We start from the raw sequence: 72,089 nt of genomic DNA, 5'->3' as shown, positions 1-72,089 counted from the left end.
TCGACCTCCCGAGGGCACTGAGGTGAGCGTATAATGAGGTGTACACTGTCCCGCCCCAGAGGGGCCCGCCCTCAGAAGCCCTGGGCCCAAGGCATAAGGGCTTCTTAGCCGCGGCCCTCCTCGACAAAAGAGTGGTCCTCAGATCCGTCTTCGTGTCAGAGGGACCGGGCCCAGAGCTCCGCTGAGACTCTGTTTCTGTGCCTCCCTGTGAGAGCGGGAGAGCCAGAGAGTGGCGAGGGAGAAACCGCTGGAACGCCGCCGCCTGCGTACGAGCCTCCTGGTACCTGTCGACGACGGAGCTAACAGCGTCGCCGAACAGACCAGAGGGCGCCAGCGGGGCGTCCATAAGAATGACCCTGTCCCTCTCTTTCATGTTGGACAGGGTCAGCCAGAGGTGTCTCTCCGCCGCCAGATCAGCGTGCTCCGTCACGTGCTCAGACGGCATCTCCCCGTGCCCATCCAGCTCTTTGAGCAGGTCGGCCTGGTACGCCTGTAACACCGCCATGGTGTGCAGACACGCACCAGCCTGACCCGCTGCCGTGTAAAAAAAAAGGCCTCCTCCATGACCTCGACACCTCAATGTGGAGGTCGGGGAAAAAGGCAGGCTCTGGCGTGGAGGTGGCGGTTTACTGCGCAGGAAGCGCTCACCTAGCTTCGACCCCTGCGGTTCAACCCGTGTTTCAGCAGGCCAGTCGATGCTAAGTTTAGCAAAGGCCCACGAAACCACCTCCAGCAGCTCCTCATATTGAGGAGACTGCGGCAGATCAGAGTCGGCGCCCTCCACGTCAACCTCCGGGGGGAAGAAACCACAGAGCGGGCTTCTGAACCCAGAGAGCGGACAGTGGATCTGGAGGGTGAGGAAGGAGAAAAGGACTCGCCCGTCTCCATTCCCTCCGCCAGATCCATCTGCGAGCCCCACGAGCGCAACCGCCGCTCTGCCTCGGCAGAAGCAGGGCCAGCACCGCGAGGCATGCAAGTGAAGGCTCCCTCCTCGAAGAGAGCCTTCCAGGAGCGAAGTGGGCGCAGCGGCAAACGCTCGCAATGCGAGCAGCCGGCTCCCTTGAGAGCCGACTCTGCGTGCTCCGCTCCCAAGCAGACAACGCAAAGACTGTGTGTATCCCCGCTGGTAATATAAGCCTAAAACGCTGTCCGCTCTCGCCCCGTTTATGCTTCGTTTTGTCCTTGGCCTTAGGCATGCCGCAGACAACACAGAAAGACAAACAATAGACAGACAATATCACACAGAGCGCTTGTTGAATGACAGAAAGCTAGTGCGGTGTTTGCCGCTCGGGCTTTTATGCTTCCGGGTTGCTACGACACCCCGCCCGTAATGTCTCGCCGTCCATTAGACTGATTACACATGTGATTCAGAGCGCGGTCACGCTGAAGGCGGTCCCATAGCGTTTCGACGCAGCTCGAGTTCCTGAAGGGGAACTTGACATTTCTTGTAAATTAACATGTTCTTACATAAGTATTGTTGTGTTTAAACATTTTACATTTCACATACCTGAGTAATCAGGAGAAATAAAGACAGGGAAGGGGTTAGTGGCTTTCCTCAGGTGTGGATTGTCAGCATCTGAGTAATGACAGTTAGTGTTCCACTAAGACCCATAAGCAATACCCCCTTGCAGCTGTATTGGTACTGACTAAAAAAATATAGCATTTACATTAACAACATAAAAGTGGCTCAGGAAACTAAATTATTTTCAAATAAAAATAACTCTCAAATTAAACAAAAATGTGACCATACATTTGCGTGTGGTATTCTGCATGCTCCCCTGCAAAATAAAAATGGCTCTTGCCATAACATTATATTACTTCATGAAACTCAATCTCTTTTCTTAAATACCCAACCACAGGTATTGGTGGCATATGTGGAATGGTTTAGGTGATATTTCCCAATATGGTATCTGACCCATCCCATAAGCCCCTAAAATGTTTATTGTAGGGTATGGCTGAACTGTAGGCTGACCTAATGTATTGTATTTAAGCCTCTGTGCTGGCCATCTGTCATGTGTGGATCTCCTAACTTGGTCTCTCTAACTGTCAGTAGTGGGGATCAAGGTAGGTCTCCTGAAACACTTTCCTTCAGGGCTAGCTAGTTCAGCAGCCTGACTACTCTCTGCTTCTGACAGTTCTAGCTATGTTGCATGGTACTCAAACACTTGTATCTCTTTAGGTTCAGCAGATTCACCAGGTTGCTCTACAGGTGCCTTTGTACAGGTAGGTTTTTTTCCCTTACAGGTTTTTCACAGGATCGTCATCGTGGAGGATCACAGTTAGGTATACTACTGGTGGAAGGATTGCATGTAAGTTCTGGGTTAAACATTTGGTTATCTGGCACCGGAGCCAATAGTAGTGCTCTGCTCCCCATCACTATCTGAGTCACTGTTCTGTGCTTGTTTGTCTTGTTGTGTTGCCTCATCTTTTTAGGTGCTGTTCTTGGTACACCAGCAGGCAAGTCATTAACTTGATGCTAAAGATTTCTGTGTAGGACTTGCAAGTTTGAACTGTCTGTCTCAGCTACCACTCTGTACATTGGACTGTTATTTACTTGTTCTTTCACCATGTAGATGGTCTTTTCCCAATATGACTTCAATTTTCCAGGGCCTCCCCTCTCACCCAAGTTCTTAGCAAAGTACCTGATCACTAGCCTGAAGAACAACTCCTCAAGTTCCTGCTGTTTTCAGAAGCAATTCAATAGGCCTTCACCATTCTCCCAGCCCATTTCTCTGCACAACCTCTTGGATTCTTACCTCCCTCTCTAGGTGTTAGCCTGAACCAGAGATTGATCAGCAGGCATGGATGAGTAGCCTGTTGCTTCTGTGCAATCTGTGATGTTTTGATTTATATCCAGTGGAATATAAATCTGTTAAATTTGAGGTCAGAGAGCTCTCCAATCCATTTGTAGCCCACAGTGTTCAGGTTAGCTGTGCTCATGATGTATGTCAGAAGGTTTTTATCTGGATAGACTGTCAACCGGGGTGCATAAAACAAATAATACCTAAACTTCTTGCAGCTCATTTCAGTGCGAGGAACTCAAGTTTCCCAGAATGAAGTCTGTAATTTCATTTCACAGGAGTCCTTGACTCATTTCTAATAACTTTTAGTTTCCCATTCTGTCATTGATAAAGAACAGCTCCAAGTTCTTGCTTTGAGGCATCTGTGTGGAGTGTAAAAGGCAGGTTGAAGTCAGGATAGGAAAGAACTGGCAGGGTTGTTAATGAATCAACCAGTATACACAGGGATCTTTGGTGTTCTTCAGTCCACTCTATGGCCATGTTCTGTTGTGTGAACAGAAAGCAAAAAAAGACCACAGAAACCTGGACCATACATTACACAAGAATTCCACTTAGTTTGCCAAAGGAAGCGTAAAACAATGGATCCCCACTCACAGACCCCAAGGAGCCGAGTTAATTACTGGCCTTTTGTGCCTGCCTAATTTCAGTTGTCCCTGACCAAGGGATGAACCCTCTCAGACAAGGAAACCCCTGTCAAACCTACTGATTTAGGCCAGTTTTAGGCCAGTGGCCAAAAACAAATGGCTGGCATGTCATGGACATATTAATGTCATAGGTGGAGAATATGGCTTACATCCTGCCCTGAGACAGTGTTTGACTGGAGGAAATATTTTGGGGTTGGACTAGCCAGAAAGGGTTAAAACCCTATGACACCATTGTATCTTTGAGTTGAGTCATTCATTAAGAGTCATCCATGAAGTGTCACTTAGGTGTTCCCGTCAACCAAGAGCTTCAGAAGTTCTCGTCCCTCAACTAAATGAGAAGATCATGCCCATTCTTCTGCAACCCCCCTAGGGGCTCTCCCGGGTAAGCTCTTCACTCCATTCATCATCCTGACTGGCTTCCTGAGATGCCACTCAAAAGCTGACCGGACCGCTGGTGAATACACAATGCCAGGAAACCCTTCCAGATGACGCAACAAGAAGGTTAAATTGATAAGCTGATGGTTCTTTCAGGTCAGCATACAGTGCTAGAAACTTGAGATTTCTTTCATTCTCTATTCAAAACCCTTCTTTGTTGACATTTGTGTGTGCATGCATGTGTTTATGTGTTAGATTAGTTTATGTGTATTAGAAGAGTTTAATAAAGTCTCATCTGATTTTAAAGGCAAGCATCTCGTGTCTCTGTGCTTATAATTTACTACCTTAAACTGCTGATCTTGTTACTGTGCTCTTAATAGTGTTTTCACTATATTTAGAATATTATTGCCGGTGGCCATGGAGGTAATATCCCATGCAGAATTAATAAATATACTAATTTCAACTTAGATGAATAGTTGGATGAATAGTTGATTAGTTGTTGCAATATTAAGTTTGCAAAATTTTCCCTCTGAGCTGAGCTGCTAGTTAACCCTACATATTTTGGTGGAGAATGTGGGCAGTTCAATCTAAATTGTAAAACCCTACCGGGCTTTGGGCTCTACAAACTTCTAAGAGACCGTCACCCAGATCAAGCTGATCAAGCTGCAGGTTTTCTTGGTTGGATTCAAACAGGATAACTGGGTCTGACAGGTCAAAGTCTATAGGCACTTTGCATTTGACATGTGCCACCTGTCCTGGAGGAATAAGAACATCATGACATCCTACTTTGACAGTGGTCCAAGGAACATTAGGTGGGTTTGGGTCTGTATGAAGTTCACAATTACAATTGCTTGGTTATCTTCTATGTCCATCGCTCCACTAAGCAGTACAGTGATAATAAGACACTTGTCTGTCCCCTAATCAGTTGTTCAATGACATTGAACCCAAGCAGAGGTCATTCAAGGGCCATGCTACCCACCAGAAAGGGGTCTTGAACCACCAGGTTAGTATCATTGATGCCTGGAAGGTTTACAGTCACCTCAACCCAACAATCGAATGGCAAAATGTCTCTGTTGACAGCCAATGCATTGAGGGTGTTGGTTTCTATCAACCCACTCAGGGGTAGTCTGTGATGGGGTAAGTATGTTTTCTTCCAACTGTGGTCATGAATACTGACTTGAGCACCAGTGTCGAGTAAAACAGTCACAACAACGTCCGTTTGTTACACTTCAATAAGCACTTGCTTCCAACTGTTGTGTCGGAGTTGCCTTTTTAGATGAGTGGGGGGCAGACTGCGCTGCTCGCACTGACATCATGAGCTTGCTTCCTGCTGACTTTGCTTCATCATGGATCTGCTTGTTTGCTGACTGCCCCTTTTCAAAGGATTGGTAGGTACTTCCTATCTCTTTGGTCCTTTTACAGCATCCAACTGCTCTGTGTCCTTCCTCACCACAAATGAAACAGTGACTGCAAGTGCTGTTGCCCTGCTATACACATCTGGGACAGCCATACAGTCTTCCTTTTCTTGTAGGGGTTGATCTGCTTGAAACATATGAAAGTGATCCAGCATTTGAAAGACAGTGATATGAGTGTTAAATTTGTTTAGCTTGTTGTTTAGCTTATTGACTCACATGAATGACATTTTTCAAAGCTTCAACTTGGGCACTTAGTTCTTGGATGATTTTTGTTTTGATCTTTTTCTGAGGTTTTGAGCTTTGTTCACCTCCATCTGACTCAGAGTCAAGCTGTGCATTGTGGGCATGGGTTGGTCTCTGCTGTGTGGTGTGGCATAGTCTGTGATTAGGTTCACTCTCCTTACTTGAGATCTTTGTCACCTGTTTCAACAATACTTCATCAGTTTAGGTGTGGTCAAAGAGAAAAGGCTTCAATTCACTTCAGATGTCACTATATTTTAGCAGAAGGTCTTGATGAATTGTGCACAGGAACACATTCTGAACAGTACATGGCTTGTATTCAATGTTTGTGCTGCTCTGCCTTGAAGCAAAAATGACCTTTTGCTTGAGTCCTATGACCTAATACAGAAACCTTTGTGGGGTTTCATGCTCAAGCTGTCTGGTGCTCATCAGCTCTTGGAAAAGCTTGCTGCTGCTCCTTTCACTCAGGTGAGACTGTAGAAAACTTTTCAGTTCAAGCACAGGTAGATCATCTTTGTTAATGAGCATGTCTTTAAATTGTCCTGGTTTGACTATGCGCAGAACAGCTTGAATAATCTCACTTTCTGTGTGATTTGCTTTGAGGCCTTTGGCAAGCTGCTTACACAAACTGTTGAATCCAATGTCAGAAATGCTGTCACCTACCTGACCCCCATGTACTTTGAATTCTTTGCACTGTAAATATGACAAGTCTCTCATTGTACATCATGCCATCAGTCTTGCTGTGTGGTAAGCACTCAGTGCAAGGTAAGTGCTTTGTGTGTTGCCCTGCTGTGGACATGAATCTCATTGGAACCTCCAAAAATCTGTTACAGGTCCCAGGGCATAGGACCTGAGTACAGATAAAGTTGTCTGAGTAATCAGGAGAAGTAAAGACAGGGAAAACATTAATAGCTTTCCTCACGCATGGCTTGTCAGCATCTATATTATAATTCTCTTTTAAATCCTTTTTACCGCTTAGTCTTAGAAAAAATTTTAAATCCCTAACGAGCAAGCCAGAGGCAACAATGGCAAGGAAAAACTCTCTGAGACGATATGAGGAAGAAACCTTGAGAGGAACCAGATTCAAAAGGGAACACATCCTCATCTGGGTGACAATGGATAGTGCAACTATAAATAATTCCCTTCTAAACAGAATACTATATGGTCAAAAAGTGCAATTTGTAGCCACGAAGTTTCATTGTAGTTTACACATGAAGTCTATTTTGTTGAAGTTATGAACTGTTCACTGTTAACATTTACAGATATAACATTACTTTGTTGTACAATTCACCTTTCCTGTTGTCCCACTCTTGTTTACAATTTCACCAGGAATGAATAATCACATATGTGTATCATAAAAATAATAAAGTTATGTAATTATTTGACTGTATACCTTTTTATGATAAGATATAGAAGCATATTTCTGATTTATTTTTTATAATGCGATGAATTTATAATGAAATACTTCAATGTAAATGGACTAAAAATTTGTAAAACTCAAACAGTCACAGTAAAGCATTTACTCCTAGTATTGTGTTGGTGGACAATAAACATAAAATTTAAATACAAATAAACACTGAAAACATACATTGTATATGTATGTATAATTGTATAATTCTGATAAATGAAATAATATGAATCACATATTGAGCTGTTTCACCGGGTATAAGCAAAAACTGAGCCGAAAATAAAATAAAAAATAAAATAAAGAAAGAAATAGAGGATGAAGCTTCCATGTGAGCTTACAGCTTCCACATGAGTAGTTAGCTAACAGAGCAAGGAAAATCTCTGTTCATCAACTTCATTTACTGTTATGACAGTGTGAAACTATTTCATGCTTTCCAGTCGAAGAGCTAAAAAAACTTTTCTGTGCTGTGTCTCTGTCCACCCAGTATGGCAGAATGTCATAATTTTCTTTAGGATCTTCACCGTATAATCTGACATGAAGAACAAATGTGATCGCACAGGCTGTTATAGGATTCTCATTGAGATTACCTCATACAGTGTGATGTAATAATTGTAAAAGAATAGCACAGTGAAAAGTGTTTCACTTGCTTCAGTTGTACATTATGTAATACACATGCCATCTGGATTATAGGAGCAAATATTTCACACCTTTCCTTAGTAGGAAAGTAGCTATAAGCATCCAAACTATGATACAATTTCTCTATGTCTCTGGTGTAAACACACTCCATATCAAAAAGGTAATGATACACATCAGGGTAAGTCACTTCAGGCATAAGTTTTAAGTCTTAAGTTTTAAGTTTTAAGAAAAAAAGCTGTTTTCTCATGTTCTTGTTTAAAGGGTCCAGAAATCTATTGTTAATTTCTGTATATTCCTTGTTTGTTCACTTCTCAGGAGATTTATAAAGTATGAGCTATTCATTTTGTTTTGACAACTTTATATTTAAAAATGGCTCCATCGGAAATGCTTTAGGAACAAACACAGTAACTTCATTTTCGTTTTTCTCATTGAAATGGTCTATAAATATGAATCACATGGAGTAATTACTTATGTGCATCCTTTCACACGGTTAGTAAATATAACAAGCAAATTTTGGGCCTTAATGACTGCCTTGGTAGTTTGTTATTTCACTACCATTACTATGGTGTTAGCATTAGTCTTATTACCATACCCATGGGAATTCCATAAAGTTAATCCCAATTTCCAATTTTACAGTGGATTTTGTTGTCTCCATTTTTTCCCCATTTTTCTTGTCCACAAGATTGTTGTCACATCTCTGTATAGTAGAATGCCAATAGATCCCTGTTGTGGAAAATCTTCAGATGACTAAACATGAGTGAGTGAGCATGTGAGTTAGTTAGAAGCAAATTTACATCTAAAAACAAAACAAAAACAAAACAAAAACTGTAATTTGGCAGCTGGTAAGATACAGTATATGCAATATTCAGTAATCTTATGCTATTGTTAAATAGAAGGTTATTTATCTATTGAACGGAATTACAAAATAAACCTGGGCCTGGGCAAGGTAAATTCAGTTAACAATAATGTGATTCCTGGCAACTTGTTTATACATCAGCCTGTCTTTTAACTTTAAAATGCCCTTAGAAAAAAGGAAACAAAACTCTAGTTATCCTGGTCAGGGTTGCAGAGTATCTGGGTCCTATCCTGGGAACACTGGGTGTAAGGCAGTCCATCACAGTCCACTATTCACATACTCATTCACAGATTTTAATTCAAATTAAAGTAGTGAAGTGAAGTGACTTGTGGCCAAGTATGGTGACCCATACACGGAATTTGTGCTCTGCATTTAACCCATTCAAGTGCACACACACAGTAGTGAACACACACCCGGAGCAGTGGGCAGCCTTTTTTGCTGCGGCGCCCGGGGAGCAGTTGGGGGTTCGGTGCCTTGCTGAAGGGTCTCACCTCAGTCGTGGTATTGAGGGTGGGAGAGAGCGCTGGTCATTCACTCCCCCCACCTACAATCCCTGCTGGACCCAAGACTCGAACCCACAACCTTCAGGTTCACCTTCGGGTTGCAAGTCAGACTCTCTATCCATTAGGCCACGACTGCCCTCAAGTAGCCAGTCCAAAGATAGTAACCTGAGCTCAGGACTGAAAAAGGGACCCTAAAGCCATGAGACAACATTGCTACTTGTTGTGCTACCATGATGCCCAAATGATAATTAAATCTATTCTAATTCAATCCCTATATAATATTTATATACCACATTACTGTTGATGTACCAGGATATCATAAAAAACCCGCATTTGCCATAGCTTCATATGCATTGCAAACCTGTGTGTCAGCTCCTTTATTTCTGCCTTTAAGTGTACTTCAAGGTAGCTGTACCACTCAATTCTATACATCTATACTGTGTTGTTGCTTTGCTCACTGACAACTCCCCTTAGTTCCAATTTTGTAAAGATGCTCACTGTTCCAGGGACTAAGCGGGCAAGACTTACCTTTCCTTCCCAGAGGGCTCTGCAGCTGTATCTGTTTTTCACTTCACTCCCTGCTGGGACCATGCATCTTCAGAGGAAGAATAAGCAGTATTCACATGGCCTGCAATCTCTACACATCACTATTGGCAGTATGCTGTAGTTAGGGCATGGCTCTGTAAGTGCTTGTCAAAGATTCTCTGGTCTCAAATTATTTGTGCATAGATCACTGTTCATCATCCAACTCCATTGCGGCCTGGCAGAACAAAAAGCTCACGTTATAGCCTTATGAATATTGTTGATGTTTCTGTTTGTTGTATCCATGTTATGCACCCTTTGAACACTGAGTGGTGTAAAATTATCAGGTGCACATGGGAATATAGGGTGTCACACAGGAACTGGAAATCAGGTGTTTGATGTTGGAAAAATCTTTATGGATCCATTAATTGTTTTGTCAGGATTGTTTTTGTAATTGTAGCTACTAGAGGCTGCAGTGGGTCGAACACAGACACACGGGAGGCAGGAGTGGTGGGGCTCTTTTATTTATTCCTTGAGTGTGGTGAAGGTGAGAATGGTGCAAGATGATGCTGGAAGGGTGCGGTGTCAAGGTCGCGGCGAGCATGGATGAGTGGCGTCCAGGCAGCACCCAGGGAGCTTCTCGGGCTGTCGGGCTGCAGACTGTCAACGCATTGTTGAAGGGGAGTGTGGTCTTCTTCACTGTCTTCTGTCTCTAAGAGAGAGACAGATGAAGGGATCAGCAATATTGTGAAGATAAGACTAGCTCACCTCGCTGTATCAGCTATACCCTTTTATACTCTCCTGAGATCACATCAAACAAGATGGCGCCGCACATGGCAGCCTCGGTTTGTTGTTCCTTGGTACTTGTACTATTTTTGTTTGTCCTGTCTTAAGTAACTTTTTTCCGATCATCTTTACAAAAAACGAACTCCTGGACATCAGAAATAGCGCACCAAATAACTTTTTGCCGACGTTTGAGCATTCAGACGTTTTACTGGACATTTTAGTCGGAGGAGCTGCGATCCTGTACAAATGCTCCAGGCGACGCAAATGAGGGAAGCGCGCTGGTGCGCTCGTGAAATTCCGACAGCGCGGTTTTAGGACTCCGCTGCCGAGCATTCGTCTGGCGAATCTCCGCTCCCTAGCAAATAAATCAGACGAACTACAACTCCTCACCCGCACAAACAAGGCCTTTTTAAACTCTGTTGCGATTTGCTTCATGGAAACCTGGCTGAACGGAGCCATCCCGGTCAGCGCGCTTCATCTAACGGGCTTCCAGCTGTTCAGAGCGGATCGCGTCAACGAGTCGTCGGGGAAAACGAGAGGCGGTGGATTATATTTTTATATCAATGAAGGCTGGTGTAGAGACGTGACAGTTTTAAAGAAGATGTGCTGCCCAGATTTGGAAGCTCTCTTAATTAACTGTAAGCCTTTTTATTCTCCGTGGGAGTTTTCTTCGTTTATTCTGGTGAGTGCGTACATTCCTCCTGACGTGCGTGTGAGTGCGGCGCTAGAACTGTTAGCTGATCAGATCACACACACAGAGCAGCGTTACCCGGACTCTTTCATTATCATTCTCGGTGATTTTAATAAAGCTAATCTCACCTGCGAACTGCCTAAATACAGACAGCACATCACACGCCCCACCAGGGACAGCAATATACTGGACCATTGCTTCACTGTTTTAAAGGATGCATACCATTCTGTCCCACGAGCAGCTCTGGGACTCTCTGATCGCTGTTTGGTTCATCTTCTACCGGCTTAAATCTGCTAAGCCTGTAGTAAAAACTGTAAAGAGATGCACTACAAGCCTGCTTCGACCGCACTGATTGGAGTGTTTTTGAGGCTGCAGCTACTGATCTGGATGAGCTCACCGACACAGTGACGTCCTACATCAGTTTCTGTGAGGACATGTGCGTTCCCACCAGGACTTATTTAACATTTAACAACGACAAACCTTGGTTCAGTGCAAAACTCAAACAGCTTCGCCAGGCCAAAGAGGACGCCTACAGAATTGGGGACAAAGCCTTGTACAAACAGCCCAAATACACACTGAATGGGGAGATAAGAGTGACAAAGCAAAACTACTCTGAAAAACTGAAAAAACAGCTTTCAAGTAATGACATCTACATCAGTGTGGAAAGGCCTGAAAGCCATCACCAGCTACAAGACCCCATACCCCAGCACTGAGGCCAATCAACAACTGGCTGAAGACCTGAATGAGTTCTGCTGTAGGTTTGAAAAGCCTGGTCTGACACCCCACACCCGCTCTGACTGTCTCACAACACAGCCATCAACACCCTCCCCGTCGCTCCCCTCTACTGTTTCTCAGCCTGTACTTAAGATCTGTGAAGATGATGTATGCAGAGTCTTCAGGAAACAGAAGATAAGGAAAGCCAAAGGCCCAGACGGTGTCTCTCCAGCCTGCCTCAAAGCCTGTGCTGTCCAGCTATCATCCATCTTCACATTGATCTTCAACAGATCACTGGAGCTGTGCGAAGTCCCCTCCTGCTTCAAACGCTCCACCATCATCCCTGTACCCAAGAAACCAAAAATCACAGGACTAAATGACTACAGACCTTTTGCTTTAAAGTCCGTGGTCATGAAGTCATTTGAGAGGCTGGTGTTGGCCTACTTGAAGGACATTGCTGGACCCTTACTGGACCCCCTGCAGTTTGCTTACCGAGCAAACAGGTCTGTGGATGATGCAGTCAATATGGGATTGCACCACATCCTCCAACATCTGGACAAACCAGGGACTTATGCAAGGATCCTGTTTGTGGACTTCAGCTCCGCTTTCAACACCATCATCCCAGATACCCTTCTGAATAAACTGACACAGCTCTCTGTACCCACCTCCATCTGTCAGTAGATCACCAACTTCCTGACAGACAGGCAGCAGCTAGAGAGGCTGGGAAAATTCACATCCAACACCCGCACCATCATCACTGGAGCTCCTCAGGGCTGCGTTCTCTCCCCACTGCTTTTCTCCCTATACACAAATGATTGCACCTCTAAAGACCCCCTCTGTCAAACTCCTGAAGTTTGCAGACGACACTACAGTCATTGGTCTCATTCAGGATGGCGACGAGTCTGCTTACATACAGGAGGTTGAGCAGCTGGCTGTCTGGTGCAGTCACAACAACCTGGAGCTTAACACACTCAAAACTGTGGAGATGATAGTGGACTTCAGGAGAAACCCCCCTGCTCTCCCCCTTCTCACCATCATGGACAGCACTGTGGCTGCAGTGGAGTCATTCCTGGGCACCACCATCTCTCAGGACCTGAAGTGGGACATTCACATTGACTCCATTGTGAAAAAGGCCCAGCAGAGGTTGTTCTTCCTTCATCAACTGAAAAAGTTCAAAATGCCACAGGCGCAGATGACACAGTTTTACTCAGCTGTTATTGAATCGGTTCTGTGCTCTTCTATAACTGTCTGGTTTGGGTCAGCCAGCAAATCAGATAAAAGAAGACTGCAACGGACTGTTAGAACAGCAGAAAGGGTCATCATTGGTGTGCACCTGCCCAACCTTCAGGACTTGTACAACTCCAGAGTGAAGAAACGGGCAGCTAACATCATCACAGACCCCTCTCAACCTGGCCACAACCTGTTGACACTTCTCCCTTCAGGCAGACGTTACAGATCTCTGTGCACTAGAACATCTAGGCATAAAAACATTTTTTTCCCCCATGCCATCTCCAGCTTAAACCGCTAACACAGGAACAATTACCTGTGTTTTTTGTAATTCATTTCTGTAATTCATCCTCCATCTCTAATTACTGCCTCTTTCTCTAGTATTATGTAAAAACATATGCATATCTATTTATACAGCTGTATATAGAGTAAATAATGCATAAATCTGTACATAAATCTTCTGTTCCAGATTCATATACATTATTATTTTCTTATTTTTTTTATTGTTAAGTCTTACTATTTAAATGTTTTCTGTTCTCATGTAAGGTATGTATGTATGTATGCATGTATGTACCAAGAGCACCTTAAAAAACCACAACAAATTCCTTGTGTGTCTGCGCACACACTTGGTGAATAAAGCTAATTCTTCTAATTCTGAGATCTCCAGGAGGGTGAGGAGCTGCCGCTGCAATCATTGGCCGCCAGCTTTATGTGTTTCTGCTGCCCCACCTTGCAGCCATGTGCTCTTGTGCTATCCACAACATTGTGGGTGCTTAAATGGTACTGTCTGTTTAGAACCTGTGAGGCAGTCACGTGAGGAGTGTGCAGTGTTTGTAGTGAGGGGGCTGCAGGCCGGCCATCACAGTACCTCTCCCCACCCAGCTCCAAGCCTACTGCCAGGGAGAGGTGTGCCCATAGAGTGTAACGCCAGGACAGGCCATCAGCATTCCCGTGGTGGACCCCAGCTTGGTGCTGCACCTGGAAGAAGAAGTCCTGCAATGAGAGCAATCACTGAGTTACCCTAGCCCTGGTGTACTTTGCCCTAGTGTGAAGTGCCAGCCAGCCAGTAGCTCCACTTTATTGCTAGGGCTTCTCTCTCAACAGCAGCATACTTCTTTTCAGTGGTGTAGGTGTAGGTGGTCCGACCAGGTGGTGGAGTGGATGACAGGGGCTGGAAGACTCCTCAGTGATGCTGTCCTGTAGCATCCGGGTGACCTCCTCAATAGCATGACAGTGAGCTTCACGGACATGGTAGGGCTGCTGGCATACCATAACTGCTGCAGGGGTTTTGATCTTGTGTTGGACCAGATGCGTCTTCCTGGGTGTTGGGTAAAAGACAAACTGGTCTACTAACTCTGTGAGCTGCTGGCACTGTGAGGGAGTGAGTTCTTCTCCCTTCAGGACCAAGGTACATGCTGAGGGGTATGGAGAAAGAGTGGCAAATTCAGATACCACTGGGGCGGGCTCAATCCATTTTTATGGGCACTCGGGGCACTGCTGGCAGAAATTCCAGACTTTCATTTTCTCCAGGGTACTGCATGACCCCAGATGACTGCCTAATTGATGTGAAGGAGTTCCCCTTGGACCAGAAAATAGGAAGCAGGTAAACTTTGGTCTGGGTCTTGGGCCACCCCTTCCACTTTTTGCACCTGGCTCCAACAGTGTTTCAGGCGGTCGTCTTCCTTTCGTTCACACCCGAAGATGCCCTATTGATTCACCTGCTGAAACACAGATGACACTAGGTTAGGGTGTGTTTGTGACTCACTTTCCGCTCTGGCCTTGGCGCCGTCTTCTTCCTGGGCCAGGTAAGCCGGCCAGACCCAGGGCTGGCTTGGTCGAAGTATCTGTCAGCATAGCTGGGCCCCTGTGGCTTTGGCAGTGATACTTGGGGCAGTAGGGAACCTTGGCCAATCTCTTCCTAGTATCAGGGGCACCGGTAGCTCGGAGATCAGGCCCACTAGCAGCGGCCACTCTGCGGTCCCTGACCCGGACCTCAGTGGCGGGGACCTCGCTGATGTCTCTGTGCATGCAGGAGACCGAGAGGGTCCCGTGCGACTTGGCAGGATAGCTGACTGAGCAAGAGTCACGGTGCTCCCAGAGTCTAGGAGGGCCAGGACAGGCATGCCACCTACTTCAATGGAGAAAGTGGGTGCACAGGGTGGGGCTGGAGTGTAGAGTCAAGGCTTATTGGCCCTTGTTGGGGACAATGGGTCTGGTTTGGCAGACAAGGACTCTTTGAGTGGTGAGACAAAGTGGGGGCAGCTCGTTGCAACTCTCCTCTCCCCACTGTTACCAGAGTCGGGGTGCTGGGCCGCAAAGCTCCTGTGAGGACTGGGGCTGAATTCCCTCCTGTCTCCCCTGCTGATTGCAAGGGCACACTCCAGACCCTCTGCCATGTCTCTGGGGCTGCTGGGGGCTTTCATGCCAGCTGCTTTTTGTTCTTTGGGCAGCAAAGCCCTCAGGAACTTTTCCATCACCACTATCTCAACAACCTCGGTGGCTGTATGTTTCTATGGTTGCAGCCCCCTTTTGGCAGTGCAGAGTAGGGCATCCATTTGGGCCCAAGGGGTGGCTCCAGGTTTGTAGGGGTACTGGTGTAATTCTGCCACGGTATTGGTGGGAGACAGCCCACAGCAAGCCCAAAGGTACACTATCACAAGATAATTATTCATGTAGGAGCTAATGACATACATCTTCATCAGTCAGAGGTTACTAAGAGTAACATTGTAGAGATGTGTAAATTAGCTAAGGCAGTGTCTGCAGTAATTTGCTCTGGCCCCATCACAATGTGACGTGGCGATGTAGCTTACAGCAGGTTATGGTCGCTGACCTGTTGGATGTTCAGGTGGTGCTCCGAAAACAATGTGGCTTCATAGATAATTTCAATTTTCAATGGCAAGCCTGGCCTGTTAGGGCAGATGGTATCCATCCCACTTGGGAAGGTGCTGCTCTCATTTTTTGCAGCATAGCACATAGTCAAAGAGCAGACAAGCAGGTTAAACCGACCGTCTGCACTGAGTCATCACTTAGGTTCCAAAATATTGAGACTGTGTTTGTTTCCCCGAGCTAAACAAAAATGTAGAATTACTCAGAAAGTTTGTTTTCGTAACCTAATTAACATAAAACTAAATCATACTGAATGCACAGCCAGCACCTTTGATCTTAAGATAGGACTGTTAAATATTAAATCTCTTATGTCTAAAGCACTTATTGTTTATGAAACTATTACTGGGCAGGAGTTTAATGTACTGTGTTTAATAGAAATGTGGATTAAACCAAATGAGTATGTAGCATTAAATGAAGCTAGACCTCCTGGATACATTTATATACATCAGCCCTGTCTAACTGAAGAGGAGGAGGTGTCGCACTCGTTTATAATGATAACCTAGGTTAATCTACATTAATATAACATAGATAATCTATGATTAGATAAACCTAGTCATAAATTCCATGTGTTTGAAATTCTTTATACTAACCTAACAAATGTAGCCACAAAAAAATAAGTCTACCCAGTCGATTCCGCTAATTATTATTTACGGACACCCAGGGCCATATTCTCAATTCCTTTGTGAATTTGCATATTTCATCTCTAAGCTGGTTGTTTCTTTAGATAAACCATTAATTGGTGGAGACATTAATACTCATTTTGATAACCCAGAAGACCCCCTGAGAACAGCAGTTGTGTCCATTCTACATTCAGTAGGGGTTAATCAGATTATAATAGGACCCATTTACAATGGTGGTCACATTCTTGATCAAATACTAACATTTGTGTAAAATATAGAAAATATAGTCACATTTCTGCAGTCTGAAGCTATGTCATCTCATTTATAATGTGCCTTAATCATAATATATGCACCTTGCCATGCTTGTTCATGTCAGCTACTGCACAGAGTTTTATCAGTAATCTCCCAGAGTTATCAACCATGATTGGATCACCGTCTGATCCCAAAGAACTTGATCAGGCAACTGAATGCTTAGACTCAACATTCCGCTACATGCTACATAAGATAGCTCCTCTTAAAAGAAAAATAGTTTGAAAGAAAAAGCTAGCACCCTGGTATAACAATCACAAGCACCTTGAAACAGACTACTCGAAGATTAGAACATAAATGGCATCAAACTAAATTGGTAGTATTTCAAACAGCATGGAAGGAGTGGTTCCTGAACTATAGAAAATCTATTAGTGTTACTAGATCAGTGTATCTCTCCACCCTAATTGAAGATAAGAAGACAAATATAATCCTAGATTCTTATTTAATACTGTAGTAAAATTAATTAGGAATAAGACCACAGCAGAAATATGCACACCATCAATATGTAGCAGCAATGACTTCATTTTTTCAATAGCAAAATTGAAAATACCAGGCAAAAAATTCAGACTATTAATTCTTAAAACCAGACAGTTTCATAACTAACCCTGTAGATAATAATATAACAATATCGGATCAACGGTTAGAATGTTTTACTCCCCTTCGAGAGACCAAACAAATTTCACTAATTTCCTCATCAAAATCATCAACTTCTGTACTAGATCCCTTACCTACATGTTTCGTCAAACGGATAATTCCAGAAGCAATCAAACCGCTTCTAAAACTAATATATTCTTCCTTTAACACTGGCTATGTACCTAAATAATTTAAACGAGCAGTTATCAAACCCCTGATTAAAAAACATGACCTCGATTCCTGTCAATTGTCCAACTATAGGCCAATATCAAACCTCCCCTTTTTCTCCAAGATATTAGAAAAGGTTGTAGCACAGCAGCTATGCTCATACCTACATAGGAATAACATTCGTGAAATGTATCAGTCAGTTATTTAGGCCTCATCATAGCACAGAGACAGCACTGGTTAGAATGGTAAATGACCTACTACTGGCCTCTGCTCAGGGTGGTGCCTCCTTCCTGGTGTTGCTTGAGCTTAGTGCAGCTTTTGATACCATTGATCATGCTATTCTCCTTGATAGAAAGAAAATGCTGTTGGCATTAATGGAACGGCCCTCTCCTGGCTCAGGTCTTATTTGACTGATCGTTATCAGTTTGTAGATATAAAGGCATACTAAGGTAAAGTTTGGTGTTCTGCAAAGTTCTGTTTTAGTCCCACTGCTCTTTTCGTTATATATTTTACCTTTACCTTTATATATGGACAAAATTATTTGTAAACGTGGTATTAGCTTCCACTGTTATGCTGATGACGCACAGTTGTATGTTTCAGCAAAGCCAGATGACAGACACCAGCTTAATAATGTTGAGGAATGTGTAAAAGACATTAGACACTGGATGCTTATTAACTTCCTTTTACTTATTATTTTTATTTTTTATTACTTTTACTTATTATTATTATTATTATCCTTATTAACTTATTATTACTAACTATCGTTAGTCTTTAATACCTGCACTTTAATTGTCTGTGAGCTGCTGTGATAAGTGAATTTCCCCACTGTGGGATCTATAAAGTTTATCTTATCTTATCTTATCTTATCTTACCTTATCTTATTACCAACAAGACATAAGTACTTGTACTAGGACCACATGCAGCTAGAGGTAAGCTTTCTGATTACATAGTAACTCTGGATGGCCTTTCTGTTTCATCATGTGCAGCAGTAAAAGACCTGTGTGTGATTATTGATTCCAGTCTTTCATTTGAAGCTCATGTAGATAATATTACTAGGATAGCCTTCTTTCATCTCAGAAATATTGCTAAGGTAAGAAATATAATGTCACTACATGATGCAGAAACATTAGTTCATGCTTTTGTTACCTCTAGGTTGGATTGTTGTAATGCCTTACTGTCTGGCTGTTCCTGTAGGTGCATAAACAAGCTCCAGTTAGTCCAGAATACAGCTGCAGGACCTTACAAGATCCAGAAGAAATGACGACATCACCCCTATCTTATCCACATTGCATTGGCTCCAATCAAATTTCACATTGATTCTAAAATACTACGTTTGACCTATAAAACACTGAATTGTCTTGCACCACAGTAACAGAGTGAACTTTTGGTCTTTTATGATCTGCTATGTCTACTTTGATCAAAAGGTGCAGGCTATTTGTCAGTACCTCGAATAATGAAGGCTACAGCAGGGGGCAGAACTTTCTCTTACAAAGACACACAGTTATGAAACAGCCTTCCAATTAGTGTTCGGGACTCAGACACATTCTCAGTGTTTAAGTCTAGCCTGAAAACATTTATTTAGTCAACCCTTTTGTGAATAGTTTTTTTCTTAGGTAATGGAGCAAATCTGGATGTTTCACGGGCATTGAGTGTTGTGGTGAACTCATGCGTTCACTCGGGTTTGTTGACAGTGGAGTGGCTGGGTGCCACTTTATGTCCCAGGGCACCCTGATGTTTGTGTTCTGGCTCTCCCTTTTAGTTATGCTGTCACAGCTAGCCTTGCTGAAGTCCCTGCTTGCACTCTGCATGCAAAGTACATTGTCCTTAACCTTTACGGGACAATAAGCATACCTAATAATCTCTCTCTCTCTCTTCCTCTCTCTCTCTCTCTGTCAAGCTGCACATGCTACTCCTGAGATACCAGTGATCCTGACCCCTTCTGCTCTCCGGACCTGCTTGATCCATCCTGATGACCTACTTCTGGTTAGAGTTTTCATCAATTGGATATCACTCGCTGCTGCTGAGGATGGCCCCACATGGAATGCCTGAAGATCATTGGGATTACTGAGGATGGTACTGCATAAAAACCATGAAGATGGCTTTGGACCATTCATATGAATAATTATGCTATGATGGCTTAGGACAACAATTGCTATGATAGATTTAGGACTGCAATTGCAACTGTAATGAATTTCCTAGTTATACAATTGCACTATTTGACCATGTAGTACACAGTTTAGAAGGGATTTATTTACTGTATAATTGCACAATCCATTGTCACCCAGAAAAGGATGGGTTCCCTTTTGAGTCTGGTTCCTCTCAAGGTTTCTTCCTCATATCGACTCAGGGAGTTTTCCCTTGTCACTGGTGCCTCTGACTTGCTCATTAGGGATAAATTCATACATTTAAAATTTATATCCTGAATGTATTTATTTCTGTAAAGCTGCTTTGTGACAATGTCCACTGTTAAAAGCGCCATACAAATAAAATTGAACTGAATTACATATTTAGTAAAAGAGTCTGCATAGAAGAAAAAGCCCTCAAAATCACTGTAAAATATGACTGTGAATCATTCATGCTTTGAGGCTCCATGAATTCCATTAATTATTCTGATCATCGAGGCTTGCAGAATCATGAATTCTTTTAAGATCCAGGATATCTCTGCAATGGACTGGCATCCCATCTGGGGTGATTTCTCCCACCATGCTCTCAGGGTTACCGGGATAGTCTCCAGATCCACTATGACACTGATCAGGATAAAGTGTTCACTGAAGATGAATGAAATCAATGAATTAAAGAGGATATTTTAGGTTAAAACCCGATTGCCTCTACTAAGAGATTAACATAAATCAACATAAAAATCAGCATAGAAATGCTTGCAGAAATCTAGCATCAGTGTTTTGCCATGACCGTCTCAGTTTCAGGTTTGAAACATATTGAAAACCACTAGTTTGAATTCCAGATAGCACTCTACTCTCATGCAGAAAAAGTTATGAATATATAAGGAAACTGAAATGTTCTGTGTTGAGGAGTGGTCCGGGATCCCCACTGTAGGTGTTCTATAATCATGTTAGATATCACCAGAAGAGATCATTTCCAAACCTTTCTTTTGTAGATTATAAATGAAGATTTGTTGTCTGCTGTGTTGGTTATATCAAAACTTTTAAAAGAACTTTATTTTACGGTGTGTGGCGGTTTTTTCTTACTGCTGATTTCAGTACTTGTACTGCTGATTTTAGTTATTCTGTTTATTTATTCAGTTTTTTTCCCTAAACAATTATGATTTGGTTGAACAATCCATTTTGAAGTAAATATGAAAATACTAAAGAAAATATTAAAGACTAACTAAAATCTAAAAGACTTTTTTTTAAATCCAAAGACTAAATCAAAGACTACATAAAAAGGCTGGATGAGATTTAACACTGGAGCCATGACTGATGCACAGTATCATAACATAAAGTCAATCTGTTCATATAAACCATTGGGAGAATAGTAGGCATCTTATAATTGAATAAAACATTGTTTTATGTTGACAATCACTTCTAATTAACAATAGTTATATAATGTAATTCATTATTATCAAAACACAAAAAAGTGAGATTTTAAGGCTTATAGGACAATATATGAATAAGTGATGAAATGCTATAGTAAGATGTAAAAAATTTTTTAATGAAAGACCATTATTTAAACACTGCCAAGCAAGATTAGGAATAAATAACTTTAATATAAAATATGGAAAGTATAGTTGCAACATATACGTGCATGAAGGATATTGTAGAGCTTTTCTTCAACTAGGTGATATAAAAATGATTAGGACTTGATTTAGGCATACGTACAATTTATTTTATCTTAACAATTTACAATTTATCTTAACAAGTTATCTCAGCATGCTGTAAGGCAGTGTTCAGAACCATCTGAAAAGTAAAGTATGATTACTTTTGCCAAAAAAAAAAAAAAGGTATGACCTGTGGTACTGTAGGTCATTATAACCTTCAATGCATTTGTCAAATAGTGGAGTGAGTTTCTGTTTCTTTAATGCTGTTCCTGCTAGAAATTTTCAAAAAGTAAATTTAGCCCTCTTAGTGGTGCTGTTAGGTTTAGCCTGCTGAAACCTGCTAGAACTAAGTCTAAAATACACTACCTACAGTTGTGGTTGGTCTGTATGTTCTGTGTGGAGTTTTGCATGTTCTTCCTGTGTCTGCATAGGTTTCCTCCAGGTTCTCCATTTTCCTTCAACCTCCCAAAACCAAGGATTGGCCCTAGGTGTGAATGTGTGTATGCATGGTGCCGTGCGATGGACTGGTGTGTCTTCTCATATATTTTCCCACCTCACATCCAGCATTTCCAGGATAGGCTCCAGATCCACTGTGACCCCAACCAGGCTAAAAAGGTTAGTGAAAATTTATCAATGGTGAACTTGTTAGGAAAAATTAACAAAAATTAACAAGAAAATGAATAAATAAATAAATTATTTTTTATTTTCATACTTACATTTTACTAAGGAAATGAATCAAAATATTCAAAGCATCAGTTAAATGGCATTGGGTTAACTAATGGTATACAAAAAAAATTACGCATATAAAATGTAGCTAGTTTAAATGCCTATATATATATATATATATATATATATATATATATATATATATATATATATATATATATATATATATATATATATGTAGGTCCCCCTTGTGCTGTCAAAACAGCTCTGACCCGTCGAGGCATGGTCTCCACAAGACTTCTGAAGGTGTGCTCTGGTATCTGGCACCAAAACATTAGCAGCAGATCCTCCAAGTCCTGTAAGTTGCGAGGTAGGGCCTCCATGGATCAGAGTTGTTTGTCCAGCACATCCCACAGATGCTCAATTGGATTGAGATCTGGGGAATTTGGAGGCCAAGTCAACACCTTGCACATTATTTTGCATATATAAATATCCTTATTGGGGTGTGGGGTTATTGCACTTTTCATTCTAATTAAGGCTTTGTTAACTGTTAGTGTAACACTTCTTTTCTGTCTCCTTGGCATTTGGGGCTTCTGTAGTTTCAAAGCAAGCAGTGCTGCCATCACCAGACTTTGAAACTTAAAGGAAAAGGCCACCCTGAAACACATTAGGTGTGTTTAAATTTAAATATTTGTGAAGTGTTCAGAGATTTTGGTGGTAATTTGTTTATTGATACCGTATTTTTGCTGTTCATATGTGAACTTGGTGGTTGTGGACTATACTGATATCACAGGGGGACATCATTAGTGCAGTTGCAAAGGCATTTAATAGAACAAAACATTTTGAAGAGCTCTCATTTTGAAGATTTAAGTGATAATGGTAATGTTTTGCTGTTAGCTCCTGAAAATAAAAGAATAAGAGCTCTATTTCTCACTCACCATATTTCAGTGATGTCCGAAGTTATATTAATGAAAAATACAGCATATAAGTAGGAGATACAAAAAAATTTGGTCTCAAAGTCCCAGAATGCAATGCAACTATATGATGTAGTTGTGCTGAGTTACGGCAGGTACTTGGCTCGGCTAGTCTGTGATCAACAAGACGACGAGCATTATGTCATTGGTGGCTGTATTATACAAGAATTTTCTTAATCACAGTATGATTTAAGTATGATTATCATATAATCCATCAAGTCTAATCAAGAGTTAAAATACTTAGAAATGATAAGAGATTTAGTACATTTAGTACATCCTACACATGAAGAGAGTGACTTTAGGCATATGATTTTACAAGAATATTTCTGTGTGAGAATACTTCTGTATGTGAATCAAGAAACCTAAAACAAACTGGTGTGACCTTACAGGTGGACCGTGCTTGTGGGAAAGCAATAGGCACACAGTTCTCATTCATAAATTGTATCTTTTTCAGTCCAGGCTTGCTCTGTCATATCTCATAGGAAGGTTTTTTTTTTTTTTTCTCTACCAGAATACTGAAGTGCATTGCTGAGGTTGTGATGAATGTTAACTTTAAAAAATATAAATAAATAAACTGAGCTCACGACACGGTTAAAACTAAGATAGAGGGACAATGAAATAATTATGGTGAGAAGCAGGGGTGTGATTAACAGAAAAAAAAGAGAAAACTCTATCTAATTAGATCATTGTTTTTAGAATTGTATAAAAGCATGAGCCACGACTACGTAAATCAGATGATCTGCAGACATCTCGGCTTTGTGGGTTGATTCAATAAAGTCTGATTTTTGGCATCCAAAACCATTTGGCTTTGAAAAGTTATTTTTCTTATTCTGAATTGAGCAGTTTTGCCACGACAGTATTAACATAAAAGGTGCGGCTTTGGAACGCGTTGTAGAGATCACATGGACAGACTAAAGGACTAAAAAGCTGCTGCAGCCCTCTCTTTAAGTAGAGATGAATTCCCACTGGCAACACTATCTGTCAGCAGGTACTCAAGTATCATTGTGTGTAATGTAGGAAACCGTTAAACTAAGTGAAAACAGACCAAAGAAGTTTAGATCAGAAAAGTCCATTCGAAATGTTATTGACAATCACACACTGATGCTAAAAAGTTCTAAGTTAATTTGTCTCATAACTGGTTTGCAAAATTAGCAGATTTTAATTTAACCATGCAGAAACACAATTTAATCCGGTCGCGCAATCGGATTAAAACGTGATGTATACATGGCGCCAGCTCATAATACAATAGATTATAATGTAAATGAAAACGAGTATATAGGCTTTATATCGTCAACTTTTGGTCTAAAAGTAAAAATAAACTATATTTCAGGTTAAATTGTATTGCGACAGCGGAAGTAAGCAGTGTGCGCCAGGCTTGAGGCAGTGTTGCGAACAGATGGCGGATTTATTAGAGATTAAATGAGGTTGCTAAACGGAGCGGACCTATGAAGGAAAATGGCGAGAAAAGCTGCAGCTCTCTTTCTTTGCACATACAGCTGCACTACAAGGTTCCAGTTCAACTTCTAAATGTAAGTTTGTTGAGATTTTTTACACATCGGTTCAGAGTGGATATCTTTTTTATTTTTAGGCTGGGTATAATTTCATAAACTGATATTGACCAAGGTTATTTCTTAACTGGAGTATTTTTCCGCTTTTGACATCTTGTCATCTTCGTAAACAAACAAACAGTTGAGCTTTAAGTGGAGTTTATCTCCTCCGAAAGAGACACGCTCCCTTATAAAATAATAAAAAATTAACTGATATTTTGTGGATATTTTGTAGGGTCAAAGATATATATGCATATATTAAACAAACAAACAAACAAAAACCTTGAAAAACAAAAAAAAAACAAAGTTGTTATTTATAGCAGTTGCTACTGTTTTTGCGACAAACTGTATGCAAACTAAACCCAAACACCAAAAAGCTAATCAATCCTGCCTGCCTGTTTTCAGATTAGCTCTTCGGCAGTAAAGCGCAGAAGTGGGGTTTCCAAGTCCATAGGATTCCCTTTGGGTTACTGTTGCACAGTTGATTATTTGTATTGTTTTGCAAGCTGCTGAGGCTTTGATGATTATTAAAGTGTAGTGAATTAAAAAGTGAAATGATGCACAGAGTGAAATAGAGTAAAAATAATGTATTGTAATGGTAATAATGGTAAATGCATATCAAATTAGATAAGTAGACTACTTTCTATATGAATGTGCTTGTTGTCCCAAAGTAAAATATGTAACATTAACATGTAAAGACTGATGTAAGCGCTGCCACAAGACACTTACGTTATGTTTTGGTTGTACCAAAAAGTAAAACCACTGTGGACTGCTGTAGACTTACTAAAGTTAGGATGACTTTTAGCTTATCTCACTTTAACCTTTATATTAGTTGCTAGTATATTTATTGCATTTATTGTATTTATTATTTAATTTTGTTTTATTTGTTGCCTAATGCGAGACTCTGCGTGCCGTATGCGTTGACTGTGCTAGTCTACTAGAGCTTATTATTCTACCACAGGTTCCCGGCTGTTGTCCTGGAATACCTCTTGTTCTGCACATTGTAGTGTGTTCCCTGCTCTAATTCAGCTGATTAATCCAACCAAATAATTAACAGCCCTTCCTGAGTTGAAGTGGGTGTGTTGGAGCAGGGGAAACACTACAATGTGGGGTTCTCCAGGACCAGAAGTGAGAACCTTTGTTCTACCTGATTACATGTAACATTGTTTTATGTATTATGCTTATTGTATTATATTGTTGTAATGTTATATTGAAATCTGAATTAAGGGACTGTAGGCCTACACATGATGGTGTGATTCCTTTATTTGTTGGTCACAGCAACTTTCCCAGTATCAATGTGAGCGGTAATAGGCCTACGTTGTATTGTTATAGAGAATTTGACAATAATGTAAGTATTTTTCAATGCATGCAGTGACTATCATTGTAGAGATCCATGTAAATACTTAAAAAAGATCAATGTGTTTTCCAGACCTCCAGTAATGAAATTGTATTGTACAATTTAAAGTACACTTTGCAGCGCAAAACAGCACTTTATAATGTGTAGCTCTATGTATGCATATTTGTACATTATACATGACAAACAGACCTAGTCAGACCCCAGATTTTTATAAAGCTGCATTATGACAATGTATATTGTGAAAAGCTTTATATAAATAAAATTTAATTGAATTAAGCAGAACTAGGTCTGAAAGATATGCCAATATAATATCAATATTGTGACAAATTATGTAACAATATGCTATCATGTGAAATTATAATTCATAATTGTGACCTTTTTTAGAATTAAAAAAAAAAAAGAAATTTAAATGAACACTAACCGGAAAGCAGCTGATGTGGTGTTAAAATTTTGCACTAAGTCTTTAAAATCATTTAAATTGTAAAATGTTGAAAGTTTTTAACTTCTAAAAAAGTTTTTTAATCAGTTGGACATGTAATGAATGTAGGTTCATTAAGGCTTTATCTGAAATTGCTAAAATTTACAGTTCTCAAAGTCCTACAAAATCAATATATAATGATAATTTGTGAAAATGCTACACACATTCATTACATGTTAACTGATTATGAATAAGCTTACCTTTTAAGATTTTTTTTAACATAATCCAATTTGTGACAGTCGTCAGTACAATTGATTTCTCCAATGGAGCACAGTGCTGAGGATGTAGCCATGACTATTTAAATCCAGCAATGACAAAGAAACTACTAAACCATGTTGTCATGTTGTCTTGTAAAATTATTTTCAGAAAGTATGAAGAAAACTGAGATGGTCAGTTGGGAGGCCTCCGCTGATTTCACGTGGATTGACCCTAATGCTCTTGTGGCTGAATGGGCAAATCTCCACAGCCACGCTCCAAAATCTGTAATGATATGTTCAAAAATCACATATGGGTGTGATGGTCAGGTGTCCACATACTTATTGCAGATTTTTGCATGCCACTTTGTGTGTGTGTATATATGTATATATGGCACCTGTCAAGGGGTGGGATATATTAGGTCAAGGTCAAGGTTCTTTATTTGTCAATGCCACCATATGTGCATACATACAGAGCAACATATACATATAGGCAGCAAGTGAACAGGCAGTTCTCAAAGTTGATGTGTTGGAAGCAGGAAAAATGGGCAAGTGTAAGGATGTTAGCCACTTTGACAAGGGCCAAATTGTGATGGCTAGCTGACTGGGTCAGAGCATCTCCAAAATGGCAGGTCTTGTGGGGTGTTCCCGATATGCAGTGGTTAGTACATACCAAAAGTGATCCAAGGAAGGACAACCAGTGAACCAGCGACAGGGTCATGGGCACCCAAGGCTCATTGATGTGCGTGGGGAGCTAAGGCTAGCCGGTCTGGCCTGATCCCACAGAAGAGTTACTGTAGCACAGATTGCTGAAAAAGTTAATGCTGGCTATGATAGAAAGGTGTCAGAACCCACAGTGCATCGCAGCTTGTTGCAAATGGGGCTGCTTAGCCGCAGACTGGTCAGAGTGCAGACCCCTGTCTACCACCAAAAGCGCCTACAGTGGGCACGTGAGCATCAGAACTGGACCATGGAGCAATGGAACAAGGGTGCCTGGTCTGATGAGTCATGATTTCCTTTACATCATGTGGATGGCCGGGTGCATGTCCGTCGCTTAACTGGTAAAGAGATGGCACCAGGATGCATTATGAGAAGAAGGCAAGCTGGCGGAGGCAGTGTGATGCTCTGGGCAGTGTTCTGCTGGGAAATTTTGGGTCCTGGCATTCGTGTGGCTGTTACTTTGACACGTACCACCTACCTAAACATTGTTGCAGACCATGTAAACCCCTTCATGGCAATGGTATTCCCTAATGGCAATGGCCTCTTTCAGAAGGATAAATCACCCTCCCAGACTACAAAAATTGTTCAGGAATGGTTTGAGGAAAATAAAGAGTTCATGGTGTTGACTTGGCATGCAAATTCCTCAGATCTCAATCCAATTGAGCATCCGTGGGATGTGCTGGACAAACAACTCTGATCCATGGAGGCCCCACCTTGCAACTTACAGGACTTAGAGGATCTGCTGCTAATGCAGCACACCTTCAGAGGTCTTGTGGAGTCCATGTCTCAACGGGTCAGAGCTGTTTTGATGGCACAAGGGGGACCTACACAATATTAGGCAGGTGGTTTTAATGTAATGGTTGATTGGTGTAATAGCTCTCTCTCTCTCTCTCTCTCTCTCTATATATATATATATATATATATGTATATATATATGTTTGTCATATATTGTTATCATATGTTTGTTGATAGGTGTAGATCAAAAGTCACCATGGTTGTTATGTATGTCAAACGGTAATGAGGAAATGCTTTGAAAATCTTAATGTGTTTTTAATGTGTTTTGAAACTCAGAAGTGAAAAACATATGTAAGGGAATGTGCCCCCACATATACAAACACAAACACACACACACAGACAAACACCCACCCTCCCACAGCGCACACCCACCCACCCACACAACCCGGATGTTAAAAATATATGTGTAAGGGAATGCGCCTCCACATATACAAACATATGCTTAAATGAAGACTGAAGACTGAGATCACCTCTGCTCTCCAAGAAATTGTTGAACTAAGAGTCAATGAGCAAAGTATTTTTGCTAGTCGTATTCCTGTTGATATAGAAGTTGTTTTTCGACTTGAAATGCTCATAAACAACGTGTGAGATTTACAAAAATTGGGATTCTTTGTGCAGTGTAAATACTGTGTGTCCTTTGCAGACTTATTTGCAACAAGTTTTATCCGCCATATTTGCTGAACCTTTTGAATGCAAAACTGCATCTTAACCTATGTATCCGATATCTGTGTTTTAAATTGCTTAGAAAGGAAAATGTTCATATAGCTAAAGTCTTTGATTACCTGCAGCTAGACTGAAGGTCTTCATGCAAACTCTTCCGATAGGGTCCTTGGCGGTGGCGGTAAGGAGTTTTTGCGCATGACCGAGTTTTACAGATGGTGAGATGGTTACTATCTTCACAAAAAGATAAGCATTGAGTATTTTCAGAATGAAATTGGCATTTCCTTCCATCACCAAGCAAAATTCATCTTTACTGCAAAGCATTTTAATCCTCAAATCGATACCGTTCAGTAACAGTTTATCCTGAAAAAATATAACTGAGTGAATGTGTCCAATCAGGTCAAAGGTGCTGCTTTCAGCACTGAATGCAGCCCTGTTTTTAAGCCCATTGTTTCGACCATCAGGATCAGTGGCATCTGTATGCCCTGCTGTGTCTTTGTAGAATAATCCAGTGCAAAATTGTGTTTCCAGGAATATCTTTTCCATAGTTGAGAAGACATTCAATGGTAGCGTGTTATGTACTGCTAGATTGAGAAATAAGGCAATCCCCGAGCATAACATCCACTTGTGAAAAAAGGGATGCTAATGGGTAGTTAACAACCCCAACCTTTGTATCATTAGCTATGTTGGTACCATCAGGGTTCACGATTTTATGCGCTAGTTGTAAAAAGGTGTTGTTCAAGTTGAGGTAATCCTCACCGTTTCCAGCCACAAAGAATTCCAGGGGGCTGTTGTCTGTCAGAGCAGAAAGTGGAGGTAATTCGACATAAGTGTACTTTTTGATACTCATTTGTGTATAAGGTACTGTAAAAATATCCAACTCTTAGTACGCTCTGAGGATAGACTGTGTAAGAAAGCCATGATGTTAGAAAATGTTCAGATGCTTTCTTTTGTGAGAGATAGAAGGATGTTTGTTGTCTCTCTTCTTGGTCCTTTTCACACTGGTCTTGATATTAGTTACCTTGCGTCTTTTATTTGGAATCGCGTGTCGATGTCCAGGTCCGGGCAAGACCTGATGCATCTTGTTTCTGAGTTTGTGTCTTGTTCATAATGTAGCTCACTGCATCGCTTACAATACCTTTGGCTGCTGTTTTTATATGAGGTTTTGCAATAGCAAACCCTCCTTTGAGGAACGGAATTGCCATTCTAAAAAGACCCTTAACAGAACCCTTGGTAGGTGCACTGTGAAAACCAGGAAGGCCATTTCCAGCCTGGTGGACGTAATAATCCACATAGGACTGCGGATCAGCATACCCCTATCTATCATTTTTACAGACGGAACGAATGTTTAGCAAGTCTGAAGTGTAGTTTAGCAATAAATTTCCCGTAACTAAAAGATGTTTGCTTGTTCTGATCCGATTTGACTTCGATTACTATATCGGTAATGTGGTTCTTGGTGAGCGGTACGTAATGTGGCTTATCATAAGTAATAGTGACTACTTTGTTGTTGTTTTCACCTGTTATATGTGCTTTGAAAGTATAGTATTTTTGGGTCACCATGCTTATTTTATTTTTCATAGGGCTTTAAGTTATCTCCATTTCAATATCCATTTTTTTCATTGTTTTGTTGATTTCACTAACCAGTTCTTCGATACTTTTATAATATCCATGACTGATATTTAAGTAAATCTTTTGTGTTTTCTTTCCATCCCTCAGGGTAATGTGACATAGACATTCATGCTCTGTTAATGAGTACCGTGAAAGATTAGATTGCACCTCAATCAATGCCATCTCCCAAAAGCTGTTTAAATCGATTGGTTTGGCGAATTTAGTAGTGTGCGCGATCTTATTATTAGGATAAATATCCATCGATGCATTGCTTGGAAGGGTTTCAAAGAATCCGCACTCTTCCATGGTTTAATGATTATAGGTTTCAGTTATGTTCCGGACGATCCTTTTTAAATTCTAACGTGTGATGTTAACTACGTCTTCGGCTGGAACCCGGGAATTAAATTTATTGGGCCATTTAATCTTTTGTAACTCAGGTTCATAAAATGTTCTCTCAATGTTTTCACCATCATAGTCTTGTAACTTATATACCAGTGGATCTCTCGGTATCAGTTCAGAAACTGTAAAATATTGATCCGTAAAATTTTAATGTAACCTTTTTCAAACTGTCTTTTAAATGAGAAACTCTAACATCATCACCGACTTTAAACTTGAATTTTAGTTTCTTTATTTTCGGTGAAAATAGTCCATAGAGAATTTTAAATACGCTGAAGGAATTGGCTTCGTTGACTTCGATGGGCATCATTTTGATGCTGGAAGGTAATTGTGATTCTATGCTTGAACCAGATCCTCTTTGATGTCTGTATATTTTCTTGTGTTAAAAGCTGTAAAATATCTCCACATGCTGGTCTTTAGCGTTCTAGTGAACCTTTCACACAGTGCTGCTTTTTGTGTTTTTTTATGTTTTTTCATTAAAAACCCCTTCCCTTGGCCAGTTTGTAGTTTTTTGGTGACTCTAACTTCCTTTAGAATGGAATCAAAAGCTTTAGTTACCTCAGTTCCGGTCTTGTTTCATAACACATGTACCCGTGCATATTTGGATAAATTATCTATACACGTTATCAAAAATTTAGCTTTGTCATTACTTTCTGACATGTTTCCCATATCACCTAAATCAAAGACTTCAGCTATGTCAACATTTTCCTTTCTAAGCAATTTAAAACACACATGTCAGATACATAGGTTAATATGCATAATACATGACTAGTTTTGCATTCAAAAGGTTCAGCAAACATGGCGGATAAAACTTGTTGCACATACGTGTGCAAAGGACACACGGTATTTACATTGCACAGGGAATCCTAATTTTTTGTAAATCTCACACATGAACATTTCTAGTCAAAAAACAACTTCTATATCAACAGGAATATGATTAGTAAAAATATTTTGCCTGTTGACTCTCATTTCAACAATTTGTTGGAGCGCAGCGGTGAACTCAGTCTTCAGTCTTCATTTAAGCAAAACACATTTAAGCAAAACACATTAAAAACATGGTAAGATTTTCAAATGAAGCATTTCATCATTAACCATTGACATATACATAACAACTGTGATGACCTTTGACCTACACCTGTCAAAAATTTAAAAAAAAAAGTAAAAATTTTCGGTCAAAATTTCTGTTACTGTGAACAGCTACGCAAGTAAAAGATTAACTGATTTCCAAAAGGCATAAAGTTAAAGATGACACAGTTCTTTAATATTTAAAGGAAGATTACTTTTTTACAGTTTTTACAGTCTTTTACAGTTTCAAAATAAAAAAAGGAAAAGGGCCCAAAGCAAATGTTTAGGCACCCTGCATGGTCAGTACTTAGTAACACTCCCTTTGGCAAGTATCACAGCTTGTAAATGCATTTTGTAGCCTGCTAAGGGTCTTTCAATTCTTGTTTGGGGGATTTTTTGCCCATTCTTCTTTGCAAAAGGTTTATAGTTCTGTGAGATTCTTGGGCCGCCTTGCATGCACTGCTCTTTTCAGGTCTATCCACAGATTTTCAATGATGTTTAGGTCAGGGAACTTTGAAGGCTTTCGAAAACTTTCATTGTAGATTTTGAGGTGTGTTTAGGATCATTATCCTATTGTAGAAGCCATCCTCTTTTCATCTTCAGCTTTTTTACAGATGGTGTGATATTTGCTTCCAGAATTTGCTGGCATTTAATTGAATCCATTCTTCCCTCTACTAGTGAAATGTTCTCTGTGCCACTAGCTGCAACACAAGCCCAAAGCATGCAAAAAAAAGTTCTATTTTAACTTCATCAGTCCACAGGACTTGTTTCCAAAATTCATGAGTTTAGATGTTCATTTGCAAACTTCTGACGCTGAATTTTGTGGTGAGGATGCAGGAATTTCTTCTGATGACTCGTCTATGAAAGTCATATTTGTGCAGGTGTCACTGCACAGTGCATCACCACTCCAGAGTCTGCTAAAACTTTCTGAAGGTTTTTGCAGTCAAACAGGGGTTTTGATTTGCCTTTCTAGCAATCCTACGAGCACTTCTCTTGATTTGCTATTTTCTTACAGCCTTCTCCTGCTTCGTGGGCAACAATTATTTTAATTTTCAGAGTGCTAGGCCGCTGCTTAGTGGAGCCCATTGCTGCTTATTGTTGGCACAAGGTTTAAGGAGTCAGGACATTTATAAAGCTTTGAAATTTGCATCACCTGGCCTTTCCTAACGATGATTGTGAACATAGCCATCGCTCTAATGAGCTAATTAAGGTCTGAGACCTTGGTAAAAGTTATCTGAGAGCTCAAATCTCTTGGGGTACCCAAATTTTTGCATGGCACTCCTTTTTTACTTTTTACTTTTTTATTTACTCTAAAATTGTACAAAACAAAAATAATACACTAATCTTACTTAAAATATTGAAAAGACTGTTTTGTCTTTAACTTTATGCCTTCTGGAGATCAGTTCATCTTCTACTCACTTAACTCTTCATAGTAACAGAAACAGGGGTGTCCAGACTTTTGCCTCCTTTTAGTTCTTCCATAGTGTACCTTATTATTTTATTTAAAGTCACTGAACAAGCTTGTTATTATTAGCTAATTATGGTCAAATAGCAAATGGATTATGGGACTGTAAAACCATATGTGCCTTCACTGAAAGTCATTGCCAGCGCAAATAATAAATGTGGCCGTTTTAAGTGTTTTCAGAATGATTGACTATGTATAAAAGTATTTTACATAATTGGACTCATCACTAAAATCGGTAATATGAATGTCCATCATCATCATCGTTGATATGTTCTGCACAGCCCCTTTTTAAGCTTTTCAATGATTGACTCAGTTTGAGGATCTGCATGTTAATCCTTTGACTGCTGAAGTTGTTTGCTGACTCAGTTTAAATGTAGGATGCTGCATTGCTGGATGCATGTCCCTGTAGATGTAGTTTGTTTTAGCCTTGATTGATTACAATAGTACTGAAAACCATTACTGTTACACCATTTGTTCAGTGGAAGTGCCTAAGTTTAAGTCTAAAGACTGGATTTAAATGCAATTGTTATTGCAGGCAGCTATGACTTAAAGGGTTTACCTGAAACACTGGCCAGTGTTGAGCTAAAGAAACTCTCAGAATAAATAATATTCATTATGTAGGCAACAATAACAAAAAAAGTCATGTACTTATTGTATGCTATTTTGCAAAAGCTAGGCTACTTGCACAGCAGAGATGATGTGTAATATTTGTTGGTGATTTGGAAGGAATATGTGCAAAGCGGCTGCCCTCGAAAAACCCATAATAAATCCAGGGTACATGTATTCATATCAAGTATGAAAATAGCCATAGGCTGTAAAGAGTTCAGAATGTTTGATGTTTTAAAAAATTATATATACCATAGCAAAAGAAATGGCTTCAAACCATTAAACCATTTGTCATCCTTTCCTTTGCTATGTTTCTAGAACCCAACACTGTAAGAAAAAAAAAAAAAAATTATATATATATATATATATATATATATATATATATATATATATATATATATATATATATATATATAGGCTAATTGCTCCTTTTGGCAGATATGTTGGCCAAATCTAATGGGAAAATATGCTATTTTCAGAAATTGTTCAGAAATTACATCTCTGTGGGGATTGCACATCTTGCCTCTCACTCAGTTTTCACTGTCACTTTATAAATCAAACTTTTCCCAGCTACACTATATTACCAAAAGTATTCGGTCACCTGCCTTGACTCACATATGAACTTAAATGCCATCCCATTCCTAACCCATAGGGTTCAATATGATGTCGGTCCACCTTTTGCAGCTATTACAGCTTCAACTCTTCTGGGAAGGCTGTCCACAAGGTTGAGGAGTGTGTTTATAGGAATTTTTGACCATTCTTCCAAAAGCGCATTGGTGAGGTCACACACTGATGTTGGTCAAGAAGGCCTGGCTCTCAGTCTCCGCTCTAATTCATCCCAAACGTGTTCTATCGGGTCCAGGTCAGGACTCTGTGCAGGCCAGTCAAGTTCATCCACACCAGACTCTGTCATCCATGTCTTTATGGACCTTGCTTTGTGCACTGGTGCACAGTCATGTTGGAAGAGGAAGGGGCCCGCTCCAAACTGTTCCCACAAGGTTGGGAGCATGGAATTGTCCAAAATGTTTTGGTATCCTGAAGCATTCAAAGTTCCTTTCACTGGAACTAAGGGGCCAAGCCCAACTCCTGAAAAACAACCCCACACCATAATTCCTCCTCCACCAAATTTCACACTCGGCACAATGCAGTCCAAAATGTACCGTTCTCCTGGCAACCTCCAAACCCAGACTCGTCCATCAGATTGCCAGATGGAAAAGCGTGATTCATCACTCCAGAGAACGTGTCGCCACTGCTCTAGAGTCCAGTGGCAGCGTGCTTTACACCACTGCATCCGACGCTTTGCATTGCACTTGGTGATGTGTGGCTTGGATGCAGCTGCTCGGCCATGGAAACCCATTCCATGAAGCTCTCTGCGTACTGTACTTGGGCTAATCTGAAGGTCACATGAAGTTTGGAGCTCTGTAGCAATTGACTGTGAAGAAAGTCGACGACCTCTTTGCACTATGCGCTTCAGCATCCGCTGACCCCTCTCCGTCAGTTTACGTGGCCTACCACTTCGTGGCTGAGTTGCTGTTGTTCCCAAACTCTTCCATTTTGTTATGATAAAGCTGACAGTTGACTGTGGAATATTTAGGAGCGAGGAAATTTCACGAATGGATTTGTTGCACAGGTGGCATCCTATGATAGTTCCACGCTGGAATTCACTGAGCTCCTGAGAGCGGCCCATTCTTTCACAAATGTTTGTAAAAACAGTCTGCATGCCTAAGTGCTTGATTTTATACACCTGTGGCCAGGCCAAGTGATTAGGACACCTGATTCTGATCATTTGGATGGGTGACCGAATACTTTTGGTAATATAGTGTATGTGTTTGAATAGGAAACTCTACAATTCCAATTATTTCATCTATATTTAGTTGTCTGAAACAGGGACTAATTTATTTGACATAAAAGTGCTAGGGGGTGAAAAAATAAGTGAATCAGAAATTGCCAGACCCACTAGATCCTACAAGTACATAAAGGTGTAACAATTTCTATACAGTACTGACAAAGCAAATACATAAATAAATGAAGCAAAAAGAAATTAAAAAGTTTAAAACATAATAGATTTGTGTGATATTGATTTTCCCAGATAGCAGTTTACCATGAAAAAACATGATTAGAATCATCCAGTACCAGAAAAATGAGTTCAGGAAAATGAACATTTCCACCATTTTAGGTTTGATGGCAGCGGCATTCACGAAAACTCTGGAAGCTGGATGTTGGATTTTTTTTCCCAGTGATTTGGGACAATAAACTGTTAAAAAAAAAAGAAAAGAAAAAAAAGAACAAAACATAGCGGTACTTTTTTATATAATTCTTTGACAAATCAGTTGTCTAATGTCCATATTTATTCACTTTCTGATTTTCAATAATAACAGTATTGGCCCTCATTTATGAAGCTGGATATGAATGGATTTATTTGTAAGTACGAGCATTTACACAAGAAATTTGGTATTCATGAAAATCCCTGTAAATTTGGGAAACGCTCGTGTTCTATTCGTGCTCTTGAGTAGGTGTAAATTTACACATAAGTACACTAATTAATGTAAACCTTGACTTGATGGACAAATCATATAGTTTGCATAGATTGTAGCACTTTTATTTACACTCACTGAGCGCTTTATTAGAAACACAATACTAATACTGAGTTGGGCCTCCCTTTGCTCTCAAAACAGCTGCAGTCCTTCATGGCATGGATTCCACAAGATGTTGGAAACATTCCTTTGAGATTCTAGTCCATGTTGATGTAATTGCACCATGAAAATCCTGCAGATATTTCAGGTGCACATTCATACTGCGAATCTCCCATTCTACCATATTCCAAAGGAGTTCTGTTGGATTCAGATCTGGTGACTGGGAAGGCCACTGAAGAACACTGAACTCAATGTCATGGTCATGTTTCATGTCCAGTTTGAGACAACTTTGTGACATGGTGCATTATCATGCTGGAAATAGCCAGTAGAAGATAGGTAAATTGTGGCCATGAAGGGATGCACATGGTCAGCAACAGTATTCAGATAGGCTGTGGCATTCAAGCTTTGATCAATTGATATTAACGGGCCCAGAGTGTGCCAAGAAAACATTCCCCACACCATTACATCACCTCTACCAGCCTAGACTGTTGACACAAGGCAGGTTGGGTCCAGCAGAAATTGAGATTCCTTAGACCAGGCCATGTTTTTCAGGCTATGCTGTTCAGCTGTCCAGTTTTGATGAGCCTGTGCCCACTGCAGCCTCAGGTTTCTGGCCTTGGCTGACAGGAATGGAACCTGACGTGATCATCTTCTTTTGTAGCCCATCCGCCTCAAGGTTCAACGCATTGTGCATTCTGAGATTCTTTTCTGCTCACCACAATTGAGTGTTTATCTGAGTTACTGTAGCCTTTCTGTCAGCTTGAACCAGTCTGGCCATTCTCCGTTGACCTCTCTCATCAACAATGTGTTTCTGTTTGCAGAACTGCCACTCACTGGATGTTTTTTCTTTATTGCACTATTCTGAGTAAACTCAGACTGTTGTGCGTGAAAATCCCAGAAGATTAGCAGTTATAGCAACACTCAAAACAGCCCTTCCGACACCAACAATCATGCCATAGTCAAAATCACAGAGATTTTTTCCACATTCTGATAGTTGATGTGAACATTCCCCGAAGCTGCTGGCCCATATCTGCAAGGTTTTTCACGTTGCACTGTTGCCACTTGATTGGCTGATTAGATAATTGCGTGAATGAGTAGGTGTACAGGTGTTCCTAATGAGTTGTTCCATGAGTGTATAGAATATACTGTCGAGTTTAAATAGTTTTTAAATAGTATTTTTTATTACGTTTGCACCATTTTGAACACATCCTTATCCAGAGCAACTTACAGAAGTGCTTTGGAGTCTCTATCAAAAAAGAATCCATAGCACCATCGAGAAAATTTTGTGAAACCAAGTTGATTTATATTATTGGCTTTAATTAAAGAATATTGAAAAAACAAACAAAGCAAGCCAACAAACCCATAAATTAAGATAAATAAAACTAATTTTTCAATTATGACAAAAAACATGCTGTTGTATAAATGGAGGGTGGGCCAGTCTGTCAGTAAATAGCTGTAAGCCATAATCAAATGCCTCTGCTGAAGACAGAAGATTTAGCGCTCACTTATTATTAATTGTTAATATATTATGATTAATATTTTACTTAAATATTTTTATTGGCGTAGAAGTGAGTCACGATAACTTCCACTTCTGCTTCTTAGCGTTTACCCTGTTCGTTCATTTTGTGCTCCCTGCTCTCTGTGCATTTGAACTTTTTAAAAAAATTTTTTACACGTCACTACATGCAAATTAGTTGTGTCGGGAACTGGGAGATCAATCAAGCCATTGCCCACCTACCACCGCACAAAGTTCCCCGTTCTTCCCCCTGGAACAGAATGTCTGTGTCAGCTAAATTCTGAACCAGGCTTATCACTTGGTCTCACACTTCCATAGCCACAGGTCACCCAGGTATCAGGCGTACCTATCACCTTCTGCAAACTAAATACTGGTGGCCCAGCATGAGAGCTGACAGACACCGAGCTGTGTCCTCCTCACCTCCTGTGCCCAAGGTAAGGTACCCAGAACTTTACCAGTCGGCAAGATCCTCCTCAGCAGATTTCTGAGGACTTTCTGTGTGGAGAACCAAGGAGATTGGTCCCAGTTCATACCCTGGGTGGTAAACGCCCAAAACAACATTCCTCCACCCAACTGACACCATTTCTGTGTGTACTTGGTTACCAATCTCCTCTGTTCCCCTGGAACACTAACCCCACTGAGTCATCGGCTGTGGATGACTGGTTCTCTAGGAATGAACAGGTTTGGGAGAGCAATCATCAATGACTTGAACAGATGGCAAAAACTCACAAGGTAAACGCTGATTGTCGTCATGGAGAAAACCATGAAATCTTTGGCCACCAAAGATTTCAGGCAACCCCAAATGTGCAGAAAATTGAACCACAGGTACATCGGCCCAAACAAAGTGCTTAAACAAATCAACCCCATTGCCTACAAACTAGATCTCTCACAACACTGCCGCATAGCACCCATTTTTCATGTCTCCTGGTTGAAACCAATCATCCCAGTACCACTGGCCATGAATGTCCTGCCTGCCAGTCCTCCTGTCCCACTCAACATTGAGGGTCAGCCCACATACTTGGTAAAATCCATCCTCAACTCCAGGTGCAGAAATAGTCGACTGGAGTAACTCGTAGAGTGGGAAGGATATGGCCCTGAGGAACAGATTTGGGTTCCTGCACACAACACCCTTGAAACCAATCTTTGCTATAAATTCCATGCCAGTTACCCTGAATGCCCAGGCCCATGTCCAAGAGGGAGGCCTTGTAAACATTGTGAGCCCTTTGTGGGGGAGGTCCACACAATCCACTAACTCCAATTCCCAGGACACACTGTGGTCTACAAACATGGCCGCCCCCGTCTACGCTCCCCAGAATCCACTGCTGCTAACCCACTCCCAATCACCAGAATTATGATCACACGCACCCATTCCCACTCTCACACACACATAAAAGAGACACACACATAAAAGAGAAAAAAGTTTTTGAAGTAAATGCTCAGTTTGTCCTAGCACATCTGACTTTACCAAGCTTTTTGTACTCTGCCTGTTTTTTTGACTCTCGTGTTTAGCTTTGCTTATTTTACTCTGTTTGCTCATTGCCTGACCCTTGCCTGTTTTTTGACATTGACCCTGCTTCACATTGTGGAATTGTCTGCTTTGTTCTCATTAAAATAAACTGAACTCCAAGTGCATCTGTCTCAGCCCCAAATTGGGGTATCAGTTAATATCAGAGAGTTCAAAACACCTGCACAACAGTCAATCATTCCTGTCAATTTGCTCATGTGCGATTTTATTGGGGAGGAAGAAGACAGCTCTTTTGGCATATGAGTCATAACTCGTACTATCATACTTTAATGTTAAAGTGCGGAGCTCCTACGCAACATGTGTAATGGTTGACAGGTCTAGTGATATAATATAGTGAATAATCACTAGACATGTCAACCATTACACATTATGATATAATATAATATAATATAATATAATATAATATAATATAATATAATATACTATAATATAATATAATATAATATAATATAATATAATATAATATAATATAATATAATCCTAGTAAGCATCACTGGACATTGTGGCAGTGTAAGATCATGGGATGATAATGAATAATCCTGTTAGTCACTTCTGAGTGCCTGTCATTTGCTGGTTTTCATGGAAATCACTATAAATGAAAATCTAATCATCTCTGAACATCTTAGCAGAGGTGACTGGGCAGGAGGAAAACAGGTTAAGCTATGAATTTGCTTGGGCTCACATTCCTTCAGGCTTTTTTTTCCTGATGTTGCTTGTGAATTCAGGGGTTGTCAACTTATTTTGTCTAGGGGGCTAATCTGTCAGGCATTCAAAAATATTTTAAAATATCATCCAAACTTCAAAAGAAGTCACAAGCCCAAGAATAAGCTTAAATAGAATCTTTTTTTCATAAATAGAATGGGATAGAATACGAGCGACTTAGAAAAGTGCTTTGGAGTGCTTTGGAGTCCCTATCAATAAATACATTCTGATACTGGTTCACTAGGTCATGGACTAAGAGTACTATCAGTCTAAAAAAACCTCTGTTGCAGAGGTAAGTATAGTATGAAAAACACAGACAACACAAGATTTTTTTTTAAATAACACAATGCTAATTTAAGTAGTCCATGAAGAGGTAGGTCTTTAGTTGTCATTTGAACACAGCTAGGGACTCAGCTTTTTGGACATCTAGGGGATACATTCATTCCACCACCAGCACCAGATCAGAGAAGAGCCTTGATGCATGCCTTTCTTGTACCCTGAGAGTCAAGCAGTGCTAGAGTATCATCTTGCCTCAATCTATGTGCTCTCTCAGTAAATTCCACTTGCTGCCTAACCAAACAATAAAACACTATTTACGTATATAACTGCGATTCTGAACCTAGTAGAACTGCCATGGCTGGTGAATCACCTAGATACCTGGAACCTTTTCAGAAAGTTATACATGTAATAAGCATTCTATTTCACCCCTCCACTCTTTCAATGTATACCAACAATGTCATGAGGAATAGGACTCTTAAATGTTGTTCAAAGGTGACTGCTGCACTCAGACCATTTAGAACCTGGATAAAGTGCATCTTGATGCCCAGGTTCAGGAACACAGAAGTCCTGGAGCATCATGCCTCTAAATAAGGCAAATGAATAGGAGACGTTCCTCATAGAGTGGCATGTCAAAGTATGGGGTGGCCGTCAAGGCAGGTTAACTGCTGGGCTGAGAATCAGATGGCCAGCGTCCATCTTACGGTCTTAGTAATGCCATGGGGCACATAGTTGGCACAGCAGGGACAGCTCTGCAGGCTCAACTTCATTGAAAGTTGCAAGGTTAATTGACTGGGGCACAGAGTATCTGCTTCAACCACAAGGCCACCCAAGAGTCATCAAGCCACCAATGCATGCAAGGGAAACCTATCACCAGAGCATGCAGGACATGTGGCAAAATTTTTTTACTGTCATGCATCACTGCATGACTCTATAGCAAGATCTCAGCATGTGTGGGCACACACACCAGATGATATCCAGGTGATTCTCTTCTGGTGGTTAGGAGAGGTGAAGTGGAACTCTTTGCCAAATATAAAGTCATTTAACTTTTTACTTTCCCACAGCAGAAAATGTGCTAACTAGACTGTAACTTTGACATGTAATTATCAGTTATTCCATTATGTTAGGGCTATATTAGGGCTACAACTTATATTAGGGCTTATAGTAGGGCTACAACTAACAATGATTTTAATTGATTAAGCTTATGATTTTTTCAATTAATCAATTAGTTGGATTGTTTTTTTTGATCTATTAAAGGTGCAATAGGTAAGATTAGTCTTAGTTTTAGTTAATATTAGTTAATATTAATTTTTTCCCAAGATTTTAGGTCTCTAATGGTTAGGTGGGTTTGACATTTGAATGATTCCTATCCATGCTCATGAAGCTTCGGCCTCAGGATTTTAGGTGGCTTATATATTTTCTATAAAATGACTGACAGGGCACATCCAAACACAAGCAGATAAACTTTAAGAAACATTGCTAAGGTCACAGCTTAACCCTTTGTTTTTTAAATCCTGTTCTACAAATCTTGGGGGTTATTTGTACAAGTAAGGAATAAAAAAATGACTATTGCATTTTTAAATACCAAAAATAATTATTGAAAAATTACTTCTTCACAGCATTTCAATCAACATATGTTACTAGAGAACTCTTAACTAGGTCAATTTAAGTAACAGGTCACTAACTGCAATACAACATTACTGACATTTATCAGATAATCCATCACTGCTTAAAAATATTTTCAAGTGCATGTGTTAAACAAAATGAGACATTAAAACTACAAAAGGCGGCAGTATTTTTTATTGCTTATGCACACTTTCTTGCAACTATGTCTTAGCTGCATTTCAAGTCCTGATTATTCAATTACGACTAGTCAAATTTCAAAAACAAAATAAAACAAAGGCAAAATAAATGCCTGGAATCAGTGAATTGACTCTTTTTAAGATAGACTTCGATTTGAACTGAAAGCAGGGTGACTTGACACAAAATTAAAAAATCACCAGCCAGCCTGTATCATAGTGACAGCTACCACCCGGGAGGATGAAGGCTTACTCTGAGACAATTGACGCCAGCTTCAACTTTTCAAACTGCTGCTCATGCTGTGTCACAGGGCAGCATAACACATTCAGAGGAAAGTGCTATCTGTCCTCTTCTGCATATGTGAGCATACATTGCAGCCACATACATTACAGCTCTAAATTGTATACTAAAAAGCAAAATGTCTTTAATTGAAACACAATATAAGTTTCGATTTATGCAAAACTTGGAGCTTTAGGCAGCCAAATATGCCCTCTGTTCAATCTGCTTTTCCTTCCATAAATAATAAACCTCTCATTGCAGTTTGATTAACATCCACATCTCTGATGTTGGAGAAAAAGACTCTTTCAGTACAATGAGAATGTATCTGTCCAAAGAGATTAGAGGTGTATCCAACAAGCATGTACATCTTTTAGTTGGAGACACTTCACTCTAATTAAGTCACATAGTTCTATTGAGGATGATACATTTGCATAATTACATTACGCAGCAGTGTCTGTTGATTTCTGAGGCTTGGTAAAAAGCTCAGCAGAGCAAGAAAGTGCATGATTAACCTGGAGTGGGAAGAATTACCGAAGCACAGATTCATTGTAGCTCTTTGACAATATAATATTTGTATTCATGTCACAGAAGAGCTCCAACCAAGAGATAAGATTTTATATCATCTTTCCCATCCTTTTTCCTTCCTGAGCTCAGTTTCTTCAGGGCATTTTTGCTTTGACCTCATGTGCCTGCCATCTCCCCCCATCCCCCATTCCCCACACTACATGCCAGCATATAGGTTGATATTGTCTGGCCTTAAGTTTTGGAAGCCTTTCAATTCTTCTTATCCATCTGTCATCTGACTATACTTGATTATGAAAGTGTAGGATGGAAATTATTCTGCTGAGGAAGCTGGCAAAATTTGTAGAGTGGTCCATGTCACATACAGTAGTTTTATACCCATTAGATTTGTAGGTGATGTTTGATTTTTTCAGTGACCTCCCAAAAAACCCCACAAAGTAGGGCTGCACACATTATATTTTATAGTTATTGGTGAGTTTCTGTGATTAACTCATTGCAAGGGGGTCAATAACAGAATGGCATAAAAGTCAGTAACAATAGCTTGCTCAAATTGTATTATGCAGCAGTCAAACAGGATAACAAATAATATCTGCCTGGAGAAAAAGCATGTTCACTGTTCACTGTTCACTGTGGAAGAGGATACAGGACTTCATGTAGTGGTTAATATCGCTTCCACTTCCTTCAATTTCACCTTATACAATCCCTTCCAAATGTATTGGAATGGCAAAGCCAGTTTTTTGTTATATACTGAAGACATTTGGGTTTGAGATCGAAAGATAATGAGATGATAGATCAGAATGGAACATTGCGCATTTTGTTTGAACCCACCCATTTTTTTGACTGATGTGTTTCTTGTTGCCCAGGTGTGCCCCTGATAGATGGATTTAGATGGATTATATAAACAATTAATAGCTCTGAGTATCTACTCTAGGTTTGAGCCATGGGTTTCACCTGTGAAAACTACATTTGTTGTTAAAAAGGATCTACCAATATGTAGACCAGAGAGCTGTCTGTGGGAGAAAAGCAAGCCATTCTGAAGCTGAGAAAAGAGGGAAAATTAATCAAAGCCATTGCACAAGCATTGGGCATAGCCAATACAGCAGTTGGGAGTGTCGTGAAAAAGAAAGAAAGCACTGCTGTACTAACAACCAGACATTGAACAGGTTGGCCAAGGAAAACAACAGTAGTTGATGACAGAAACATTGTGAGAGCTGTGAAGAAAACCCAAAAAGTCATTGAGATCAACAACAAACTCCACAGGGCAAAGAAAAAGTATCACAATCTACTGTTCAAAGAAGACTTTGAGAGAAATATAGAGGCTGTACCACAAGATGTAAACCACTCATCAGCAGTAAGAACTGGAAAGCCAGGTTGATATGTGCAAAGAAATACAGAGATGAGCCACAAAAGTTCTGGAAAAAAAAGATTAACTTCTACCAAAATTATGGCAAGACCAAAGTATGGAGAAAGAAAGGGACTGTTCATGATCCAAAACATTCATATGTCGAGGACAGCAGAGGCAGTGTCATGCCTTGGGCTTGCATTGATGCTTCTGGAGCAGGCTCAGTAATCTTTAATGGTGATGTAACTCATGATGGTAGCAGCAGAATGAATTCAGAAGTCTGCACAAACATTCTCTCTGCCAAGTTACAGAGAAATGCATCCATTGACCCCAAAACAAACAACAACTGAAAGAAGCTGCAGTACAGGCCTGGTAAATAATCACAGAAGATAATGCAACAGTTTGGTGATGTCAGGGGGTCGCCGGCTTGATTGCAGTTATTGCAAGCAAAGGAAATGCAACCAATTATTAAGTGTTATTTACTTTAATTTACTTTAAGTCTATCTGTTCCAACTTTTGCTCATATAAAAATTGAGTGGTCTGCCACGATAGGTGCCATGTTTTAAGTTGTTTAACACATCTAGATGTAAATATCAATGAAAAAATGACAGGTGAAATTCTGATCTATCATCTTGTATTCATGTTCAATTCAATTTTATTTGTATAGCACTTTTAATAATGGAAATTGTCACAAAGCAGCTTTACATAAGTATAGAAACTCCGGATATAAATTTTAAATCTATGAATTTATCCCTAATGAACAAGCCAGAGGTGACAGTGGTAAGGAAAAACTCCCAGAGATGATATGAGGAAGAAACCTTGAGAACCAGACTCTAAAGGGAACCCATCGTCATCTGGGTGACACGGGATAGTGCGATTGTGAATAATTTCCCTTCTATAACTGTATACTATATAGTCAAAAAGTACAGTTGTGTAACCAGGCACTCATAAGCTCATGAGCAACTTATGAATGAGTTATTCCTGAATTCATTATAGTTTTTACATGAAGTCAATTTTGCTGAAGTAATCAACTGTTCAGTGATGGAGACTTAAGTGCAAAACTGTTCAAAGAAGTTGCAGTCCTGAGGCTATTGTAGCAATTGCAGTCCTAAGCAATCTTTATGTTTTCTAAGTGGTACTATCGGCAGTAATCTTGTCGATCTTTAGGCTGCCCATCGCAGCAGTGATTGTTTTTCAGGTGATGAGAATTCCAACCAGAAGTAGGGCATCAGGATGGATCGTGTAAGTCCAGAGAGTGGAAGAGGTCAGGATCACTGGTATCTCAGCAGCAGCATGTGTAACTTGAGAGAGAGAGAAAAACACTGATTATTAGGTATGCTCATTGTCATGTAATGGTTAAAAAAAATCTACACTGTGTGGAGAGTGCAAACAGGGACTCTTGCCAGACTACCTATGACAGCATAACTAAAAGGGAGCCAGAACATAACACAGACACGAGGGCACCCTGGGACTGTAACAGAACTGTGCTTTGTAAGAGAAAGCTCTGCCCCCTGTTGTAGCCTTCATTATTTGAGGTACCAACAAAGAGCCTGCAACTTTTGATCGAAGTAGGCATGGCGGATTCAGGTACTAAAGTGCGAGACCATTCAGTGCTCATAGGTCAGTAGTATTTTATAATCAATGTGAAATTTGATTGGGAGCCACTGCAGTGTGGATAAGATAGGGGAGATGTGGTCATATCTTTTGGTTCTAGTAAGGACTCTAGCTGCTGCATTCTGGACCTGGTGGAGCTTGTTTATGCATCTACTGGAACATCCAGACAGCAAGGCATTACAACAATCCAACCTAGAGGTAACAAAAGCATGAACTAGTTTTTATACATCATGTATATTTATATTTCTTATCTTAGCAATATTTGAGATGAAAGAAGGCTATCCTAGTAATATTATCTACATGAGCTTCAAATGAAAAATCAATAATCACACGAAGGTCATTTACTGCTGCACATGATGAAACAGAAAGGCCATCCAGCGTTACTATGTAATTAGAAAGCTTATATCTAGCTGCATGTGGTCCTAGTACAAGTACTTATGTCTTGTCAGAATTAAGTAGAAGGAAGTTTATAAGCATCCACTGTCTAATGTCCTTTAAACAATCCTCACATTTATTAAGCTGATGTCTCTCGTCTGGCATGCAACTGTGTGTCATCAGCATAACAGTGGAAGCTAATATCATGTTTACGAATAATTTTGTCCAGAGGTAACATATACATAGAGAAAAAAGCAGTGGGCCTAAAACACAACCTTGTGGAACACCAAACTTTACCTTAGTATGCATAGAGAAGTCACCATTTATGTCTACAAACTGTTAACGATTAGTCAAATAAGACCTGGAGAAGGCCTTTCCCTTAATTCCAACAGCATTTTTAGTCTATCAAGGAGAATAGCATGATCAGTGGTATCAAAAGCTGCACTAAGGTCAAGCAAGACAAGCAAGCAGACACAACACTGATCAGAGGCCAGTAGTAGGGCATTTACCACTTTAATCAGTGCTGTCTCTGTGCTATGCTAAGGCCTAAATCCTGATTGATAGATTTCATGAATGTTATTCCGATGTAGGTATGAGCATAGCTGCTGTGCTACAACCTTTTCTAGGATCTTGGAGATAAAGGGGAGGTTTGATATTGGCCTATAGTTGGACAGCTGACAGGGGTCGAGGTCATGTTTTTTAATCAGGCATTTGATAACTGCTAGTTTAAAGGATTAAGCTACATAGCCAGTGCTAAGGACTGAAGAACTGATTTTTTTAAAAGAGGTTTGATTGCTTCTGGTAGTATCTGTTTGAAGAAATGTGTAGGTAAGGGATCAAATACACAATTTAATGATTTTGATAAGGGAATTACTGAAATTAGTTTGGTCTGTCAAAGGGGAGTAAGACATTCTAATCGTTGATCTGATATAGTTATATTGTTATCTACATGGTTAGTTATAAAATTGTCTGGCTTTAAGTTTATAGTCTGAGGTTTTTGCCTGATATTTTCAGTTTTGTTGCTGAAAAAAATTCATGAAGTCATCGCTACTACATATTGATGATGAGCATGCTTCTGTGTTGGTCTTATTCCTAGTTAATTTTGCTACAATATTAAATAAGAATCTAGGACTATTTTTGTTATCTTCTATTAGGGTGGAGAGATAAGTTGATCTAGCAGCACTAAGAGATTTTCTGTAGCTTAGGAGGCTCTCATTCCATGCTGTTTGAAATACTGTTAATTTAGTTTGATGTCATTACGTTCTAATTTTTGAGTGGCCTGTTTTAAGGTGCATGTGTGATCGTTATACCAGGGTGCTAGTCTCTAATTATTTTCCTTTTAAGTGGAGCTACATTATCTAAAGTATAGCGGAACGTTCACTCTAAGCATTCAGTCACTTGATCAAGTTCCTCAGGGTCAGATAGTGATCCAGTAATCTCTGGGAGATTATTGATAAATCCCTGTGCAGTAGTTGCCGTGAATGTACGTTTGACGTGGTAGCGTGGCAACGTGCATATATTATGACTAAGACACATTACAAGTGAGATGAGATAATCATCATAGAGTCATCAGAAAGCTTCAGACTGACGAAATATGACTATATTTTCTATTTTTAACCTGAATGTTAGTATTAGATCAAGAGTGTGACCACCATTATGAGTGGGTCCTATTATGTTCTGATTAACCCCTACTGAATCTAGAATGGAGAATGAAGTCTCCAACAATTAGAATATGGCCCTGGGGGTCTGTAAATAATAATTATTGGAATTGACTGGGTAGACTTATTTTTTTGTGGCTACATATGTTAGTATAAAGAACTTCAAACACTGTGAATTTATGTCTAGGATTTTGTGTGACACCTAGATTATCATTATAAATAATGACACCTTCCCCTCTGCCAGTTAGACAAGCATATAACTGTCTTAAGACTTAGTTCATTTAATGCTACATACTCATTTGGTTTAATCCATGCTTCTTTTAAACACAGTACATTAAACTCCTGATCAGTAATAATTTCATCAACAATTAGAGCTTTCGATGTAAGAGATCTAATATTTAACAGTCCTAGCTTCAGATAAAAGGTGCAGGCTGTGCATTCAGTATGATTTAATTTTATGATAATTATGTTACAAGAACAAACTTTCTGAGTATTTCTACATTTTGTTTAGCTCAGGGAATGGACACAGTCTCAATATGGTGGAACCTGAGTGAAGTTGGTTTAGCCTGCTTGTCTGATCCCTGGCCTTGGCTCTGGATTGTCACCAATTAACTAGGCCTGTTCTGAGACGATGAGCTATGCTGCAAGTAATGAGAGCAGCACCTTCCCGAGTGGGAAGGATACCGTTCCACCCTAAAAGGCCAGTCTTGCCCTCAAAACTAGTCCAATTATCTATAAAACCCATATTGCTTTCTTTTGATCTCAAACTGAAATGTCTTCAGTGTGTCGCAAAAACAACAGAATTGGCCTTGCTGTTCCAGAACTTTCAGAGGGGACAGTATATACACATATGATCTGACTGCTGGTGCAAGACAGACTGTTTTGAGTGTTTCAGAAACTGCTGATCTTCCGATATTTTCATGTGCAGATTCAGATGACTGGTTCGAGCTGACAGGAAGGTAAATCAAATAACCACTCTTTACAACCATGAAAAGCAGAAAAGCATCTCAGAACACACAACACTCTTGAGGCCGATGGGCTACAGCAACAAAAGACTATATCCGCTTCTGCTCTTGTTAGGCAAGAACAGGAAACTGAGGCTACACTGGGCACATTCACCAAAACTGGACTATTGAAGATTGGAAAAAAATTCTCCTGGTCTTTTACCAGTATTCAATTGCCCATTTTGATTATATAACTGCATAAATGACTAGGTCTACTGTTGTCCCTAATAAAGTGGACAATGAGTGTATATTTATACATTTTGTCTCAACACATACAAACAACTAAGTAGCTAGCTGGCTAAGGTTAACTGAACCATTACTTTCCCTCTAGAAACATGTCACAGCAGGACTGCTGATCACCGCCTCTTTTTTCCAATTCTCAAAAGTGAATAAATCACTACTGGCAACTGCCATGCCCAATCATTCCATTCCTTAAATTAAGAAAATGAAAAAACATATCTCTGCTGCTGTTTAACACAGAGCACATGCATGTGAAGTTTAAATAATTTTATTTAAATTTTATAATAAGCTGAAGAAAGAAACATTTGTTTATATACAGTCCTAACTTCAGTTTTACAAGCATTCCTGACCATTCTAATGGATAATATAAGCATTATTCCCCACGCTTGTTTTATGTGGGGAGAAGTTGTGCACAACTTCCAAGCCTTAAGAGCTTGTTGATATAAATTAGATAAAACTGCAGGCAATTTGCTAATTGAATAGCCACATGATAACAAAATCGTAAGCCTCCAACCTTCTTAAAAAATATTATGTTGTAAAGAACCACACTGAGTCCTATTAAGTAAACAATTTCTGAGCCATTTCTGACTCATCTTTCCTTGAGTGCAGGATTATACCTTGCTGCTTTCCACACTTTATCCCTGTAAGATTGCATCGAGAACTGGATGATGAAATTTCAGGGGTGGTTAATTCCACCCCAAGACGAAAAATTCTGTGAATTGTTTTGAAGTGAAAGCCATGTCATCTACCTCGTCCAGTGTGAGAACTTTGAGGATTTCAAGCACTTTAGTTATAGTATTCGCTTCATAGATTTCTTTCAGATTATTCATCCTCAAATTCCACCTCCTGCTGTCAATCTCAGCATGATCGCACTTGCCTTGAACCAATCTGACAACCTGCTCTATCTGCGATACCTTTTTATCGTTTGTCTTGACCCTCGTAGACAGAGATTTCAACTCCTCGCCCACAAAATCAGCCGTCTTCAAAAGATTAGCTGTTGTAATAGAATTCTGGGCGATTTGATGTTCCATCGACCTAAAGCGATCAGAGAGGACATTAATAGCACAGAGAATATCAGCATTAGAAACTTTGGAGTCTTCTCCCTGAAAGAGTTTTTTTTTTGAAACAGGACTGGTAGTTGGAGTTTCTGGGGAGGGATCATGTTCCTCAGATACCCATGAGTGAGGAAAGTGATTGTCTGACTTTATTCTTTGGCATTTTTTCTAATTTAAGAATCTAAAATTTTTTCTAATTTAAGAAGAATACAAAAGATTGTACAGAATCAGATTAGTACAATCTTTTTTTATCTAAATAGAGTACAGTCCACAATTACAGAGTACAGTCCACAATTCAGCTTATTGGCAATGTGAAAATTTGTGTGTTCCAGCTTTCATAAGAGATTCCACTCCCTACCTTATGTCCATAATCACATGTTTGACCAGAAAACTGCAAACTCCTCGAAAATGCCTCAGAGCTCTAACCAACACAGCCATTCAGGACGCCATCTTGCGTCCGTATACTCAGACTTCACATTTGGGAAAACAGTGCAACTGAACAGATCAGTGACTTAATCTAAATGAATCATTTAACTGAATGGACTCGCGTCTATTCGTGCACGTGAGTCCATTGGTCAGCTATTAATCCCCACCCACTAAGGGTGAAGTCAACAAAGAAAATGGCCACATATTAAAAAAAAAAAAATCAACAAAAAAAACTTGCTGCTAGTCCCAAAACTTGCTGCTAGTAGTGTAATTTTAACAGAATACACCATATTTCCATACAACTTTTGTCTCTGCAGATATAATCCTTGAGGTGAAGCCATTGTGCATATTATTGCATTCCCTGACAAATACTGATTGGCCCTTTAAAAAACGGATTGTATCCAACACTACCTAATAGGTTCATGACAACTGTTTGTTGGCTGTCAGTTCAAGACCTTCCTATCTCTTCTCAGTTTCCGTCTGTTTCATTGCTTCTGTCTGTCAGCTGAAGTCGTTCTATTAGCAACACATCCATCCACCGAACTCAATTTGCCCAGTTCTTATATATTCATGCGTAGCAATATTTCTCCCCAAAAAGTCATTCATAACAGTTATTGTTTTGAAATGAAGACAAGGGTGTTGTGAAGGCATACACATATCAGCAGGGCCTGTTCTTTTATCTTGAGAACAAGTTGAAGACGGGCCTGAGAGAGAAAGACACTACCATCTGTTTGAGTGCTGTGCCATGGCTCAGATGGGAGAAAATGTCACTAGCTGCTCAAACCTTTAAGAAATGAGGCTCCAATAACATCTGCTTGTTATGTTATTGAGAATATGAGAAGTTTGTATTTAATATTCTGGATGAGGTTTTGCTCCAACTGCAAAGGAATGATGGATTAGGCTACATATAAATATCGTAGATGAATTAAAAGGATTAGAAACAGCTATCTGCTGAGAAGCTAAAAAAAACAAACAAAAAACCTTTGCCTATAAATGACAAATTAATTGTACCCATGTTATATTGAATGATTAAAACTAAATGGTTATTTATTCATATTTCTAAATTAATTTATATAATATTTAATCATTAAAACTTATAAAGGTACTTTAATTAAAGAAACTACTGAAGTGTTTTTTATCAAACACAACATAGGCAGAGCAACAACGAAGAAGCAAGAAAGAAACACAGAACAGTTAAAGACTTTCTTCCATTAACAAAACAGGTCATCCCAGGAATTTGAGGAGTTGATTATTTTGTCTGTTGATCATTTGTAAAATTATCAATTATCATTTGACCAAAATACCTTATACTAAAAAATATATCACAGAGTCTTTCCCCAGTGGTGTCAAGGTCTTCAGCAGGCTGGGATGTAGACAGTGTTTGAACACAGGTTTGTGTTCAAAACAACAGTCTGTATAAAGACAGTGAGCTGTGTTCAGACGGCATTTGAACACAGGTTTGTGACAGCCAAGAAAAAAAACACTGGGCTTTCTCTCTAAGCTTTGTGATGCTTACTTTACTCAGACAGAAAGAAGAAAAACAGTGAGAATATATAAAAGATAAGATTAATTGTGTGAAATGGGAAATGGTTAATAGTTTGGTTTTTGGTCGTAATTCATATAATTTTTATATATACATTGTGGCTCAGCATTGGTAGCAGAAATTACTGAACAACAAAAACCTTGACATTTTTTGCTTCTCCTTTCACAAGATGAATCTCAACATTCCATTTCACTCCTCAGCAGCTTTCTTCTAGCCATAATCGCTGTACTTTTGTTTATTAAGTTCAGTTAAAGACCTGTTCAGACTGGTGTTGGCTATCACATTAAAAAATATAATAGAACCAAACTAACAAAAAAGCAGATTTCAGCAGTAAATCATTGAGCACTTAGCATATCTTGCTGTCTGAATGTAGTTATGGTACCCAAACACGAAGGTAATCCTACTGGTAATTAAATTTTAAAAACAAAAAAACAAAACATACTTCTTTCCATCTTTGATGACTTCTTTTCTCAAACAAACTATTGTTGCGATGTATGGTTTATCGTCTATCAGATGGTTTCATAATTGCATAGAAATCTAGAATTCAGAAAGCCTTAAACATGTTGAAATTAATTACAACTTAACATCTTAACATTCTTTACAAGTGGTGCAACATATTGTAATGCTTATTATAATGTGATCTTTTGTGTGATTACAATACAGTCCACTTCATGCACTTCATGCTTGTTATAGATAGATGGCTAGATAGGTAACCTTAGCTAGATAACATATAACCTAATTTGTTGCAAGTTTGGGGTTACACTGTTTATAAAATTAGCCTCTATGCTTATTTACGCTGCCATTTTTTGTTCAAAATAAACTTCCAGATAACATCTTTATGCCTAAACAGATGTGTATATATCCAGAAATCTCTGAGACAATGCATGTCCGGGAGTGTACAGAGCTGTTTAAAGGATGGTTGACCGGTTCACATCACAGAAACTATGAATGTTGTTAAATTTCCAGACCTGTTGCTTTTCACACTGGCTTTCCTTCTCAAAATGAGCGATCATGATCCGTCAAATATTAGCAATGACTATATGTAAGTCATTGCTGATATTTCAATAGATTGTCCTGTAATCCATCCCTAAAATACTCTTGATTGTTCAACTTCCTCCTATATCCTCCCAATATCCTCCTTTATACACATTAGCCTAATATCATTAGCATTAACTAAGTTAGCAGTCTGCTACCTAACTGCCAGTAAACTTCCTTGAATTTGTTGCAGGTTGACACAAGACAATGACGCTGATATGTCAATAATTAAAATATGCATGTAAAATATTTACATGGTCTTTATATACAGTATATGTACACTCACCGTCTACTTTAATAGGAACACCTGTACATCTGCTCATGCTTTTATACTCACCACAGTGGTAAAGAGTGATTATATGAGTTACTATATCCTTGCCGGCAGCTTGAACCAATCTGGCCATTTTCCTCTGACCTCTTCAACAAGGCATATCCACCTACAGAATAGTTGCTCACTCGGTGATTTTTGTTTGTGGCACAATCCTGTGTAAACTCTAGAGACTGTTGTTTGTGAAATTCCCAGGAGACCAGCAGTTTCTGAAATACACAAAATAGCCCATCTAGCACCAACAGCATGCTACGGTTAAAGTCATACAGATCACACTTTTTCCACATTCTGATGTTTCATGTGTACATTAACTGATGCTCTTGACCTGTATCTGCATGATTTTATGCATTGTGCTGCTGCCAAATAATTGGCTGATTGGAAAGTTGCATAAATGAGTAGGTGTACAGGTGTTCCTATTAAAGTGGATGGTGAGGGTATACACATATATTTTCATAGTGTCAAACTGTGTGTATTACTGTGCGTGTTTCTCTACTCCTCTATATTGGCATTCTTTAATATTCTTGATTTTATTGTTTTAATAACAGTTCTCATTCCGGCGAAGCTTCAGTAGAACTATAACTCTTTGGTCATGTAAAAAGCTTACTGCATCTGATTGAATTGAGTGACAATGCTAACTGAGCTGAAACACCATTTGCCATCTAATCAATTTATAAGTAAACACTGAGAAAGTAGGTTTTCAATAGAAAATAACTTTTGTACTGTGTTTGATTGAAACGCCAATCTACATCCAAGAGGAGTTAAACCTTAAAAAAAAAAAAAACATTTTTTTTAGTTCAGGGGTGAATCAACAGCCTGCCTGGTGTAAATATGTTGTAACACGTTTCATTTGGAACAGAAGGATGAAACTTATGGTATTTGATAGTTAGTCTACAATGGAGAATTCAAGCACAAATTTCTAACTTTAAGAGCCAAAACATTTTTGTATGGTCTGGATTTTAAATGATCTCTCTGAAAGAGATCAAAGCATTGAACATTAAGAAGCATAGCTAAGGTTGAAGCAAAGATAGACACTTTTATGGTTTCAGGCAGAAATTCCAGTTAATTTTTCCTCCCTCTGGTCGAGCCTCTCCTGGTAATGCTTACTAGGATTCTGGTCCTGATTCTGAGAGCTGAACCAGACTGAGCAGTCCATGAGAAAATACTGTACTTATGCATGTGTACTTATATGTACTGTATGGACTTATTTTAATCTCCATGTTGTAGGAATTACTGAAATGGCTATGCTCTCAGCTGTCTACATTTGCCTTCCTCCTGAGAGACAATGTGAGAGTCACCTCTGGGGCAGTCCTGTTAGAAGGACATTGGCTGGAAAAAGGGATCATTACTGGATATACAATTTCAGTGACCCTATTTGCCCTGACCATGAATATGCTGGTCAAGTCAGCTGAGGTGGAATGCAGAGGCCCTCTGAACAAGTTTGGAGTCTGGCAGCCCCCCCAGAGCATTTATGGATGACCTGACGGTAACAGCAGCTACAGTGCAGGGTGTGGATGGATCCTGCAGAGCATGGAAAGGCTTATCACTTGGGATTGGATGTGCTTCAAGCCAGAGAAGTCCAGCCACTGATAGCATAGACTGATAGCATAGACTACTGGTCAATGAATCCTTATCAGCTGTGCTTATCAACTGAGCTTCCAGAGGAGGATCAGACATCACCTCCATTGGTGGCTGGGCCTACCATGAAGTCTGAGCAGCATTGCTCTGTACGACAGTGAACTGAATCTCCCGACCAGCAGCCTGAGTGAGAAATTCATGGTTCCCCTTCAGGAACTCGAGCTGCGTCGAAACGCTATGGGAACGCCTTCAGCGTGACCGCGCTCTGAATCACACGTGTAATCAGTCCAATGGATGGGCGAGACGTAACGGGCGGGGTGACATAGCGACCCGGAAGCATAAAAGCCCGAGCTGCAAATGCCGCGCTAGCTTTCTGTCATTCAGCAAGCGCTCTATGTCATATTGTTTGTCCATTGTTTGTCTATTTTGTGTTGTCTGAAAAAGGCATGCGTAAGGCCAGTGACAAATCCGAACATAAGGGCGAGAGGGGAGCGGAGCACGCAGAGTCGGCTCTCGAGGGAGCCGGCTGCTCGCATTGCGAGCGTTTGCCAGAAAAAAAGGCTGCGCGCGCTTCGCTCCTGGAAGGCTCTCTTTGAGGAGGGAGCCTTCACTCGCGTGCCTCGCGGTGCCGGCCCTGCTTCTGCCGAGGCAGAGCGGCGGTTGCGCTCGTGGGGCTCGCAGATGGATCTGGCGGAGGGAATGGAGACGAACGAGTCCCTTTCTCCTTCCTCACCCTCCAGATCCACTGTCCGCTCTCTGGGTTCGGAAGCCCGCTCTGCGGTTTCTCCCCCCTGGGGAGCGGGCCCAGCGCTCCGCCTGTCTTCCTCCGAGGAGGTTGACATGGAGGACGCCGACTCTGATTTGCCGCAGTCTCCTCGATATGAGGAGCTGCTGGAGGTGGTTTTGTGGGCCATTGCTAAACTTAGCATTGACTGGCCCGCTGAAACGCGGGTTGAACCGCAGGGGTCTAAGCTAGATGAGCACTTCCTGCGCAGTAAACCGCCACCTCCACGCCAGAGCCTGCCTTTTTTCCCTGACCTCCACACTGAGGTGTCGAGGTCATGGAGGAGGCCTTTTTCGGCCCGTTTATTCAGTCCCGCCTCCTCTTACTTTGCTAACGTGGCAGGGCTGGACCATACTGGCTACAGGGCGATGCCCAGGGTTGAACAGACGCTAGCTAGCTATCTGTCCCCTGGTGCAGCTTCGTCCCTGAAGGCTCCGGCGCTGCTCACCAAGCCGCTGCGGACCACCTCAGCGCTGGTGGGCAAGGCGTACACGGCAGCGGGTCAGGCTGGTGCGTGTCTGCACACCATGGCGGTGTTACAGGCGTACCAGGCTGACCTGCTCTGGTCTGTTCGGCGGCACTGTTAGCGCTGTCATCGACAGGTACCAGCAGGCTCGTACGCAGGCGGCGGCGTTCCAGCGGTTTCTCCCTTGCCGCTCCCTGGCTCGTGGGGCTGCTGGGCGGAGGCAGCCCCCTCCGTGTACTGGCTCCTCTCACAGGGAGGCACAGAAACAGAGCGTCGCCTCCCATGCTCCCCCGCAGCGGGACTGGTAGTCTCTGCGGCACTCTGGGCCCGGTCCCTCTGACACGAAGATGGATCTGAGGACCGTTATTTTGGCGAGGAGGGCCGCGGCTAAGAAGTCCTGACACCTTGGGCCCAGGGCTTCTGAGGGCGGGCCCCTCTGGGGCGGGACGGTGTACACCTCATTATACGGTGGCTGTCTCGCCTCAGTGCCCTCGGGAGATTGGTCTGCCAACCCTGCCACCTATGGTGCTTCAGGGCGCAGTGGTCTCCGGCCTCTTTGGAGACCTTCAGAGCAGCTAGTTCAGTCGTCCCCTGTCGGTTTGCTGCTCCAGGGCACCAAGCTAGCCGCTCTTGCCGTACCAGAGGTCAGTCTCGAGAGGCTGATCCCCTTAGCGAGCTATTTGGCAGCGTGGAAACTTCTGCCGAATGTGTCTCAATTGGTCCTGTGTACTGTAGAGAGAGGCTACCGAATTCAGTTCGGCTCTCCTCCGTCTCGCTTTTCCGGGGTTCTTCCCACTCTGGTGGGTCCCGAGCAGGCTCTGGTAATGGAACAGGAAGTACACACTCTCCTGAGGAAGGAGGCCATTGAGGTGGTCCTTCCTCGTGACAGAGAGTCCGGGCTCTACAGCCGGTACTTCATTGTTCCCAAGAAGGGTGGAGGGCTGTGTCCCATTTTGGACTTGCGGCAGTTGAACCTCTCAGTCGCACGACTGAAGTTCAGGATGCTCCCGGTAACAAAGGTCGTGTCTCAGATCAGCTCCGACGACTGGTTTGTCACGATTGACCTAAGAGATGCATATTTCCATATCTCCATCCTTCCTCAACACAGGAAGTTCCTGAGGTTCGCTTTTGGGGGCGAAGCTTACCAATATCGGGTTCTTCCGTTCGGCCTAGCACTCTCACCCTGCACCTTCACGAAGTGTGTGGATGCTGCTCTGGCTCCTATGCGACTCCGGGGCATCCGCATACTGAATTATATTGACGACTGGTTGATATTAGCTCGATCGGAGCAGATGCCTTAGACATGTGGAGGGAACCTGGGTTCTTGTCTCAGGGCCCGGTGCTGGGAGCTCCTTGTCGCCGCGTAACGCTAGCGACGGATGCATCTCTCACCGGATGGGGAGCGGTCATGAGTGGCCGCTCTGCCCATGGTATGTGGAGCGGCCTCCATCTCACTTGGCACATCAACTGCCTAGATATGCTGGCCATGCTTCTAGCACTGAAACACTTTCTCCCGGACATAAGAGGTCGCCACATGTTGGTGCGCACCGACAACAAGGCAGTGGTCTCTTATATCAACCACCAGGGAGGTCTGCGCTCGCGCCCCCTTTACAGGCTCTCCCTCCAGATCCTTGTGTGGTCCCAGGGGAAACTCCTCTCGCTGAGTGCAGTTTATATCCCTGGCCGTCTCAATATGGGAGCAGACGCCCTGTCGATGCAGGGGCCGATGCCCGGGGAATGGAGGCTCCACCCTGAGGTGGTGGAGCAGATATGGCGTATGTTCGGCCGAGCTCAGGTGGATCTGTTTGCGACTCAGGAGACGTCTCACTGTCCCCTCTGGTATCTATCCCTAGGAGTGGATGCTATGGTACAGACATGGCCGTGGCCGAGGCTGCGTCTGTACGGGAGGAAGAGTTATGAGGAAGAGTTCTGGAGAGAGTGCGCCGGGACGGGGTCCGCTTGCTGCTAGTAGCCCTGTTCTGGCCTGGCCGAGTATGGTTCTCAGACCTGATTTCCCTTCTCAACAGCTCTCCATGGGAGATTCCCATCAGGAGGGATCTCCTCTCACAGGCAGGGGGGTGACATCCTTCACCCCCTCCCGGAGTTGTGGAAGCTGTGGGTGTGGCCTCTGAGGGGGCACAACTCAGAGCTTCCGGTCTCTCAGCTGGGGTTGTTGAGACCATCCTCCAGTCCAGAGCTCCCTCAACGAGGAAACTGTACGCCCTGAAGTGGAAACTTTTCACTTCCTGGTGCGGAGACTGCCGGCTCGACCCCGTTCACTGCCCAGTTGGTACAGTGCTGGAGTTCTTGCAGGCCCGTCTCTCCACAGGGCTGACCCACTCCACCCTGAAGGTCTACGTGGCGGCTATTGCGGCCTGCCACGCCCCTGTCAGTGGTCAGTCAGTGGGCAGGCACCCCCTGGTTACATGTTTCCTCCGCGGTGCGCTGAGGCTCAGACCTCCAGTGCGATCTCGGGTCCCTCCTTGGGACCTGGCCGTGGTTTTAGAGGCTCTCTGTAAACCCCCTTTCGAGCATATAGAGGAGATTTCGGACCGTCTTTTGACGTTGAAAACTGCCTTTCTCTTGGCTATTTCCTCTCTTAGGAGAGTGGGGGATCTTCAGGCTCTCTCTGTGGCCCCTTCCTACTTAGACTTTCTGCCCGCTCTGACCAAAGCGTTCTTGTACCCCCGAGCGGGGTGCATACCGAAAGTTCCCTCCTCGGCACCACGACCGGTCGTGCTGCAGGCCTTCTGTCCTCCTCCCTTTCGGGAGCCCGACCATCGGAAGCTTAACTGTACGTGTCCAGTGCGAGCATTGGATGCATACGTGCACAGAGCTGCCCTGTGGAGGAGGGCGGACCAATTGCTTGTATGCTTTGGTCCCCCGAAGAGGGGTCTTCCTGCAACCAAGCAGACCCTCAGCCGGTGGATTGTGGAGGCCATTTCCCTGGCTTATGAGTCCTCTGGTCTCCCCTCACCCTTGTGGGTCAAGGCTCACTCTACCCGAGGTGTGGCGGCCTCGAAGGCCTTTCTGGCAGGCTTGTCCATGCAGGACATCTGCAACGCGGCGGGTTGGTCCACGCCCCTGACGTTTGCCAGGTTCTATGGCCTGGATATGCGAGCCGCTCCTGGCTCTTCTGTCCTTTTGCCTTGAGCTGTGCCTTTTCCACACTAGGCAGGGATTTGTAAGTCTGGCGGCGTGGGCATACTCGTTCCCATAGCATTTCGACGCAGCTCAAGTTCCTGAAGGGGAACATCTCCAGGTTACGCATGTAACCATGGTTCCCTGAGGGAACGAGACGCTGCGTCTCAGTGCCACACTTCCGGCATCCCTGCCGTGCTTGCCTCATTTCTCAGAAGCTAGCGCGGCGTTTGCAGCTCGGGCTTTTATGCTTCCGGGTCACTACGTCACCCCGCCCGTGACATCTCGCCCATCCATTGGACTGATTACACATGTGATTCAGAGTGCGGTCACGCTGAAGGCGTTCCCATAGCGTTTCGACGCAGCGTCTCGTTCCCTCGGGGAACCATGGTTACATGCGTAACCTGGAGACGTTATCCATGCAAGAGAGCATCCATGCACTGCAGTACAGGGAGTTGAGCAACCCAAAATTCTCCCAGGCTGTCACTGAAGTGCAAACTGTGAGAAAGTGGCAGGCTCAGGATGCAGTGGAACAGGCTGAGTCACAGCTACAGCAGGGAGCTCTGGTGGGGACAGTGGCATCCAGTCAGGCAGGGCTCAGTAGCTTCACAACAAGAGGTCTAAGAGAAGGTGAGAGCCAGGGCGGAGGAGCTGCTGGTGGATGGTAGGGATATGTCAATAAAGTGCACCAACAAGATGTGAACAGATTGGAAGATCTCCTGGTCTGATTTGTAGCAGGCTGAGCCTTTCCACATCAAGTTCCTGACCTAGTCTGTCTGACATTCTACCAATCCATCCAGCCTCTTCAGCTGGGGAAGGTTGAATCACCACCATGTCCTTTGCTCCTCAGAAGAGGAGCATTGGAGCACATTCTCAGCTGCTGCTCCAAAGTGCTGGGTGAAAGTTGCTACTGCTGGCAGCATGACCAGTTGCTGAAGGCAATTGCTGACACCATCTGCAGTGCTAGAGACCTGTGCGAGCACCTCCGAGCAGCAAGGCAGGCAGTTGCCTTATTAGAGCTGAGGAGAAGCCCCAGCCCAGTCCCGCCCAGCCCAGCAGGGCTCTTTGGAACAGCACATGACTGGCAAATGAGGGTGGACCTGAGGAAGCAGCTCCAATTCCCAGAAAACATCGCAGAGTCCACCTTGAGACCAGACAAAATGCTGGTTTTGGAAACATCAAAGCATGTGGTCATGCTGGAGGAGGGCAATGAAAGGAAGTGAGCCAAGTATGCAGACTTGGTGGAAGAGTGCCTCACAGCCTTAGTCACTGGGGAGGTCTGCATGGCTCTGGTTGTGTTAGGCAGACCTGTTTGATTGGTGTTAGGTGTAACGGTAGGAATCCATATGGAACCAGTGGCACTGAGCATGCATTAAGGGTGCTAGCGGGGCTTGCTACAGCCTTTATCACTGTGGAGGCCAATATGGTTGCATTAGGCATGTTGGCAAGGCTGAAGGAAGAGTAGGGTAATCCATAGAAAATAAGCCACTTGGACACCGGCCAGGGCCTGATCACCCAAGGCTAGGGTGTTGTTGATATTATGTTGTTTTCACCATTGTGTTCCTAACAATGGTGTTTGTTGGGAATAATTTTTTTGCCACTTGGCTGCACTGAACTGCATCTATTCACAGTTTTAGCTTTTGATGTCTGTGCTTTTAATACCAAATTTCTGTTTTGAACACTAAGCTAATTAAATAGTAGGCTGCATTAAAAAAGGGCTGCAGAGAATTCACCTTTGCTATGGCAGCCCATGCACTGTAAAAAATAACCGTCTAAATATAAGAAACAAATGCATGATTTAAGAAGATACGGACTAGAAACAAGTCAAATTATCTGCCATTGCAGTAAGATAATTACACTTGGTAAGATTTCTTGAAATAAGAAAACATATCTAAGCTTTAGAAAAGAACAAAATGTCTTAAAATAAGCATTAAAACACTTATTGCAAGCAGTGTATTTAGTCTAATTAACTTAAAACTATCTTTTTAATTAATTTTTAAACAGTTTGCTTATCTTAATTTATGTGAAAATATCTTAAAACCAGAGCTACTAAACAATACAATTCCTCTTAATTTAAGAATTGTCATCATTATATATTCTGACTTAAAATGAGACAAAGCATTTAAACTTAAAACAAGACTATTAAAATCAAGATCACGCATACATATTGTCAACAATTATTTATTCAAATGAAGACTCTTGTAACACACAGTAGATACCACGCAAAAACAAAGCAAAATCATTACTTGCTGCTTCTCAAAATACCAGGCAACAGAGTTTATAGATGCTGAAAAGCTCCTCGATCCTATGTCATATTATCCAGTCAGTTTCAAAAACAGTGTGTATGTATTGACAAAATATAATCTGGAAGATGTCATTGCACTTAAAACTGGAAATTAAAAACCATACTGGATAATTGGAAAGAGTGTGGTGACTTAATACTGCAGAGTCTTATAATTTGTTGTTAGGTTGTAAATAAATGTGTTGGTGTTGACATGAAACAAGCATTTGGAATAAATAATACTAATGAACAAGTCCTAAGTGTGATTATTGAGCATCTTTTACTGGGCAACCTTAAAACCAGTTATTACAGCTAAAATAAAGTCTTAAAAGATACAAGGCTGGCCTCAAATGAGGCATGTGATGGTAAATAAGCTTAATTTGCAGGTAAAATAACTAACTTTAAGCTTTGCTAACTAAGTAAGAAAAAAAAGATAAATAATCTTAAAACAATCACAATAATCTTACACAATCTGCTCTTGCATAGTATTTTATTCTTAAAATAAGATCAATAAGATTTTATGGCTAGAAATAAGATTGCAAGTCTTGACCAGATGAGGAGTTTTTGCAGTGTGCTCGAGCTTTGTGAGTGGGGAACATATGGTCTGTTCGCCTGTCTGAGTCAAACTAGCTCGTGGAATGTGACTCATTAATAGGTCAGCATAGTGTTAGCCTGTTCAGACTAATACTTCAAAGTATTTGATGTTTTAGCCACATTGTAGTATTTAAAAAGTATTGAATTTTTGATTTTGTGTAACATTAGTTGCACCATGTTATATAAAGGAATTTGTTAAATTTCTTTATTAATTTTAGATTGCATTTCATGTTTTCCAGTTGATGTCAGACGATCTCTTTATATCTGCAGTTCGTTTCTCAGTTCAATTCAATTCAGTAAAATTTTATTTGTATAGCACTTTTAACAATGGACATTGTCACAAAGCAGCTTTACAGAAATAAATGGATTCACAAAAAATATATTTTAAATATGTGAATTTATCCCTTTGAATTTATCCCTAATGAGCAAGCCAGAGGCGACGGTGGCAAGGAAAAACACCCTGAGACAATATAAGGAAGAAACCTTGCGAGGGACCAGGCTCAAAAGGGAACCCATCCTCATCTGGGTGCAACGGATAGTGCGATTATAAATAAATCCCTTCTATTATTGTGTACTATTTGGACAAATAGTGCAATTGTGCAACCAATAAATTCATCACAGTTTTTGCAAGAAGTCCGGATGGTTAAAATCTATCCACTGTCCACTATTGGTGTCCTGAGTATGAAGGTGCTCATGGCAACTACAGCAATCGCAGTCCCAAGCCATTACAGTACAGCTCCCCATATGTGATCCCCAAGCCATCTCCACAGCCCCCAGGTGGCACTATCCCCAGCAATCCAAATGGTTCTTCAGGCCGTCCATATGGAGCCACCCCCAGCAGCAGCAAGCGAACTCAACAGATGAGAACTCCAACCAGAAGTAGGGCATCAGGATGGGTCAGGCAGGTCTGGGGAGCAGAAGGGGTCAAGATCACTGGCATCTCAGAAGTAGCATGTGTAGCTCGACAGAGAGTGAGGAAGAGAGAGAGATGGAGAGAGAGGGAGAGATTGTTAGGTAAGCTTTTGTCCTCTAATGGTTAAGGACAATGTACTTTGCGTGCAGAGTGCAAGCAGGGACTCCGGCAAGACTAGCTATGACAGCATAACTAAAAGGGAGAGCCAGAAGCTAACACAGACATGAGGGCAACCTGGGACATAAGGCAGCCAGCCACTCCACCGTCGACACACTTGAGTGAACGCGTGAGAGTGGAGTGGCGACAGCATCCAAACATCCCACTTCACCACAACACTCTATGCCTGTGAACCCTCCAGACTGTCCCTGTACCTAAGAAAAAACTATTCACAAAAGGCTTGACTAAATAAATATGTTTTCAGCCTAGACTTAAACACTGAGAATGTGTCTGAGCCCCGAACACTAAGTGGAAGGCTGTTCCATAATTGTGGGGCTTTGTAAGAGAAAGCTCTACCCCCAGCTGTAGCATGCACTATTCGAGGTACCAACAAATAGCCTGCACCTTTTGATCTAAGTAGGCATGGTGGATCATAAAAGAAACTCAGGGACTGTGGTGCGAGAACATTTAGTGCTTTATAGGTGAATAGTAGTATTTTATAATCAATACGAAATTTGATTGGGAGCCAATGCAGTGTGGATAAGATAGGGGTGATGTGGTCATATCTTCTGGTTGTAGTAAGGACTCTCGCTGTTGCATTCTGGACTAACTGGAGCTTGTTTATGCATCTACTGGAACATCCAGACAGTAAGGCATTACAATAATCCAACCTAGAGGTAACAAAAGCATGAACTAATTTTTCTGCATCGTGTAGTTACAATATATTTTTATTTTAGCTATATGTCTGAAATGAAAGAAAGCAATCCTAGTTATATTATCTACATGAGCTTCAAAAAAAAGACTAGAGTCGATAATCACACCAAGATCTTTTACTGCTGCCCATGATGAAACAGAAAGGCCATCCAGAGTTATTATGTAATCAGAAAGCTTACTTGTAACTGCATGTGGTCCTAGTACGTCTGTCTTGTCAGAATTAAGTAAGAGAAAATTAATAAGCATCCAGTATCTAATGTCTTTTACACATTCCTCAACTTTATTAAGCTGGTGTCTGTCATCTGGCTTAGCTGAAACATACAACTGTGTGTCATCAGCGTAACAGTGGAAGCTAATACCATGTTAATGAATAATTTTGCCCAGAGGTAGCATATATAAAGAAAAGAGCAATGGGCCTAAAACAGAGTCTTGCGGGACACCAAACTTTACCTTAGTATGAGAAGAGATGTCACCATTTACGTTTACAAACTGATAACGATCAGTCAAATGAGACCTGAGCCAGCAAAGGGCCGTTCCCTTAATACCTACTACATTTTCCAGTCTATCGAGGAGAATAGCATGATCAGTGGTATCAAAAGGTGCAAGGTCAAGCAACACAAGCAAGGAGACACAACCTTGATCAGAGGCCAGAATTAAGTCATCTACCGCTTTAACCAGTGCTGTCTCTGTGCTATGATGAGGCCTAAATAACTGACTGATACATTTCATGAATGTTATTCCGATGTAAGTATGAGCATAGCTGCCGTGCTACAACCTTTTCTAGGACCTTGGAGATAAAGGAGAGGTTTCATATTGGTCTGTAGTTAGACAGGTTTTTTTAATCAAGGGCTTGATAACTGCTAATTTAAAAGATTTAGGTACATAGCCAATGCTAAGGGAAGAATTGATTATCTTTAAAAGAGGTTTGATTGTTTCAGGAATTATCTGTTTGAGGAAACAAGATGGTAAAGGATCTAGTATACAGGTTGTTGATTATTATATTATTATCTACAGGGTTAGTTATAAAACTGTCCAGTTTTAAATTAATAGTCTGAATTCTTTGCCTGATATTTTCAATTTTACCATTGAAAAAATTCATGAAGTCATCGCTGCTATATAATGATTATGTGCGTGTTTCTATTGTGGTCTTATTCCTAGTTAATTTTGCTACAGTATTAAATAAGAATTTAGGATTATTTCTTTTATCTTCAATTAGGGTGGAGAGATACATTGATCTAGCAGCACTAAGAGCTTTCCTATAGCTCAAAAGTCTCTCCTACCATGCTATTTGAAATACTACCAATTTAGGTTGACGCCATTTACGTTCTAGTTTTCGAGTGGTCTGTATTAAAGTTTGTGTGTGATCGCTATACCAGGGTGCTAGCTTTTTCTCCCTAATTATTTTTAAGTGGAGCTACCTTATCTAGCGAGTTGCAGAACGTTGATTCTAAGCATTCAGTTGCCTGGTCAAGTTCTTTGGGATCAGACGGCGATCCAATCATGGTTGGCAAATCTGAGAGATTACTGATAAAACTCTGTGCAGTTGTTGACGTGAAAGTATGTATGTTTGACATGGTGACGTGGCAAGGTGCATATATTATGATTAAGACACATTTTAAATGAGATGAGGTAATGATCTGAGCTTCAGACTGTGGAAATGAGACTATATTTTCTATATTTAACCCGAATGTTAGTATTAAATCAAGAGTGTGACCACCACTATGGGTGGGTCCTATTACATTCTGATTAACCCCTACTGAATCAAGAATGGACACAACTGATGTTCTTAGAGAGTCATCTGGATTATCAAAATGAATATTGAAGTCTCCAACAATTAATGCTTTGTCTAAAGAAACAACCAGGTTAGAGATGAAATCCACGAATTCACATAGGAATTCTGAATATGGCCCTGGGAGTCTGTAAATAATAATTACTGGAATCACCTTGGTAGACTTATTTTTAGTGGCTACCTATGTTATGTTAGTATAAAGAACTTCAAATGTGTTGAATTTATGACTAGGTTTTTCTGTGATTATCATTATAGATGACTGCGACGCCTCTTCCTTTGCCAGTTAGACGGGGCTGATGTATGTAACTGTACCTGGGAGGACTAGCTTCATTTAATGCTACAAACTCGTTTGGTTTAATCCACGTTTCTGTTAAACACAGGACATCAAACTCCCGATCAGTAATGATATCATTAACAATAAGCGCTTTAGACGTAAGAGATCTAACATTCAACAGTCCTAACTTCAGATCAATGATGCTGGCTATGCATTCGGTTTGATTTAATTTTATGTTAATTAGGTTACTAAAACAAACTGTCTGAGTATGTCTATAATTTTGTTTAGCTCGGGGAACAGACACAGTCAATGTGGTGGAACCTAAGTGACGACTCAGTGCAGCTAGCAGACGGTCAGTTTAACCTGCTTGTCTGCTCCCTGGCCTTGGCCCTGGATTGTCACCGTTTAACTAGGCCTGTTCTGAGACGATGTGCTATGCTGCAAGAAATGAGAGCAGCACCTTCCCAAGTAGGATGGACACCGTCCCGCCCTAAAAGGCCAGCCTTGCCCTCAAAGATAGTCCAATTATCTATAAAGCCCACATTGTTTTCGGAGCACCACCTGGACATCCAGCAGTTCAGCGACCATAACCTGCTGCAAGCTACATCGCCACACCGCATTGGGATGGGGCCAGAGCATATTACAGCATTGGACATCGCCTTCGCTAATTTTCACACCTCTTAGTAACCTCAGACTGACAAAGGTGTATATAAACCTGTGCTTGCCTAAGACCCTAAGATTACCTGCTATGTCCGGTCGCCCAGGCTCCCGGTATACACCTAACTAAAGCTGCCCTAAAGGCCTAGCTAATTTCACGTGCTGCAAGATAGAGTCACCTATAACCAGAGCTCTTTCAGGTTTCTCAGTGCGTGCTTCACTGAGGAGAGCAAACCTGTTGGACACATGAAGCGGAGAGGAGTGGTGCTCCCGTGGGCGAGCCTTAGCTTTAGCTTTGGCTTTGCGATTATGCCGCCGAGTCGTCACCCATTCGCCCCGCTGTGAGGGCTCTAATGCTGGAGTTGGGGGATTGCTAACTCCGCCTAAGGCATCCAGACTTTCCCCTACAGAAACTATGCTGCTCTCACTCTCACTAACCCTCTCTAGAGTCTGGATGCACACCTCTAATGCTGCAATCTTCTCCGTCAGAGAGCTAACTAACATGCATTTATCACAAATAAAGCTATTACTAATGACGGAGGAAGAATGACTAAACATCCTGCACTCAACACACTGAACAAGCTGAATGTTTGACATGTTGTTTAACACACCTTAGTCGAAGATTTGTTGATATTATTTTAGATAGCGTGGATCTGGTGTGGATGGCCTCCTCTCGCTGTCTTGACAAAATACAAAATCGCTCTTCGAGAGAAAAAAAAATACGGTAGAAGAGAACGTGAAAAATACAACAGATGAAAACGATAGCGCAAAATTATTGATATGAAAAAGAAAGAAACAGTATGGTTAAGACGCTGACGCAGGCAAGAAACTCCCAGCAAAACAATTCGAAAACAGGATATCAGTTGGGATTGATGTCATGTTTAGATGCTACAAATTTGTATTTTGTAATAACATTCTTTAATAAGCGATTGCTTATTTACTGCCCTAGGCTCATTGCTTCTTTCTGACTACTCCATGTTGAGAACTTAGGTTTACTGCTAAATAAAAGCATTGGAATATTCCATAATAAGGGATGGATGGATTAAACTGTTTGGTGGAAATCATAGTTTCATATTTACAAAAATTATGATTTTTTAAAAATGATTTTGGCTACGAAAGCACTGATTTTAATATCCAGCTCTTGAAATGAACTCCCCATAACTGTTACAGGGTGCATGGTGTAATTTGATATTTTATGATTGTTCAATAATATCTGATGACTGTAGTTTCGAGAGGAGAACCTGTCTGAGGGAGGCATGGCAAGAGTCATCAAGAACAGATCCTACAGTAAAATCCTTCTGAATGTTGAAAATGCGAAAGTACTGAGATATAATTTTTTTCTGGATTGTCCTTCAGTCATCAAACTCACATTATACTCGCAAATAATGATGGCAAGTGATGGCAAATGATCTTGTAAGTAGAATTTTCTGTAAATAAAACATACATGGGGCATGACCGTTCAACTTGGATATTGTTGATTATCTGTCTTTTACTCCTGATGTCAAGACAGTCTGCACTCCCCCGACCACAAAATATGTACCCAATTGAGTAGACAGGAGGGTTAAGGTTGGATTTTACCTTTACTACAGACATGTTTTCTGTAGTTACTAATAAGATGGATGATTGGTGGAAGCAACAATGTTGGAATACGTTGTAGACTGTCATCAGCTTAACTGGACACCTCTGATACCATTGTCTTGTCAAATGGAGACAAGCATGGGTTCAACAAAACTATAAAAAATTAGGGGAGAGAAATTGCTCAAATCGGTTGAAAAGTGGTTGAGAAAGGTAAAGAGAAATCACTGCTGTAACCTATTAAATGCCTTTTAATCATCAACATATGCTACAATAAATAGATGTTGCTGTTGTACTGTCATGCTGAATACCCGATATTAAATGAGGGTACATTTTAAGTGTCCCTTGTGAATCCTTGTTATGTTTTAATGCAGATTAACTGATGTTGTATTTGTTTCCTCCCTTAGATGTGCATCTGTCTTCTGATTGACTAACACATAGCAGGCAGAGCATTACCTTCACCTGATCTGTATTTAAGACTGCACAAAAGCCTTCATGTGTGTGAAACATGAACATGACAACAGCGGAAAAGACAAATGTGCTTAAACTGCTCGTCCTTCTATTTAGCCATTTTATTGTCTCAAGCCAGTTAATTTGCCGCAGACCCCGCTATCATGACTGGCACACTCAGCCAAGGAACATCACCCTGAGGTTGTCTGTCATGGAGAACACCTGCAAGAATGTGAATCACTGCTGGAATGGTATTTTGGAAAGTGCGCAAGAGTACTGGATGGATCAATCGTATGCATTTCCTCAGTTATGCCCCATGGAGGTCCAGTTGGGAGATAAACTGTTTGCCTTCACTGACCCAATACTAGAGCAGTATGGAATAAATCTAATTAATGTGTCAAAAGAAGAATTTGACATTTGCTTTACAGAGCAAGTAGAGAACCAACACCTTTTTGCCAGCTGTATGAATGGTAGCATGCAGGTGGCCTCAAAGTGGCTTTCCCCTGGCATTCATTATTTCACCGCCACTCATAAAGGCAGTAGCCATTTATGCCAGCTTGGCCTCCGCTTTACTGTGCTGGTCAAAGAGCAACACTGTCAGAGCTCTCCACATTTCCGCTTGTGCTCAGGAAAAGGTGTTTGTAGGGCGAAAATTGGGCAGTTTGCATATGGCTGTCAGTGCCACAAGCCCTACTTTGAACCATATTGTGAAGCTTTGGACATGTGTTCTGAAGGTCCATGCTTAAATGGTGCAATCTGCATAGGCATTCACTCTGCTCAACCAAGTCAGGCTTCTTACCAGTGCTTGTGCCCATCAGTATTTACAGGTAAGTATATCATTTGCCTTATCTTTTAGTTCATGTCATGCTTCAGCAAACAATTCATTACAAATTTATTTATTACGTTATCACTAGAGTTTTAACAGTGCACAAATTTCAAATTCTGAAATGGATACAATATGTTCGTATCTCGATGTGATACAATTTCCTTGCAGCAAAAATAATCATTGCGCGAATGTGTCTTAGGTTTCCATTTTCAATTGATTAAAACTTCGAAAAAGTACAAGTACAAAAGTACAGAAATTTCTTACAAAAATGTACAGTGTATAAAACATGTTCAAAGCATAAACACATTTCTCAAAACAATTGTTTAATGATAGTGTCATACATGAGCAAATGACTTTATACTCCATATTATTACATTTACTGTTACTGTTACATTTGATACAGTAATACTGATAGGACTAAGTTGTCATACTGTGAAAAAGTCAAACTGTACCATCTGTAATGGTTTATTATGCTCTTTTAAGCAACACTTAAGGATGTGCTGTCTAGAGTCATATTTAAGTAAGTCTTTCTAAAGGACTGTTTAAGGGAATTAAATTCATCTGTCAAACGGTGAAGTGAAGGCTCCAGGATTTCACGTCTCTTAAATGTTTTCTTGTTTCTTTGCTAATCATTATTAATTATTTATCTGTGATAATTGCTAGTTCGGTTTAGCTCAGTGCAATCATTTCTTGATAATATGGCTCTCCCATGGGCTATTTTTTTTAAAGAAACCTCTTGCTCACTGTCTCTCGCTCACTGTCTCGCGCTCTCTCACTCATGCACTCTCTCTCTCTCTCTCTGTCTGTCTCTTTCTTTCTCATTTTTTTCCCTCTCTGAAATGGCATTCGGTACCTGAAAGCATGCTTAATTACTTGTTACTTTGTTTTCCTTCGCTAACATTCAGATTTAAATGTTGTCTCTCTGTTTGCAGTTATCAATAAAATTTGTCCCCAAACACTGTTTAAACATAGGGCTCTCAGTGAGCACTTAAAAGGACATTGCAGTGTATTTAAACTTAGTAGCATATTTAAAGTGTAGTATCATTGCAAATGGTTTGAGTACTGTGGTATATTGATATCTGCTATGAATTATTTAATGCACTGAATGATTAAACATTGTTATGAACAGTTTAAGCATTCAGTAGGGATTTTTTGTAGTGTTTTATTGGATATACATTGTACTGGAGTGGAATGATTTCTGCTAAAGTCTTGACTGACATGGGTTGTCAACTGTAAAGTTAAATAAATGTTAGAGGTGATTATGCTCTTATTAGATCAAATAATTCGCCCTTTAAATTATATGATTTTTGGGGGGTTTATTATGCATTATAGTAACATACTCCCAGAAACTGAACTTTTCTCACTGAAACATTAACTGATTCTTTTCAGATCATCTACTCCACACATCCTTTCATAGAAGTGTAATATATTTTATAACTGTACAAATAAGAAAATGTTAACTGATACCTGTACTTCATAGGTATTAACTGCTCTGAAATACTTGGCCAAAGCAACTGTGTCAAGCGCTGCAGAAGTGGGGTGTGTCTACCAGTGTCGCCAAAATCCTTTCGATGTGAATGCTTCATTGGATACACAGGCAAGTAGAATAAACTGTAACATGCATCTAGTTAAGTTAATGTGAAATAACCTGATCCACTTAAGTTAAGTTAATGTGAATTAACCTGATCCAGTAAACTATTATTAGTGCCTAGCCTCGTTTAACTTATTATGTCTTGATAATGAGGCATAAAATTAATGGTTGATCATTTTGTGGCTCTTACAATGAAATGCGGTTATGCAAACCTGTCTCTGACTAAAGCTCCCCTTCAGGAACTCTAGCTGTTTTTCGAAACGCTTTGGGAACGCCCCTGGCGAGACCACGTTCTGAAGCACATGTGAAATCAGTCCAATGGAGAAGCGAGACGTCACGAGCGGGGTGACGTGAGCAACCAGGAAGCATAAAGGCGCATCCGACAAATGCACATGTTAGCTTTTGCTCTTCAGCGAGCATGTTTGTGTATGTGCATGTGTGTCAGACAATGTCTAAGTGAAAATCCAAGTCTGTGGCGAGCGGACGGCGTTTCAAATCATGTGTTCCTCCCTGCTCACTCTGTCTCCCGGGTGGGGAAACACACGATTTGTGCGTAGTCTGTTTGGGAGCGGAGTATGCGCGGTTAGCTCTCAAGGGGGCTAACTGTCATGATTGTGAGCTTCTTCTGCTCCGTGTGCTCCGCTCCCACCTGGCAGTCTTCGATGAAAGCGACCAGCTTCACGATCCTGC

The 72,089-nt window shown here is 41.1% G+C and overlaps 1 protein-coding gene and 1 pseudogene across 1 annotated transcript; both read left to right on the top strand.

Moving 5' to 3' along the window:
* The first annotated feature begins 23,835 nt into the window (after window positions 1-23,835).
* Window positions 23,836-71,481, top strand: LOC117596308 (protein eyes shut homolog). The gene is made up of 3 exons (XM_053230888.1): window positions 23,836-24,378; window positions 68,940-69,809; window positions 71,289-71,481. Exons 2-3 carry the CDS (start codon window positions 69,041-69,043, stop codon window positions 71,411-71,413), a joined length of 894 nt encoding a protein of 297 aa, XP_053086863.1. The 5' UTR covers window positions 23,836-24,378; window positions 68,940-69,040; the 3' UTR covers window positions 71,414-71,481.
* On the top strand, window positions 59,975-60,868 carry LOC128317623 (uncharacterized; annotated as a pseudogene).
* Window positions 71,482-72,089: the final 608 nt, after the last annotated feature.

This window comes from Pangasianodon hypophthalmus, chromosome 28, assembly GCF_027358585.1.
Source record: "Pangasianodon hypophthalmus isolate fPanHyp1 chromosome 28, fPanHyp1.pri, whole genome shotgun sequence".
Taxonomy (NCBI): Eukaryota; Metazoa; Chordata; class Actinopteri; order Siluriformes; family Pangasiidae; genus Pangasianodon; species Pangasianodon hypophthalmus.
This window is presented reverse-complemented; position numbering and strand designations above follow the sequence as displayed.

Excerpts from the sequence above, each read along its gene's own strand:
- LOC117596308 (XM_053230888.1), top strand. The coding sequence starts at position 69,041 with ATGAACATGACAACAGCGGAAAAGACAAATGTGCTTAAACTGCTCGTC. Across the intron at positions 69,810-71,288 it reads GTGCCCATCAGTATTTACAG|GTATTAACTGCTCTGAAATA; the intron begins GTAAGTATATCA and ends TGTACTTCATAG.